Source organism: Chaetodon auriga, chromosome 5 (assembly GCF_051107435.1).
Source record: "Chaetodon auriga isolate fChaAug3 chromosome 5, fChaAug3.hap1, whole genome shotgun sequence".
NCBI lineage: Eukaryota > Metazoa > Chordata > Actinopteri > Chaetodontiformes > Chaetodontidae > Chaetodon > Chaetodon auriga.
Window position 1 is genome coordinate 25,460,229 of NC_135078.1, and position 72,089 is coordinate 25,532,317.

At 43.7% G+C, this 72,089-nt stretch overlaps 2 protein-coding genes across 4 annotated transcripts; one reads left to right on the plus strand and one right to left on the minus strand.

Moving 5' to 3' along the window:
• Positions 1-25,724: 25,724 nt before the first annotated feature.
• ccnh (cyclin H) lies at positions 25,725-30,739 on the plus strand. 2 transcript variants are annotated; one of them, XM_076731869.1, is made up of 10 exons: positions 25,725-25,925; positions 26,038-26,162; positions 26,252-26,374; positions 26,458-26,531; positions 26,829-27,042; positions 27,604-27,767; positions 27,957-28,027; positions 28,158-28,263; positions 30,357-30,420; positions 30,506-30,739. In XM_076731869.1, the coding sequence occupies exons 2-10, from the start codon at positions 26,046-26,048 to the stop codon at positions 30,530-30,532; spliced, it is 960 nt and encodes a 319-aa protein (XP_076587984.1). In that variant the 5' UTR covers positions 25,725-25,925; positions 26,038-26,045; the 3' UTR covers positions 30,533-30,739. The 2 variants fall into 2 exon arrangements, with proteins under 2 accessions (XP_076587984.1, XP_076587983.1); XM_076731868.1 differs by having other exon boundaries at positions 30,357-30,648.
• rasa1a (RAS p21 protein activator (GTPase activating protein) 1a) lies at positions 28,563-56,038 on the minus strand. Of its 2 annotated transcripts, none has more exons than XM_076731865.1 (26): positions 54,759-56,038; positions 41,570-41,722; positions 39,418-39,553; positions 38,626-38,696; positions 37,876-37,993; positions 37,596-37,627; positions 37,131-37,183; positions 36,814-36,964; positions 36,618-36,696; positions 36,307-36,430; positions 35,994-36,150; positions 35,749-35,836; positions 35,485-35,565; positions 34,604-34,761; positions 34,410-34,486; positions 34,117-34,289; positions 33,850-34,009; positions 33,531-33,673; positions 33,097-33,212; positions 32,890-32,976; positions 32,721-32,788; positions 32,541-32,629; positions 32,207-32,284; positions 31,980-32,114; positions 31,812-31,891; positions 28,563-30,048 (listed from the first exon to the last, which is right to left on the minus strand). In XM_076731865.1, the coding sequence occupies exons 1-26, from the start codon at positions 55,301-55,303 to the stop codon at positions 30,000-30,002; spliced, it is 3,201 nt and encodes a 1,066-aa protein (XP_076587980.1). In that variant the 5' UTR covers positions 55,304-56,038; the 3' UTR covers positions 28,563-29,999. The 2 variants fall into 2 exon arrangements, with proteins under 2 accessions (XP_076587980.1, XP_076587981.1); XM_076731866.1 differs by having other exon boundaries at positions 36,307-36,427; positions 54,759-55,886.
• Between the last annotated feature and the right edge of the window lie 16,051 nt (positions 56,039-72,089).

Below are 72,089 nucleotides of genomic sequence, written 5' to 3' on the forward strand. Positions count from 1 at the left end.
TTTACCAGACAGACAAACACCACACACACACACACACACACACACACACACACACACACACACTCTTCTACCTTGAAGACATAATGCATTCTTTAACTCCTCACCCGAACTTTAACCATCACAAGTGAATACCTAACTTTAAGATCTTTGGAAGTCTGTCCGAAAGTGACAACCGGCCAAAATGTCATCACTTTCCCAAAATTTCCCCATTTTCAAGGTCTAAAACTCATATTGGGTCTCACTAATATTGCTGTACAAGTACACACACACACACACATACACACACACCCAGCAGGATCTCTGTGGTGAGCAGATGAAAGCATCGTGCCTGCACTCTTCTTGGCATTGTGCAGTGGGACCCAAGGGGTGTTCTTGACAGCCTGGTACATATACAACACAAACACACACACTCGCACACAGACACACACTAATGTGTGCTGCATATTCAGGTACGGGAGAACTCCCTCAGTAACTACTGAAAGGTCACATCAGGGTAAGACTGTGCTCCAGTTACTGGTTCAGTCTGGAGAGGAAATTCAATTCTATATTTTAAAAATATAATCATTATATAATCACTGTTTGCAGCAGACCATAGGATTAAAATCTAGTGTAAAGTTTACATTTTTTGACTGTGATTTCAGGTACAGTTCAATATTGCACATCTTTGAAATTAATCCCCATTCAGGTTTAGGTTAGTTTATGCTTCACCTTACACCTTTTGATGTGTTCTCATCCCAGCTCAAAGAGAGATATAAAAAGAAATGTCAGAAACATTTCTCTTACTCTTTCAACCCTTGTGCCCATTAACAGTTAGTGCTTGGAGTAATTGTGATTTGAATGTAACCCCAAATCCGTTTAATGAGAGCAATGATCCATAGAGGGAGCACAGGTAAAGTGCTTTTAACGAGAGGGCCCTTATTTTACCAGCCAGAGAGGAGCAGAAAGGAGCGGAGCTGCTATTTCACATTCAGCTTCAAAGCAGCGCTTCAAATTGTGCAGACGAGACTTCATTTCCTCTTATCTGCCAGTGTATAGGTCCTCCAGAGTGAGAGTGCACAGAGTGAAAATGTGAGGGAATGGTGGGTGAAGATGTATGGAGCACACAGCACCACAGAGAGATGGGAAGACACAAATTAGCCAAATATGAGAAGGAGAAATGGAGGAAGTTGTTAGACATTACAGCTGCACGCTCTGGAGTGTGGGCTCTATAGTTATGTCCTCCCCCAGACAGACCTTGAAAGATACTTTATAGTGAGGGAAAGTCCACGCTATTCATTCCACAGGGACTCTGCTTGCACTAGTACTGCATACACTCATAACTGCCTTGGATCGGGGTTCGGCTTTGAGTTTTTCAGGTGTCTTAGCATCCCAATAAATACGTTTTGTGTGTTTATTGGATATTTTGAAATGAAAGGTCAAGGAGGGGGTGCTGCCATTGAGTTGAGGGACGTTGTGTAACAACTTCCCTTTGAAATAAATGCAAAAGTGAGTTCAAATTCCAAGCAAAAGGGAGAAAGGTGTTTGTACAGTCACCACAACATCAGTGTTCTGCTAACCTTTTGAAAGCCAAAAGTACTGCACTTTATACTTTCATCAAAAATGTACATCCACATTGGCGCACATTATACTTATAACGTGTATAATGAAACATACATTGTGGTAAAATTGAAGATCCACGTGGCTCTTATATGCCAAACCTTCGTCTATGCTAAACCCACTGTTCATTTCACTTTGTGTTAAATTCTGACAAATCTGTCTGGTCTCGTGTGACATTTTATTCACTACCTACAATACATGTAAATGGTTCAAATGAAGTAAATGGGGTGATTTAGTGGCATTAAGGTCACACAATGAGGCCTTAGTTTAAATTGCTTTGCCTTTTGTGGTCACTTGCAGGAGAGTGCAGTGATTTTCCTCACCGCGAAAGCAAATTTAGCACCAATAATAATGAAAAAAGTCTTGAAATATACTGTTAAGAAAACACTCCTGTTAAGCCTTCATGAGCGACTGCAGCTGCTGCAACTAAAATTTCGTCTAAAATAATCTAAAATAATGACATCAAGGAAAATATGTTCTTCAGCATCACTGTGTGTTACTTGCATGCAGGAGTGACTTCATGACACACAAAGCAATTTACTATTGCTGCATTTCTGACATTTCAAATGTTCCATAAATATAACTTGAAATTTCTTACAAGTGGAAGTCCACTGGATTTACAACAAAGCAGGTGTGGATGCTGCTTCAACCGAAACACAAAGACAACTGTGTCCCTTTGAATGAAAAGCTTGAAGCTACACCAACAGAAGAAACACAACCAGCAGCTGTGCTCTCTTCTATAAAATGCAGAAAAAAAAAGATTTTATGGCAAAAGGAAGCAAAGTCAGAACAGCAAAACCTCCAGAGGAAAACTGACAACCTTAACCAACATTCAAGGCCGCAGAGTTTGTCATTTTTGTTCTGCTAGCAGGCCTGTAATTATAACAATTATAATACAATGTCTATATTATATTATAAATGACATATATGGTTGACCAAAAGCCAGGTCCGCAAAATAATCATTAGCATTACTCAGAATTCTGTTCAGCAATCATAGTAATGACTAAACTTAATAAATTGCTATTTATGCTTCATGTGTGGTTTGTCCACACTTTCTATTTCATTACTTTCGAATGCATCAAAAAGTGGAAACTAAAATTATACTCTCTATCACTGTCAATTGTGAGAGGTTTTGTAAAATGTTATGAAAATGCTAATTTAATTGTTGTCATGTCGCAATGTTCCTGTCAGATCGTTAGCTAGCTCGCATACATTGCATGTGTTAGCTAGCAAACAGCTCAAGGCGACGGCCTTGAGTGGCAGCATTTAGAGTAAAAGTCTACGTTGAATTATTTTAACTTTCGCACGTAAATTAACTGAACTTAGAGCAAATGTGAGACGAGACACCGAGGGATGTGAAAAAACGCTTGCATCTGGTAATGACAATGAGTTGTACTAGCTTACAAAGTCTAGACCACCTAATAGGCTTCATTATTTAGGACATCACAAACAGTTGTCTCATCAGTAACATTGGAGAGTAACAGTAACAGACACACTGGACTTCTGACACACCAGACGTTTGTCACACCGGACCTTCCTCATCCTGTGGTTGACGTGAAACGGTCACAGTTTGCTTAGGTTTAAGTAACAAAACCTCTTCTAACCTGATTACACCTGGCATTAACATGTGTTTTTGTGATCTGATCACAAGTGGACAGCATGAAACAGAATAAACGACCACCAAGACATCTGTGACCCAAGGTGGTCTGGGACACACGTGACCAGATATCTTTTGTAGTATAAACTCTATCGCGTCCCCAACAAGGAACATACCCGTTTGAAAAAAAGGGAGGGGAGCACTGATGTATGTGATTTGAGTACAACTTCCTTTTTTGTTAGTTCTGGACACTTTTTTTTTTCCTTAGCTGTTAGTTCAAGTGAAACATAACAACTATGCATTTGGTCCTTTGACCTTCTAGTGGAAGGTTTTACTTGATTAAAAAGTAGAAAAAGATTGTGGTTAAAAGTGAACCGTTACGAAAATGAAGCACATTGTGTTAAATTTTAAATAGAAAATGAAAAAGTCAACGTTGACTGTCGGTTTCACAGGGACACGATCCGTGTTTGTTTGGCCTATCCATTCAGCCCACCTCCTCCATATGCAGACTTTCTTTCTCTTTATACTACCTCACCTGACTTCCTCCTTTGCTCCTGTCACAACTGCAAAGGCCACTAGAGGTCGCCGCCTAACACAAACGACCTATACGTCCGTTTTTCTGTTCCGTGGAGGCACAAAATGTGTAATTTAAACTATGTTAGTGAGGAGGTAGTGCTGGCATGGGCTAGCATGTTTTAACGCAGTTGAATACACAAGGCATCTATAAATACTGAGCTTTGTCGGCATGTGTGTGTGTTTGAGAAATAACGTTCATGCCAGTAAATGTGCTTCAGTGTGTCTTTGTATTTCTGACTTTGGAAAAAGGAACTAAATTGGAGCAATCTAGACACCAAGGTCTATGCTTTAGTAGGCAATATTTTGGTATATTTTGTCAGTAACATCCTTGCCTAAATCTCCTGGTGTTCCATTACCCAGTAATAGAAATCCTAGTGGGGAACTACAGCCAACTTGAATGCCCCCCCCTCCAGCCCCCCCCCCCCCCCCCCCCCCCAATACAACAAAGCATCTTGGACGAGAGAAATACTGCTGGAAACCTTTGAGGTTGGATTGAATGAATGAAAAAAGAGAAAATGTCACCAATTCCATCTTCGAAGATTTCAGATAGAGAGTCTGACAATGAAAGTACATCAAAGGGAAATGCAGACCCCACAGTCTTCAAAAGGCACCGTGAGCAGCACATTCAGGGTTATTAAATAGTTGAATATTGACAGGGTTTTTCCTATTTGAGGTGAACGGCACCTCAGCTATCTCCACAGATCCAACAGGACCAGAGAGATGGCTAGCATTCTCCACCGCCCAGCCATTCACAGCCGCCTTAATTGACAGGCAAAACCCTACAACGGCTCCCCCCCCCCCCTCCCACCTCCTCGTCACTAACTTTGCCCACTGGACCGAGCTGTTGCCGAGCCAATCTGGGGAGGTTTTGTTTGCTGAACTCCGATACGTCCTTCAGCACTTTGGCCCCATTCATCTCACCAAACAATCCCCCTAAGAATTTAACTGGTGGGCAAACACACAGCACATGGGTAATGACGGGGGCACCTTGGCTGTCTGTGTGAATATTTACCCTGTCATCAAAGGAGGGGCATGCATATAAATCTATGCCTGCACTCCCAAGTTCAGGTTCAGGCTTTGGGAGTGCAGGAGGCGAGGAGAGAAAGACAGCGAGTGAATAGTCCTCAGATTTAACAGTCTATGGACTGTGATAGAGCCTTAAACCTATGGAATATGATAGAAAATTAGCTTGCTTTGTAACTCTGCAGGCACACAGAGGTTGTTTAAAATGTCAGATCCATGAATAAATACATCTGAAAATAAAATGGCACCCTCCCACGTGTCAGGTGTTGGATGAGAGATGTGTGGAAATGCTGTAGTACATTCAAAGCACCCAGGATTTCTTTTTCTTTTTTCACATGGAAAGGTTTTGTGCCCTCTTCCCGCAATGAAATTGAAACAAAGTTTGGTTTTGAGTTTTGTAAAAAGTTGTGACCTTTTGCACAATATTCTATTCTGTTGTTTAACACCTGATAAACCATCCCTATCCCATTGTTCAACACCTGATAAACTCAATTCGTAAGGGCCAGGAAACAATTCTGCTAAGGAGAGAAGCAAGAAAATAGCTGCAATCAGCCACTAGATTGCAATGTTTTGTCTGCGATTTGGAAGAGTGGAGAGATTCTATCAGGCTAGTTCTTGTGGCTGATATGCTACTGGTAATACGTTCAGGCCTGGGATGAATAGACATTTTATTGAAACTTTTATATATAGCACTCAGGAGCTAGCATGGTCTATTGGAGACAAACAAAGCGTGCTTCTCCATTTTTTCCATGTGTAAAAATTTCCATCTCTGCCAGTGTTTTCCTTTTTCTTCTTCTTTCCCTCAACCTTGAGCAGATTGTAGCTTTGTCATTACCCGTAGCTTTGCGAGGGGGAGAGGGAAAAAAAAAGTGAATTAAATGCAATTAATGAATGACGTTTAACAGGAAAACGTGAAATAATTAAAGAAAAGAGAACAAATCCAAGTCCTGGTGTGTGGATTTAGTTTTTATCCATCCCCAAGGGTGACCTTAAATAATTTCCAGACATGAAAGGGACACGGTGACGCTTTAATGCATGAAACAAAATGGCTGCCATTCGTCACCACACATGCAAGCTGCACTAACAGAGAAATATCATGGACCCTCTGCATGCGCTGAACGCCAGAGAACGTTTCTCCCCCAAGATCCTCTGCTGCTTTGCTCTCCACGGGAGCAGTGGCGGTGCGTTGGGGTGGAGGGGGTCTTTTTCTACCATCATCTCTCAAAGCTAGCGAGCGCGCCCCTCTCAGATCAACAAAGCCCTGGTCACACATTACTGTACACGTCGAGTCCACTGCAAAACCAGACTCCTGAAAAGCTGTCAGAGACGCTGAAGATACGCGTGGGCTAACATTAAAAAAGGATGACCTTATTATAAGGAGGAACGTCGGTTATATTTTTTCTGGCATGTAGACAGAGAAAAAGGTGATAATGGCAGGGTGATATGTTTTATTTATTCATTTTGCTGATGTCTATTTATTATTCAATAGCTCGGTGTGTTAGCTTCAAATGACATCCGAGGACTACAAGAGAAAAATGTAAATGCACGTCTACTTAGTGAGGAAAGGTGTAAGGAAGAAGGAATTTGTGTGTTAATATTGCAGGATCATGCTGTGATATAAATAAACATATGGCATAATTACTATTTTTAAGTAAAACAAAGCAGAATTTTAAAGATATTCCTAACAGATAAAAGAGTATTTGCAATTCAAAATGAAATGTTCCCGTTTTCTTATCTGAATGACAGAAACACCTACGATCACTCTCCAACAGTCCGACTACAGTGATTAAATCAGTTAATAAATCATGTTTTATTAAAGAAATTACCATTTATAATACTGTAATTCTGTGTCACACTGCAAATAGTTTATCCTGTGACCTCTGAAATTAGTTTTCACGTACAGAATATTAATCACATTTATTATTCAAGATATTTGATTTCAACTTTTTTGCACTACTTACATTGCGTTGCCATTAATTTAGAACTAATCAGAAGCTACGAGACGATCTTGGCTCCTCGTCAACAGCAGCTGCCACCATTACTGAATCATCACCCCATATTTTGTGATCACACACCTTGGTGGGTTTCTGCTCTCGCCCTGCTAAAATCACCGTGATATCACTGAACTTCTTTCTCACCCCGAGCTCGTCAGATAGGGATGACGTCACGTTTTTAGGCACTGGGTACCCACTTGGCGTCAGTTTTCAACATGCAGGGCTCTACGGTAAAGTTAGCAATAACAAATATGCAACGTCTGATGAGACAATAAAGCTCACTGAGAACAATAAGAAACATGCGGTTAACTTTGTGAAACAGCTGCACTTTGGTAGGTTTAAAAAATGATCGTGGTTTGGCTTGAAATAGGTGCATTAGTTATGTACGTTACATAGCTTAAGTTACGTAGGTTACGTTACTTTATTGGCAAAAGAAATCAACCTTCACTTTTGGTTTGACACGGGACACAAAGCCCGGTCACCTGGGTGGACATCCGCTGCTTGATTGATCCAATCAGCCCAGCCTCCTCCATCAGTGGACTTTTCTCTTTGAACTACGTCATTTGATGCATTGGGAGTGAGAACAGGCTCTCTGTAGATGTGAAAAATGAGGCGAAAGGAGTATCCAGTGCCTTAAAAACTGACGTCTAGGGGTCCTGACCAAGCACCCGTATGTGATGAGCTGGGACTGAGAACGGCTCGTCTTCATCCATACTCAAAAATTAGTTGTTATTAAAACTGGAGATCAGAATTTATAGCTTATAGATATTAACATGTGAAATAATCATTTTGATACTCACACAAACCTGCTGAGGTGTGTAGTCAGTCACACATCTCTCTCTCTCTCTCTCTCACACACACACACACACACACACACACACACGCACACTCAGACAAAGCCCTTTGTACCGTCTTCCACACCAGCACTCCTCCAGGGGCCAATACTGTGCTCCAAAGCCCTTTAGAGGGGCAGCAAGCCGGAAAATGACCCCATGCTGTCCCTGCTCGCCTCAGCCCCGCCTGGTTACGCCCGTTTCCCAGGGACCCGCTGAGGGTCCAATACCCTTAGGCCTCCCTCTCACGCCACACTACCTCCCAGGGCCAAACGTTAACGGGGGCTCCTCGCCGTGGACAATGGGAGCCGGGAAACGTGGGAAAGAAATGTCACAAGGCTCTCTGACAACCGAGGTTCGACCCCCTGACCTCCAGGGCTGGTCCCACTGGGCCTCTTTATGTAAACACAGGGTGTCCGAACAAAAGCAAACCCTGCGTTAATCAGATTCATAACCCATGTGAGAAGATGTATAGAGGCTAAGGTGTGAAAGCTTTAGGTTTGGACTGAGAGCTGCTTATTCAGTAGACTGAAGAACTTACTGATTTTGTTTTCCTGCATTTCTACATATTTCCATGCTGAAAAACTCTACCGATAAACTTCATCATTTGGATCAATTATTCTAGATTATTCTTTAAATGAATCTGAATCGACAGATGATGGTTCAAGTACTTGCTTGTCTTTAATGGAGTCATTAACAGGCTGAGGACAAAGACTGGACGAGCGTCTGCTGTTTGAACTCCCCATCGCCTTGTAAACAGTCCTGGTCATTTAACCTCTGACCTTCCAGCAGTGTCTCCTCTCAATCCGTCCACTGCCTCTCTCCATATGGGAGATGCAGGTCAAATGAGGATATGGTCAGCCACGCCGCGCCGTCCAAGGGGTCGGGGGTGGGGGTGGTCGCATCCCCGGGTGGACACAGACACGGAGCAATGGCAGGGGGGCAATTTGTTGCTGAGCAGGGGGTTAACGAGGGAATGATTGGCACTAAGCAACACTCGACTTAACCCAATACTCCTCGGCTATGACTTTTTTTTGGGTGTGTGTGTGCGTGCGTGCGTGTGTGTGTGTGATTGGTCATGTTTTGGTTCATTATGCTACAGAGCAAATACTATTAGATTTTTTTGAGGGGCAATTTTCTTTGGTTTGTGTAACATATTACACATCGCTTACATTGTAGGATACTAGAATTTTAATTTATATTTGGCCTTTAAAAAATGGTAAATTAAGATTTATGCTCATCTGCTTTTTCTTAACAACAAGGTGTTATGTCCACTATTTGTGAAAAAGTGTATTATATCACAAAAAATACACATATCTTACGACATGATTCCTTTTCATGACTTGGACAACCACTTGTGCTCCCAATAAACTGGGACTTGTGTCAGTGTCCTTCTTCACGGGTCATATGGTGACGGGCGGTGAGGCAGCTGGTCATCCTATTTACCAACAATGGGCCTAATCTGTTTGCTAAAGGCCCTTGACAAGGTCCCATTGATGACCTCATTGGTACAAGACCACATGTGTGGGTCAGACCACTGTGGTTCCTAGAGGTCAGAGTTCACCAACCAAACACCACGACCTCACTCCCAGGAGACTCTTGCTGATGGACTCCTGCGCTAGTTAGTGGACATCATTAAGGACTTGGGCAGGACAAGTGAAGGATTAATGACCCTTGACTTTGCGAGCTGCTAAACTTGCAGCAAAGTTATGATCAATAAGCTAAAAACTCAGCAAACAAGCAGTGATAGCAAATAATCTGAAGGCTGTAGCCATAAATGCATTCACATGCGTTAAGGCGGTGCACCAGTTGCACGTGTCCATCATCAATGTCAGCAGGAATTAGCATTGACCTTGATATACTGTGATGTTACAGAATAGGCAAATACATGGAGTTTCAATGCAGAGGAAGAAGACCACATTGTAGTCTGAATTCCCAGTCCAGCACCTGCCTAGATAAAGCACCGCGATAGAAAGCACTTTAGTGTGAAAAGGGGGGGGGGGGGGGGGGGGGGGGGGATATGCGCAGGAAGTCATTAACAATGCAGAAGAGTGGGAAATGATAATTAACTCTAGATGGGGTCTTTAGAGGAACAGTCTTTGAGGATTGCATTTTCCAGTGTTGATCTCAAGGTTAACTATTCTGCATGGAAATAAGGGGCCAGAGGTGCAGCGTTTCCTGACCACGAGCTACATCCAGAATTAGCATGGTAATATGTGTTTTGTATCCATATGAGCATTTGCACGGCAGCTTTCATATGAATTAACGCAGAGTCAGTTGGGCTCTATTATTTGTCCAGAAGCATTATAAACCGCAACTTCTAGCATAACAGCTCACTCGCTGCACTTCTCATCCCGGCCTCCACGTGTCTCTCCATCTTCTCCTCCTCCTCATCATCACCATCATCACCACCACCATGACCGCTTACAAACCCCAAACTTACACGACTCTGCTATTTATATGAGTATAGATGAGATGCTGCATTGTCCCACGTCTCCTTGTAACTCCCATGATCATAAATCTGCCTGCATGGCCCGTGATCGTTTATGAGCACTTTACATGAAGATCACTCTCACAAACAACGCCCTTCAGCCAGTAATGAAAGCCGAGCGTCAAAGTTGAAGATCAATGTCAGGTTACGAGATTCCTGACAGGGCCTGCTTGTATGTATATGACCCCACGTGTGAAGAGGATCTCCGACGGATGTAGATCGAAAGCAATGTGAGATACAGAGCAATGCATTATGACGGGTGACATTTTGCTCTGTATGACACTCGACTAACGGCACATGAGCACCTTTTTTAACTGAACTTTGGGCCTTTAAACTAATCGAGCCATCAAACAGCCACACGCATGCAAAATCCATTATTGACCACAGAAAGACATTTTACAAAACTGTCTTAATTCAAGGCTTCTTAGCTTTTTCCAGACAGCTGAGCGAACTCCATCCACTGATGAAGACCATGAGATGTGGTTAATAACACCAGAAAGGGCTTGTAAGTGGACCTTGAGTTAAGATTATTTCAGCAAACGTAGCCACAAGTACTCTGCTTGAACAATAGTAACATTTGAGGCAATAGTACATTTTGCATATATTAAACAAATAAAACATCTGGTACTATTTTTTGTCCAGATTATTATATTAGGATTTGGAGTAAAAAATGTTGTAAAATCTGTCAGTGCAAGCTTCTATTACTACTACTATGACTCATTTAGAGTAAAATGTGTGTGTTTTGAAAGCACAGGCCTCATGAAATAAAATGAATCCTCTGACTGGGACATGCTTTCATCCAGAAGCTAAGGTCAAAGGTTAAATGACTGAGGTCAGAGAGTCTTGACCCTCTGTCTAGGGACCTCTCAGATCAATGAAGGGGTGTTGAACATGTGTACTCATAATGTCAGAGGGGCTGATTGATTTCTGGTCAGTTTTACTGAAAGTAATTCTGCTATCCTAGTGTAAATAAGTATGTGTAAATAGGTTTGTAATATCATAACAGCATATAAAGTGGATATTTTGGTTTGGGATGCTAAAAGACATGTTTGCATAAAAGGCAACTTTAAATTGAGGAGTCAAAGCGCACACGAGCAAAACCTGCAAATTAAATGAAATGAAAGCTCCAAATTAAATGAGAAAATATGTTTTTGTAACTGCCCTCTAGAGCAACATTTACACCACTTTTACAGCAAATTAGCACAGATATGCAGGTTTTTTTTAAATGCAGGTAAACCCACTAAAAATATGTGGTAGATGAGTTTACCTCAGTAGACATAATGGTGGTTACTTCTTTCTATCTTTCATAAGATCGTGATGTTCAGATGGAAATGGAAGTTGACAGTTCTGTATCATATAAGGCAATATTTACTTTAAGGAACATCATCGTGGCACCGGATAAGGGACAAACAATTTTCCTGTCCACTCGGCTTCGTGTTTCTATCGCTGCTGATTGGAGATGGAGCCGATAAATAGCTGGGACTACTGGGAATGAATGATGATTGTACCCTTTCCCACTGAAGACAAAAGCCAGGTTTTAGTGGGTGTCGGTGGGTTTTTTATCCAGTTTGAGGGACAACACATTTTCCGAGCTGACGCCCTAACCGGCAGGAACATCTTTTGTTTATGTCTTCCAAAACCTTTACAAATCCTTTCTATGATGTAAGAACACTATGGTGGAGGTTTGGTTGGTTTAAGGCACAAAAATGGTTTGGTAATGTTTACGGAAAGATCACTGTTTGGGTCCAAGTTAAGGTTAGAGAAGCATCAAGATTTGAGTTAAAATGACCACTCTGGAGAGGTTAGGAGACTTTTGTTATCATGGTTAGAAAAATAACCTCGATCAGTGGTCTCTGATGTTTTCTTTACTCCTCCATCCATCCTGACGTCTTCCCTATGTGGACTGTGTCCCTCTACAATAATGTCGGAGGTTGGAGGGCTTTGTCACTTGAATGTAAACAAATGGAATTTTTAAGGCACTCGCTGAACTGTTTTTCTTGTTTTTCTTGGGAGGACAGACTGGAAAAATACCACAGAAATTTAAAAAAAAAAAAAAAAAAAATGTGATATTTACTACAGCGACGCCTGTTCCAGTTCTGGCTCCTTCAGACCTGGACTGCCTGGCGTTGGCCTGATGCTGCGAGCAGACTCGGCCCAGGCTGTGCCCAGGCAGGTACCAGCTCAGATCAGCTGGCCTGGCCCACAGATTAAAACACGTCTCCCCTTTGCCCACTTTCATCTACGGCCAACTGTCCAGCCAAGCATACCCTACGCCTCCTCACCCCTGCCTCCTCTTATCCTCTTCCTCCTCCTGCCTCTGCTCTCTCTCTCTCTCTCTCATGCAGGGGAGAGCGGCATGCAGGGACAAACCTGAGACCTCAAAAAAAAAAAAAGAAGAAGAAGAAAACAGGAGGGGAAGGACATTGAGGGGTGGGGATGGTGAGGAAGAAAGGAGGCGAGGAGAAAAAGAGAAACGCACATTGTACTTTTCAAATGGATGGGAAATGATTCGCTGGGATTTGCTGACAATTATACGGTGGGGTTTAATCAATTCGGGCCATTCACAGCGTGGAGAGGGCTGATCCCCCAGTACAAAGGAACAGACCGTGGGAGGGCGGTACCTGAGAAAGCGCCGGCCTGGTGTAAGTAACATGAGGCAACACTCCCCTCCCCACACATTGCACCGCAGCATATGGCCCCTCTCTGAACTTATTAGCTGGTGGATTAAGGCCTATCGCAGAGACCCAATGGCCTGTGGCTGCCTCCGTTGCACCCTCCCTCGCCCCTCTTCACCCCCCAGGAATGAGGCTGACTGACAAGGGGCATTGTGTTGGGCACCTAGATCGCCACACCCCTCACTTACCCTGTCATGCGGTGCAGTTTGATGAGGTTATTTGGCAGAGAGAACAGGATCTGACCATCAACCTTACGGCCACAGAACACGTTGTACATACACGTAGAAATTACTGCGCCGTGTTATATCTGAGCAGCTTCCTTCAAACATGTCTACATCATAATAATTCATAAGATAATTTTACCCTTGTCCCTTGACCACTATGGTAATACTACCTGCAAATTAGCAAGTTGCTCGGCTATGGAGTGGATTAAAAGCACCTGAATATGAACAGACAGATTAGCCCTGTAGATATGAAGTCTAATTAGCATTTCATTGCAACTCGACATGCGAGCTCAACATGAGTGCAGACACGCTGAGAGAAAAGGCTCCATTGGCCAGGGGTTGATTATAGGTCCATTATGCACACAGTACTTAGTGATGGGCTGAGAGTAGGAATTAAGAGCTTGATGGCTACTGCGAGGGGACCTGGGCTGAAGTACAGGGGTGTTAGCAGTCAACAGGGTCTCAGGTCTACAGGAGGCCAAGACTGGGGGAGGCTGTACAGTAGTCTCTGGCCTTCCTGAGTATTCATGGAGAGATTTGACAAGAGAGGAGCCCCCTATTTAAACCCTCATTTGATCTGGCAAGCGGCAGGTGATCCTCTGCCTCTTTTTGTGTCAGACCGCAGGGGTCTGCCGACCCCTCGTGACCTGTCTTACCTGGCGCCCGTCAGGACACCTCATTTAGAGAGGAAGAGGGAAGCTAATTCAGTCCTTGATATCCACCCATCACAGAGCTCCACCTGGCCACAAGGTTGCGGGGTCAGCTCCACACTGAAACAGCAGGGGTGCTCGAGGCCTGCTTCGCTAATCCCCTCATATACTGGGAGGTGTTGGAGGACCCAAAGGCCAGAGAAGGAGCAGAGAAGCCATCTTCCTGGTTCTTTCAGGAAGGATTAGAGGCACAGCAGGGGATGGTCTTCAGGAGCAAGGGCTCACGCTTGGAGATCATGGAGGCATTTCTGAGAGGAGCAGAAGAAGGCTCGGCTTTGGTCTGCTTGCCCCCTGAGACCACCTGTGACCTGTGACCTCGCACAGATAGCACCCATCCGCAACTTATGCTGACAAGCGTGACGGCGGTGGAGTTTATTGGAGGTACACAGTTGACAATATGCAATCATCTATTGTGGAAAGCTTCTCCTCTGCTTTATGGCTCCCTCCAAGTGATTGCATGTTTGTTTGTTTGCTTTCAAGAGGGAGTTCTCGTTAGGCGAGAGCGGAGCAGTTGATCTTTAATGAGAGGGGAAATCCTCTCCCTCTTCTCCCTGCAGGATGGTTCGCTGTACCTTATCTTGAACCCCCCTTTGCTAGCTTTCATGTGTGTCTCGTCATCGTGGGGTGAGTGACTGCTCCTCAGAGACTGTGTCTTTGAGAACCAATGATTAATGCTCTTTGAGGATGCAGAGGCGGGGGGGGGGGGGGGGGGCAATGCACCTCAGCTTCTTTACATACAAAGCAAAAGACTCTGCTTTTTCCTACACAAACAGTGATGCCACAGAGAAAGTGTAGGTAAGAGAAACACACAGGCTGCTGCTGCTTCATACACATCCTGGTAGTCAAATCTTATTCTCTAAGATCTCCAGATGCACACGCCTCTCCCCAATCAACGCGTCTGCACTTTGCATCTCACCATTTCTGACACTGTCTCACCTCTGAAAACACCCCAGAAGCTCGGCCTCTCTCATCAAAAGCGTTTCTCACAACAAAATTAGCCACAGTACGGGCAAGAAAAAGTATTTTAAGAGTGAAAATATCCAGTGCTAAACACATATGGTCACAGAGATGAACACCGACGTTCAAAATACAAACCATTAAACCACTAACACTTGCACATAATTGCATTCGGATTACATTTGATTTCTTAACTTTGCTGAATGCCAATAAAAAAAAAATAAAAAAAAAACTTGTGATGCTGAAGAGCATTTAACAGAGGCTATTAGATAACCATAGAGATAAAATCTAGAATAGCATCAATGCAAGGGCAACTGTTAACATTTCAGATTAGCTCCGTGCTGAACCTCAGCGTTCATTTGGCTGCATTTGCTTCCATTATCGACTGAATAAGCAGATCCGGCTGGCAGAGATCCATTTCTCTCCACACGCTGCAGCACTCTATCTCTGTCTGAGCCCACTCAAATCACGTTAGCCAGTCAAATCAGGTTAGCTCCTCTTAAGCGTCAAACGTACTTTTAATTCAAAGCATCACTTCATCGACACCAGACTTGTTGGCATGCCAGAGCCTGAGTTGTCAGTGCCTCTGCACTGATCCACATCCACCGGGGTCAGACAGATCAGGATATTGAGCCAGTGAGTGTGTGTGTGAGGGAGGTGTTGGACTATGCAATATTTTAGGGTTGGATGAGAAGAGTTACTGACAATCTGGCAGTCCTTCACACTGACATGTGTGCTTGATGGTACACACAGCCCGTCGGCGGCCCCCCGTGACCCACTGCTGACACAGAGGGTCGAGTGTGTGACAACGTGCTGCTGTTTGCACCGCCGAGGACCACGGTTAGTCGAGGGTGGGTTGGTGGGGGCACAGACGAGGTTGGGGGGTTGGAGCTGAGGATAGGGGTTGTGTCGAGACTGCCAGTCTTCGTGGTTATTGTAGGGCATGAAAATACACCCAGTGTTTTCCCACAATCTCGATTCCACAGTGATTTATTCCAGAAAACACAGAAATCAGAACAATGTCGTAAATTCTTAGTCTTCTAAAATAAACGTTAAACAACAGATTTATCTTTTCTCCAAAAGGTCAAAAATGCCAAATCTAAAACTTAGAGCGTCTTTGTGGGCAATACAAATGGGTTTTTATCAAAATTGACAGTTTCCATCCATGTGTCACTCATGTGCACTTGGTGATTCTTGTGGTCATTCATTTCTGACCTGCTACACATGAAAAGCAGGCTTGTGTTCAGAGAGCAGCACGATGTCCTATCGGCACCAAATCAGCAGGGTGAATGCAGACCAGCAGCGGTACACAGAAACACTATTTCATAGCTTTTCACTCCGAGGGCTTGGCGTAGACATTGTTAGAGTCTGACTACGAGCCACGCCGGATTTATCAACAGACCCCCGCTCTTATCCCACTCTCTGCCTGCCAGGTACGGTTAACGTCCATTTCTATAAGCATACATAAATGTTCCAAAGAGCAAAGAGACGTACAAGGTGCAAATGAAAGAGAGATTGACTCTCTGTCAAAAGTTGAATTTTCTCTTTTCATGCGCCTGAGGCCACACTTGTCTCATGTAAGACTAAATAAGACTCCCTGACCATATATGAAATAAAAAAAAAAAATCACAGGGCTTAGGCTGAGCTGCGAGGCTTCAGCTTGAATAAAAGCAAAACGCCCAGAACTGTATTTACAAACATATTGCACCGTGTGCTTTCTCGCCATATTGGAGAATCTCTAATGATTTCAGGTCTTAGACGTTTTAATAATATTTCACTAATGTCTTTCTCCTGCACCATTTCTTGATTCTGCGGTGGCAATTGATGCACACCATACACATGGAACAATTATGCTCTTGAAAATAACTGAGACTGGAGGTCGTTCTGACTCATGCACACGCCGCGAGGTGGAGTCAGGTAGTCTGATTGTCTGAGGCTATTAACAGTAGAGTGGGAGGAAGAGGTGCGCAGAGGAGACGTTAAAAAGGCTATAAGGCTTACAGTGGGTGTAGGCGGGCGTCTAAACGTGTGTGTGTGTTTGCGTGAGGGCACGGTGTAAGTGTAGGCACAGTGTGGTACGCTAACCCTATTCTGATAAATGTGTGGGATGTGAGGATCATTGTGGAGCCCCACAGCCAATCTGCCCGAGACCCTCACTGCAGCCTGAGGGCCTCCTCAGCGCCTCCCTCTACCTGTCTGTAGTTTTCACTCCTGCTATTCAAACACTTTGTCGGGATAAAAACGTTTTTTCTTCTACTTTCCAGTGTGTGAATTTGTCATTTTTTTGTAATAAATTCCGCAGCTTAAAATCCCAAATTTTCTGAAAATCAGTCATGAATTGAAATATTAATGAAGTTTGTGATTTGATATTAAGTTGCTTCTATTTAACTACAGGCAAAAATATAATTCTTCAATATCAAATTCACACCGGCTCCTCTTGAAAAAGGAAAACCCGGCGAACGATTATTTTATTTTGAAGACTTTTCCGAGCCATTGTTCTGCTGATAAGTCCACCATTAAGAGCGGCCCACATTAAGCCAAACGCACAATGCCCTCCTCTGTTGAAACTGTGAATTAGCTGCTTCGTTACAGTACAAGAGAGAGAAGCCTGACGACAATCACGCCGCAGCAACACTGTAATAACTGTGCTGTGCATCAACAAACAGGCATTACGAAATGTACGAAATGCAGATGACACAAACACTTTGTAAATGTAATTTTTGCATTTGAACTGATGAGTGGTGCAATATAGAGAGCGGGAATCCAATAAAGACTGCGCGAGAGGAGGAAGAGAGTGATGCAGAATCAGAGTGTGTGATGAGCTGAGCAGCAGACGGAATAAGACGGTTTTGATCAGGAGTTTCTCCAGGATAATTGTCAGGATCTGCTGTTTGGAAGATGACTGACAAAAGGGAAAATATGACAGTGGAATTTGTTGAGGAAACATGAAAATGTGTCACACATCCGTCAAACAAAGAAATGCAATATTTATGGACTCTTGAAGAACCTCTCTCTCTCTCTCTCTCTCTCTAGACACACACACACACACACACACACACACACACACACACACACACACGTATTGTTAAAGTCTTCTCGGCGTCTTCTCTACAAATCATTTCCCATGTCGTCATGCGTCTCCCTAACGTTCTCTCATAAAAGGATTAACATGCAAAAAAGGCTGTTTACATAACAATGACAAGAGTGTTTAAGAAGCCACACTTCAAAGCATGATTATGATAAGCATGTGAAAGTTTTAACGGACCTTAAGCGTTTGTGGGAGACCGTTTTTATTCTTTTACCAGCCGAGTACAGTGCAACGCTTCTGCCTCTTCAATTCATTTTGTATGTTCAATCGCGAACATGCATGTCAATTTTCCCCTCATCCATTTGTTTCTTATTTTTTTCCTCTTGATTTATTCGTTGTTTTTATCCGATTATTCCCAAATGATTTGATTCAAGCGGCGAATGTATTATCCAATATTTGTGTTTATTCCATTTTAAAACACGCAAACATGCACTTACACAAATAAACAGACGCACATAGACGCTGAAAGAAAGAAAAAAGAAAGAAAGAAAGAAAAAGAAAGAAAGAAAAGAAGGTATTTTTCGGTGTTTTGTTGTTTTTTCAGCGAGCTCATTGATTAATTAGAGCTATCTGTCTGAAGACCTCCTGGTATGATTAGACAAGCTCTCCTCCCTCACTTCTCTCTCTTTCTCTAACACACACACACTCTCTCTCTCACACACACACACACACACACTCACACACACCTACTAAGAAAACAAAACCCCACTAATCATTTGAAGCCTGTGCTTTGTAGGTGGGGCCCGGTCATTATCAGGCCTCAGCAGCGTGGGGTTTTGTTGGTTTTAGCTTTGCATCCTCAATCAATCGCTAACAGGAAGAACTTTAATCAGGGTTTTAATGCAGCTGTACAAGAGGTGGGCCGGCCCATTGTCTGGGTCTGAAAAGGCCGATCGGAGGGGAGTCCTCTCGCGTTTCTTTACATTCACCTGCTGGGCCCTATTGGGTCTCTTTCTGAAAGAAAAGGACAAGGGAAATGAATAAAGAACACAGTGTGTCCGCTCAACCAGCCTATGGGTTAATCAAGGAGCTACTTGTCATCTCCACAGAGCCTCACAGTTCTGGCGGTTAAGCTCTCCCCTTCTCTTTCCCATGCCAATTGAGACACACTGAGGAGCGGGGACGGGACCAACAACAGCGGGCCATAACACAACCATGAGCTAATGATATGCTACCCTGAAACGAGAGTGTGAAGCAGGGTGGGGTGCTGGGAAATGAGAAGGCCGGAGAGGAAGAAGTGGAGGCATCACAGACAGTTTTGACAGTCTGAATATATTTGATGAAGAACGAAACGAGGATTCAGAAACGTTGTACCGCGGATGCTGAAATGTGTTTTTCAGGAAGATATTTTGTTGAATATAAACACTGCTTACATACAAATACCCCCAACAGGCCTTCTCACACTGCGGTACTCTACACACAAACGCGACATAACACACACTCATACACACACACATCATACGGCACCATGTGCATTTTTTGCTCATTTAGATTTTTCTTTGCATTCAGACAGCTGAGTAAGCTCCTCCGCCACACACATAAATGAATTTCAGGGTTTAAAAAATGTCCAAAATTCAAACACCCCTTTCCGAGGTTCAACACGTGCACGACCTCGCTCAGGTGGTGTAAGTTCAGAGCGCACCAAGAACCCGGATTTCTAGAGAATCTCAAGAATTAAAGCACAGATTTATCAAGAAAGTGCTGTTTGCAAAGGTGCAGCGGGGCCACCTGTGCTCACTGTCAAAGCCTTTTAAATGATGCTCTTACCCCATCTAGTGAAAAGAAGGAGTAATTCCCATCATCTGCTCAACTGTGTGTGTGTGTGTGTGTGTGAGTGTGTGTGTTTCGCTTTCATGCACCTCTCAAGATTCTCAAGAAATAAAATAAAAAGAAGGAATAAAAGTGTTCATATAATTCAGATTGTGGTGGAAGTATTTTAGCATATTTGGAGGCTAACTAAAATAAAAAATTAAAAAAAAAAAAAAACAGGGGACAAATGTATTTGAACTATTATCATTATATTAATTATATATTGCTTCCGCTTAATATTCCTCACACAAAGACCACAAGAGGGCATTATTTAATCAGGTCATTGTAGCAAAATCTATTACAGATTAGACTGAAGCTGCAAAAAACAGCAGCTCCAACACAGATTTAACCTCTTCAGATAAAGACAAGAGCGAAAGATAAGGAAAAATTATTTAGCATTCTTCTTCTTATTATTATCATCTTTAAATTAACATAGAATTTTGCATAATTTTCAGAATATCTACAGATGCTATTTTATAGCACAAAAAATGGCTGAACATGAATTAAGAGTCACAACCACAGAGACTCTGTTTGGGAAAAAAAAAAAAAAAAGATTTAAAGGAATAAATTACAAACAGCAAACACTCTTTATAATTAAATGTTTTCATCGAGACCTTTTCTATGAATTGAACAAAGGCTCAAATCAACATTTTGTATCAACATGTTTTCCGTGAAAAGTTCAACATGTGTGACAGTTCCAGGATAAAACGGCTGCAATTTGTGCAGCAGGCGGGGTGCTTTGGAAATATGCACGTGCTTTAAACATCAGATTTGTAGACTGGTGACTAATGGCTGATCCACCTGACAGGGCTTTTTGTTGAAGTCCACAGGAAGTCCGCAGGAAGCCTTCAGCGCTCTCCAGCAGGGATGGATGCACTTATAAGAATGCTCTCTAACAAAAGGGATGGCAGCAATTAGGAAAACAAAGGAGAGGAGGGTGCCAGCGATTATGAGCAGGAGCACTTCGACAGCCAACACCCAGCTTTCACGACGTCAGTCAGAGAAGCAGCGAACAGCCTCAGAAAATATACTTCCTATTGGTTCATATTTGTCAAACGTGTTTTTATAAAAGCTCTGTTATAGTTAGAGTAAATCCAAATAAACAGATAAATCCTACAACTTAAAATTTTGGGAATGAATAATGTCCCAACATGTGTTATTTTATTTCTATATAAGAAACATAGGAAAGCTGTGTTTTGGCATTTTTTCCCTCGTTGTATTTTGTTTTCTGGAACGAACGAGGCTGCGAGCCTGAGCAGGAAATTGAAAACGAACGTGCTTAATTCATAATGACTGCGTTTAGACTCACTTCAGCTTGCTCAATTAACAAAATGCAGAAGGGGAGAGACGCGCCGCCTGCACACGCCCGTTCACTTCCATTCACCTCGGTTTTTACAAGCCACATTTAAAAGCTCGTTTTGGCTGATTTGCAGTGTTTGAGTGTTGATTTTGACAGGCACTCACTGCAGAAGGTCAGCAATTCACCTGTAAGTCGAGAAATTACCCTGCCTAATTTCTGCCGTCCTTCAGGTGCAGCCTGACAGCCTCCTTTGCATTTTAATGCAGACAACCTGATTATTAAATCTTAGAGGGCTTTTTTTTTTTTTTTTTTTTGTCTGAAATAAATGGCTTGGGTTGCTGGGCAACCTGACTTGATCAAACACGGCTCCCCTCCCCCATTTTCAAGCTCATAATTCTTCGTCTATATTCAGGCATCTCGTTCTTAATTAGATTAAGATGCAACCCCCCCCCCCCCCCCCCCCACTGTGGGCAAATTCACACTGATGTACAAATCTCACACACACACACACACACACACACACACACACACACACACTTATCGCTTTAGTGATGTACACACCCATTTAAAAATGCAGCTATCAGGAGGAGTACGTTTTGGGGGCGTCTCAGTTCTGGTGTAATTAATAAATACGTGTAAAGAAGAACGCTCATATTTTAAATGCAGCATTTAAACTAAAATCTTTAATTCGCTGTGATATCAGGCATCACTTCAACTGCAAACCGAACTTTTATCTTTGCTGTTCTTGGAGAAATTCTGTAAATACGATAGAAATGAATTAAATATCTTTAAAAGGGAAAAACAAAATGCCAACATGCGGATCGGATCCACAAACACACACTCCATGAGAGGAGTGGCAGCAGAGAGGCCATACATTACGCTATCAGCACACCGTACGTGCTCCCATCTCACCCAAATGGCCTGGCTATTTGGAAAGGTGAGGACAACACACGCTGATATAAAGGGTCATTTGGAGGACTTGTTGGAGCTTTGTACTGTGAAGGATTGGATTTTCACCAGAATGGCTGCACTTTAACATCGCTCTATCTGTCCTTCTCTACATTTCACTCAAGGTGCTCAGAATGATGGAGCACGCCGTGTGTCTTTCACTCCCCGCTGATTTAAATCCTGGCCTTTACAAATGAGTATGACTTACTTTGTTTTCCAAATAAAACATTTCCGCCGAAGCTCACTGAGGGAAAAAAAAAAAAAAAAGGGAAACATTTTTGCACTGTTTGCATTTGTCTTCAAGGTAAAGTTAAATGGCTCATTAAATTTCACTCAATTCTCACTGGTCTGACTGTGGAGGAAGAGGTTGTATGCATATAGCAAACCAAGGACAGTTGGATTTGCCATAAAGAGCATGCCATTTTTGCTCTCCCTGGAGCTATGGCTTTGATTGAATCCTGAAATGAGTTGAAATGTCACAAATCCCCATCAATATGCTAGAAATGAAAATTGGCCTTGGGGTTTTAAGGTTCCCATTAAGGGTGTGCTTAACACATTCTGTTAAGTGTGGTTGGAGTGCATCAAAAATACGACGCAATCACGTGTCTCCGCGCACTCAAGCAAAATGTCTCTAAAATATATTGATGCCGAGTCTCTGGTGAAGTGCCGGAGAGCTCGGGATCAGGCCTCCACAGGACTGGAGCGAGAGGAAAGCCAAGGGGCAGCTGGGTCCGAATTAAACCGGGCAAAACGGGAGCTATTATCATGTCAGGCCCGTGTAAATCCTCTCTCTTCCTGCAGAAGGTTTCTGGTGTGAACACAAAGCAGAATTTACAACAAATCTGAAGTCACGTTCAAGCTGGAGCAGGAAAGCACTGATGCTAACATGCATGTGAAACCGGCTTCTATACCAACTTCCTTTATATATCCCAGTATATCTGGCTCCGTTTGATGTCAAATTATAGTTATGATGCCGTCTGCAGTGTCTTGTTTTATTAGAAATAATAAACTCTGCCTCTACATCAGCATCTCCTTTCAGACTGGTAATGCCTGTCTCGCTCTGAATGCGCTGATTTGATACAGCCATCCTCCTTCCTCTCCAGCCCTCATCTCTCAGGTAGCTGTATTTTCAGGAAACAGGAAAATGACTCTCCTCGCTGCTTAGTATTCACGTCACGTAAAGTGGGTCTGTGTTCCTCATTTAGTTCTGTACTGTACAGCTGGGGAGCTGTCCGGCGCGCGGCGGCAGTATGCAAATGACTCTGGATTTGAATGGAGATGGAGGTAGACACAAAGCTCAATTAGAGACACACACACACAGAAAGAGGGAGAGATGGTGGGGGAGCGTTGAGTGTCTGGAGGGGAGGGGGAGGGGAAAGGGGAAAAAAAAAACCCCTCGGCTGCTTAATGCCAACCTGAGGAAACCAATGTACGGACACATTCAGACACAAAGGCGCACACACAGATGTGAATGCACTTAAATAGCCGGGCAGATTTCTAAATTCTTCAGACAGGCGGCTGATCTCTGAGGGGCTCAGACAGCTCAGCTCCGTGATGCGTTTCGGTCACACCAATCACACCGAGAGCATCCCACATCATCCATATCACACATATCATCGAAAACAAAAAGGTATCAGGCGGGCGCAGGTGCACTTCCCCTTTTTGTTTGAGGCTCAAAGGGAGACTCTCCCATGCGGCAAAAAAGTATGAGGGGGATGACGGCCATTTTGTTCTCGGGTGTGAGTCAATGCCCAGCAGCAGTGCGCGTCACCTGACCCAGCGCCTGCATGAGTGTCCTTGGAGGAGTCTCTGACATCAGTGCTGCCACCCTCGGTTGCTACGGCAACACAAATGGGGGGGGGGGGGGGGGGGGTGCATGGCGTTTGTGCAAGATGGAGGGCAGAATAATTAATATGCACATACAGGGAGTTTGAATGAGGATTTAATTGCATTTGTTGGTGTGTGAAGCCGAAATGGATTGAACGCCACGGCAAAAACGAGGAATATCAGAGAAGGGGAAAAGAGATTAAGCGAGCTCATTGGTCAGAGAAATCATTTGCATCGTTGTCAAGGTTATTTCCAAATGATTTCCTTCCATACAAGAAAGTAACTTCATAGATGAGACGGTGGGGAGGTGGGCCAGGCGGTGGGGATTATCCTCCTCCTCCTCCTCCTCCTCCTCCTCCTTCACAGCATTATCATCATCATGAATAGTTTACAAAGCTGTGTACAGCCAAGGTGATGCTCGCACGGCGTCTGAGCCATCGGTCAGCAGCTGACTCTGTGTCCGTGAGCTGCAATAACTCCACCGTGCCCGCGAACATTTTAACATGCAGCTTCACAGGAGTGCAGACTTGATGCTGGGTGGATGAAACTAACTTGATCAGGGAGGCTCAGAGATCATTCCGCTGATCTGGTGATGCCACAAAAATCACCCAAGTCTGATTTCCCATAAAACCCTGCCTGTCAGATTATATATGTGCAGCCTTTAGTCACAGACACACACACACACACACACAGACAAGCCTGACCTTACATTTCTCTTCTACATCACGTCTCACACACACTCACACACAGTTTTACTTGCTGCATCCATGCATTTCTTCTGTAAATAACAAGACTGAGTGTCATCAGTGCCAAACACATAAAGTGAAACCTCAACAGCTGACTTTAAAGATTTTCTCAAAGACAGACAGAAGTCCTCTACACCACACTGCGGAGTTAAAGGCAACTGCAGCAGCAAAGGTGTTTGCTTACACTGACAACACAGAGGCTGCATGCGCACGGTCACGCACGCACGCACGCACGCATCACGCCCTATGAGCGCGCGCACACGCGGACGCACATACAGTAAACGTTGCAATGGTCTCATCAATAATGCATCGGCTCTTCATGTTTATGCAATTCACAGGGCAGGACCGAGCGATGGATACTGTAGATGTGAGCCCGGCGCACAATGAGCGGACCGCGTTTTACAAGCCTATCACAGACAGAGCTCAGACACACAAGTTCAAATCATGTCCGCCTGTAGAGAAAGAGATTAAGATAATAAAACAGTCCTCAGCACATACCTGTTAAAGCATTACTTCTTTGATTCTGGTTTATGCAGGCTTGAAGGGCTTCATGATAACACCGCACTAAGGAAATAAAACTGTAGCTGTGGTGATATGCAAATTAACGGCTCCCGCTGAATGCAAGGGCATTTATTATTCATAAATTACTCATGTTTATGCAAATGACGGTGTACGGAAACACTGGTGGGGGTTGAGTGGCTCGGTCTAAACATACTGTGTGATTCAATTTCTGTTCGGCTCTTCCATCTGAAAACGGTCCGAGATCTTCATAGGCGCTAAAAGCAAGGAAATGTGGGGAAAGTGTGTCTCAAACATGGGGGGAATCATGAAAACTGGGAGAATATAGGAAGGCCTCTATTTATTTATCTATTTTATTTTATTTTTCTAGAGCAGGTTGGCTACATTTTTCAACCTCTGGGACCCGCATGAAGAGGGGTTGCTCTGCAGAAATGGTGCAGATTGACAATAAATAGCCTGCATTTAGCCTAACGAGTAGGCCTATATTACACTTAAATACGTTTTAACTCTATTTTAATTTCCATATGGTATTAAAGTGTTGGAACGAGCTACTTTTGCATTTTTAAAATTGATGTAATCATATCTCACGTGATCTAAATGCACGTTGTCCACCACTGTAAATTCACGAGGCTTCAACCTTAATTTAACGGGAAAAGAAAAGAAAAGAAAAGAAAAGAAAAGAAAAGAAAAGAAAACGTTATTCTTGAGTTTTTTCATTGTGTGTGTGTGTGTGAGAGAGAGAGCATTATGCTAATACGTAGATTTATTTCGCGCACCGTTTCCTGCATTACGGTAGTAGCGCGTCATCATAAAGGGACATCGATGACGTCAAAGAGAGGCGACGCGCGTCAGTTTTAAGCTAGCAGCTGTTTCTACTTCTAATTTTGAAGTTTACGAGGAACCACAGAGGCCGTTTCCCGCACAGCTTCGTTCCGCTTCGCCACATCGTCGTCGTCGTCGACTTTAATAGTTTTTGAATGGACTGTCGCGTATTTAGAGCCAAATAAAACAGGTGAGTTGATGCTAGCGCTAACCTGTCGCACTGTGAGCAGCAGCTTCTCTGTCTGTCGCTGCTCTTGTTTATCCTCTCTTTAATGTTAGCTTTGGCTCCCCTTTTCTTTCAGAAGCAGCCATGTTCCACAACAGCTCACAGAGAAAATACTGGATTTTTAAAAGCGAAGACGAAATCGAGCATATGAGATACAAGGCCAACCAGAAGTTCCGGAACAAGATACTGGAAAGTGGGAAGGTAAGTGGTCATAAACAGACCGAACAAGCAGAATGGGTTCACTGTGTGACCGTTCACTTCACCTCCTCCCGCCTCTCTGCCTGAACCAGCCTGGAGTGTCGGAGTCCATGTTCTTGGAGCGCCGCGAGGAAGACGTTTTGTTCAGACACTATGAGAAGAGGATGCTGGACTTCTGCAATGCTTTCAAGCCTGCGATGCCCAAGTCTGTTGTGGTACGTGCACGCATTTCCCAGAACACCACCTTACTGCCTGCCTACCTGCAGAGATCTGACCCGCGCGTGTCTCACCTGTGCAGGGGACAGCCATGATGTACCTCAGAAGATTCTACGTGAACAACTCCATCATGGAGTACCACCCTCGGATTATCATGTGAGTAGCGTGGTTCATGGCAAGAAATCAGAAAGCTTGTTTAATGCAAACATATCAGTTAAGACGTGAGTAATGGTGATAGGCCTAATGCTAGATCCAGTTATTGTATTAAAACATAAATAATTGTTTGCTTCTAAGTGTGTAAATGCTGGAATCAGTGTAATTTAGAGCAGATACATCACGTTAACTCACTGTTGTAAGTGCTTTTACATTTTATCAGTGGTGTGGAATAAGGATCTATAAGGAATGTACTCTAAGGCCTATGCAGCCTGTTTCAGACTCACTTTCCTGTTTCAGGCTGACGTGTGCATACCTGTCCTGCAAAGTGGATGAGTTCAACGTGTCCAGCACCCAGTTTGTGGGCAACCTTCTGCAGGAGAGCCCGGCAGGACAGGAGAGAGTTCTGGAGCAGATCCTGGAGTATGAGCTGCTGCTCATCCAACAACTCAACTTTCACCTGGTGGTCCACACCCCCTACAGACCCCTGGAGGGCCTGCTCATCGACCTCAAGGTAGGCGGGCGTGTTAAACTGTAGATTCACGACCTAAACTGTGTGTACGCACAATGACAGGAACAGGCTTCTTTTCATCACATTTATGACCATTATGCACTGTTGTGGCTATTTAAAGTGTCCTTCACCAGTAATTCATCACGCTTGCCTGTAAAACACCATATTTCAGTCATCGTTATTATTAAGCTCCTGAAAGATGACCCATAATTAATCTGTAGCGCTCACACTGAACCAGACTTTACAAGCTGCTTCACAGTTCAGGATCAAATGAAAAGGTCATGAACAGCAAGACAGTGGCTCCAGTGTTAATAAAAAGGGATAAAATTCATCACTCATGAATAATTAAGTGTATAAATACACCTCTGAGTAGCGTTTTACAGAGCACTGTGCAGACTACAAACACAGCGCAATCAGTTTAATAATGTTTAATGTCTAAAGTTTCATCTGTCACCTTATATTTCACGTCCATCTCAGCTAAAAAAAAACTGTGTGTCACCTATCGGTCTACGTGTTTGTCCTCCCTCGAGGATTTATTACGTTTTTGTGCATTTCATCCCTCAGACACGATACCCCGCGCTGGAGAACCCAGAGTCGCTGAGGAAGAGCGCTGACGACTTTCTGACACAGGCAGCCATGACGGACGCAGGACTGCTGTTCCCTCCCTCTCAGATCGCTCTGACGGCCATTCTGAACAGCGCCTCGAGAGCCGGTCTCAGCATGGAGAGGTGGGTCATTAGGCGTGCTCGGGTTAAAACGAGGAGCTAATTAAAGACAGACAAGCTGCTAATGAAGAGGCGTGACCCTCAGTACAGACTGCATGATGCACCACCTCAAAGCGCCCTGAGCTTAAACCGAAATTTCACTGAAGTAAAATGGTTGATGGAAACCTTTTGCTCATTGTTTCCTCTGCTTAGCTACCTGACTGAATGTCTGGGACTGAAAGGGGACAAAGAGACTCTCTCAAAGATGTACGACTCGATGAGACGTGAGTAAACTGCACCTTCGATTTGACGCCACAGGATGGCGATGTTGAGCTGCTCAGAGCTTCACTGTGGCGTAGCACACAGAACAAGTCTCACCTGAGATTGAACTTAACAGTTTCTCTGCTCATCCAGGGATGAAAACCCTCCTCAAGAAGTACGAGCTTCCCAAAGCGGAGGAGGTGAATGCTTACAAACTGAAGCTGGAGAGGATTCACGCTGAATTTGCCACTTCAAGCACGTAAGGAGATGAAGTGACCTGCTCGTGGTTCTTATGGGATTCATGGAGAGATTTCCGATAAGCAGAGGGTGGAATTATGTTTTGTCACTATTAATTAAAGGTCAGAATATGTGACTTAAACGTGGAGTTGAGAAGCCAAATGAAATGTCTTCTCTAAGATTCAGGATTTAATAATGCTTTAGTGCTGACTCCACTGTCGTGTCGTACACGCGCACTGGTGTGTTTGTGTGTGTGTGTGTGCTTTTGTAATCACAGATGTAATTTCCTCTCCCCACACCCAAAGCAAGCACCTGGAGTTTCCCGTTGTCATACGTAGTAACAGTTTTATTTTAGCCAGGTCGTCGTATCTAAGATGCAAAAAGGTTCAAGGTTCAGTATCAGGTAGAAAAATAAAAAGGAACACATCATCAGCTGTATGAAATACAGAAAGGAAGTTCAACAGCACGCCACATTCCTGCCTGCATCATCCATACCATGTAGCACAGCTGATATTGGTATTGCTGATGAGGAGACTTTTAGGCTCATTCGTAATCGTTTCTCTGTCGCCAGCTGTCCGTTTTTAACACTTGGTGAGGTTGGTGAGGTCCGTGGTATCTTAAGTGCAACTACAGTAAACAGTTTGGTAAACTCTTGAGCTATGACAGGCACAGATTCAGACTCTGCAGCTGCTCGAATCGTCAGGAGGCACGCAAGGCCCGCCTTTACGACTATGACTTTGATAAATCTGTGCGTGGCATGACTTCTCAGGATGAAGCTATAAGGAAACAGTCGGTGCAGAGGTGTACCGGAACACCACCCGTGGTGGCGGGAGAGCAGGAGAGACTGCAAATGCATGAAAGCTTTCGTTCACGCCCCGAGGCTTCGAGGGAGCTCGGGTGATGTCTGTTAGAGCAGCATATACAGTATGTAGGCCCACACACTATAGCAGGATCCATTCAGGGTTAACACATGCACAGGACAGGTTACAGGTATCTCCTACAAACTCTTGGACTATCTCTCAGCTCCGTTCAGCTATAATCAGACACAAACACCTTTTACTGCTACACAAGCCTAACTATATAATATCAACAAACAAAGCAGCTTATAAAAACGTAACACGTGGTTCCAGTGCTGCGCGGCAGTTCATACACAGACGGTGGAAGTCGTCGGTTTGGAGGAAGAGCTTGCCATAAAATCGGGTGACGTGAGCAGGCAGATGGTGTGTAGAAAGGGAGTTAAGGCTTATGTCATCTCGGAGAGAGGTGCTATGTTTAAATTCCCTGATGACGGCAGAAAACGCTACTTCAATGCTTTGGATGGCCTCCCCCGCAAGTTGCGTCCGAGGAAAGGAGTGATCAGGGCGCCCCCGTCTGTCTGGTTCCACGTCAGTCACGTGGACGGGAGCGGCGGGCGTCCCACCGTAAGAGTAGTTCAGACGCTTGCGCGGTTGACTGTATCTCAGGTCCATCTTCACAGAAATCACCTCTTCGGGGTCTGAGGCGACGAGGCGTCTCGTCAAATTTGAATCAGTTCAACACACTGAAGCATTTTGGGAAGGGCTTTGGAAGGACAGTATTCAGATATGCAGCAAGTGATTTCCCATGGAGAACAGCCGTATTGCGTTTGAACTGCCAGGAATCTAGGCCACATGCTTATAAATACAAACTGACTGCAATCTTCAGTCGTCACCTCGTGGGACGAGGCCTCACTTCAGCCGGCCGGCCGCGCTTCGATCTTCAGGTGGAAATCTGTAAAAGTCACATTACCTGGATGGCAGCAGCCAGTGACATGATGGTGCACTCTGTCCTGTAAGATAAAGTGGACATGTTTGAAAAGCACAAGCTTGGACAAATCACCCGTTCTGACAGCAGGACTGTCAGCGTGCATGTACGTATCACACACGGTGCCAACTAGTCTACATGAAGTCACACGTTATAACATGAGGAGACGTGGAACTACAACTACTGATGGTGGTCATGAAGGTGTAGTGGAAACTAGATGCCACATTTTTAATGGACTTGAAGGGGTTGGTCACAAACATAATGTAAGAGTTCACCAACAATTCTGGCTTGCAAAGACACGTTCTGATCTGAACTTGCTGTTCTGCATTGCAGGAAACGAAAGAGAGGATATGAAGAAGACGGTCATGTAGCAAAAGAGCCGCGTTTGGCCGAAGAGGTGAGACGAGATCTGATGTTACGGGCAAACTCAGTTATGGTACATATTTCTTGTACAATCCTTCTGAATGTTCTTTTCATTGCAGGAATGGACTGATGAAGACCTGATATGAGCATTTACCCCAAAATGCTTTTGGATCCATACAAAGTTTTAAGTTATTGCACGACTTTAACTCCACTGTCGAGCTGACCAAGCCGTCGTAGGAAACACAGAGTGGCAGACACAGTTTGCATAAATGTACACGTTATATTTACTTTTCTACAAGATGTGTAGAAACTTGGGTTTTTTCTGCAGGAAAAATAAAGATATTTTTCTACATTTGGTGTCTTAGAGTTTCTGCAGACAGAATAACGTCATAATCTTTCCACGTAGCCGAGCCACACGATACTGCGTGCAGACGTTTCTCCACCTTTGTCAGGGGACAATGAACGACTCATAATCTACTTTACAAAAACTGTTTAATAAGTGCATGCATGTCTGATACAGTCTGTACTATTCAAAAAATTTACTGCTGTAAACACTTTCATTTTACTTGGTTTCTCTGATTATGTGTCTTGTCTGGCATTGAGAAGTTTCAAAAAAGACTTAACCAAATAATCAAAAAATAGCTGATACAATCGGAGGAAAAAAAAAATTCAGCTCATCTCACTTTATATACTCATGATTCCAGCAAGAGAATTTATTCTTAATATAAAATAACCATACTTTTCTGAAAGACTTTGTTCCAATCTAGAAAACAAAGAAAGAAAAAGGAACAAATAGACAGAAATGCTAGTTTCAGCACTTTGCGGATATTGTCACAACCTTAAAATAAATCAGTCAATTACAGTATAAAAAGCATTATCGCTCATAATCCAGTTACAAGAAAGGGGGACTGAGAACTAGCTTCTTCATGTCAGTTTCCTCATACTGAGCGGGAGGTGGGTGGAGGTGGTGGGGGGGGTACACTTTGGCAACCTGTGCTATCAAAACACATCGCGGGTACAAAGAAACCTTTTGAAATCTTAATATTTGGCCCTCGTGGTGAAGGAAATGTACCCAAGTCAGACTCGTGAACACAGTTTCTGAGGGAAAAATCTGTTTCCTGTGCATACAGCTGTCAGTCACTGGTGCAAGTTTTTTTTTATGTATTGTGTTTTTAAGTACTGCGTCGGCTGTTGTACTCTGCTGCTGCTGCTGCTGCTGTTGTTGCATAGCTCTCTTGTGGTGAACGGGACATGGTGGCGGGTGGGTGGGGATGAGCGGGGCTATCGGAGGAGGACATGATGGAGGGTGGTGGTGGAGGGGTTGCCATGGCGATGAGGGCAGAGCATGCTACGTCTCCTCTGTGCTGCGCTCTGGTGGAGGAGACTTGGCGGGAGGATGGGAGGGTGGGAGGAGAGGAGTACTACCTGTTGCTGTTGGACATGGCATACTGAGCCTGCTTCTGCTGGAGGAGCTCTGTGATGGCCAGCAGCTTTTTCAGCACGTGCTGCAGAGAGGAAACAGAGGTTAGATCAGTCTTCAGAGACACGAGTCGTCCCGCGCGAGCACGGGGTGCGAGATCATCGGCCTCCCACCTGCTGGGCTCCCCTCTCGTTGCTCAGCGTCCGGAGCTCGTCCGAGTGTGTGGCACAGACCTCGTGCAGCGCAGCCAGGTCCCGGGACAGGTCCGTCCTAAAGTGCTCTGTGGCTTCAGGGAGGTCGGGGACATTCTGCAGACACACAGGACAATTTTAATTAGAAGAAGAAGGAGGAGGAGAGACCGCTGAGAATTTGATCAAAAGGTAAAGAATGTTCAACTCACCCCCAACTCATCCAGAAACATGATCATCCTATGTTTGTTGTTCTTGATGAAAGGGTTCACACCCTCCATATAGGGCTCCTGTTTGAGGACAGAAACAACATTTCCCAAATGAGGATTAATCATAACTTAAAGCAGATATAAAAAATACCCAGAGGCAGAAGCAGCGCGCCTGTAAACGACGCCGAAGCACAGTCGAGACTCTCAGCACAGTTTTTTATTTCATGACTTTGTGACGACGATGAAAATACAACTGATCGGTCATGACCAATGTCAAACCACTGTCAAAACAATATTTCTGCTGCGTGCTGTTGCTTCAAGTACATATAATTCCTACCTTAGCACCAAATTCAACCAGGTTGGCCAGGTTCTGGACAGACTTAGCCACCAGTGTGAGGGTCCTGCCTGCCGCTGAAGATGGAGGGTCTGCAAGAAGAGGCGGGAGAACAGAACACACATCGTAACATGTCACGTGGCAAACAGGCGGATGCTGTGTGCTCGCTGAAAAGACGCTCACCAGCAATGATGTTGAACATTCTGGGGTTGAGGATGGCAGGACAGATCAGCCTTAGAAAGACGAAGCCACTGCCAGAGGAACGGATGAGGTTCGTTAGAAATAAGAACAAACACTCAATGAACACAGATTCTGAACTCTGTCCAACACTGATCGCTTGTGTCTGTTTTACCTCACGACTCTGGTCCGCATGGTGGTGTTGGTTGGCCATTTCTGCTGCACAGACTTTTGCAGGCAGCCGTAGATGAACCTCAGTGTCCTGGATGGGTCATCACAGAGAGACAGCGGCTGATTGTTTGGGTTTATTACACCTTTACAGCCAGTTGAAGTGACCCACCCACAAAACAGGGCAATAGTGTGTGAGCGTGTTTGTTCTTACGGCGGTAGGATCTCAGCAGCCATGAAGATCTTCTCCACCAGCTCAGAGAGGATGTTGAGGAGATGAGCCAGGTTCATGTTCACGTCCTCATTCTTTTCCAGTTTGGAAGGGTTCAGCTTTAAACAAGCAAAGGCAGAGAGAGTCAGAGACGGGAGGACAACAGAGAGCAAATGACGATAACTGAAAGCAGCACAAGTTAAGAAAACTTCCACTGCTTCTATAACGACTAGACATTTGTCTCAATGGGTGTATGGTCTCTATAAGAACTGGCTGCTTTGGTTCAGGCTGCAGCCTCGATGTTGATGCTGCGCTTCTGTTTTCTGTTTATATTTGATGGTATCATATAAATGTCATGTATTAACCTCATACCACAGATAAGTGACAGGGCAAATGGCTCAGAGGCTTATACTGCTGTGCCCTCTGTAGGTCTTTACCTCACAGGACTGTTTGCTCTCCATGATCTTGAGGATGGTGTCTTTGAGAGCGTGGTGGACAAAGGGCGTGGCTGTGGCCTTCATGTACTGCTCCATCAGAGTGCTGGCCAGCGTAGTCGCTCTGAACAACGTCGTGGCCTCATCTGGTGAAAGTGCACGAGCAGACAGGGTTATGCAAGCATACGGGCACATGGCTGTGCACCCTGTGAGCCCTTTAAAACCCCGTTAAACACTGCAAACGAGTCAGTTCATTCAGCGTTTGTGTACTGTTTCCCTTCCCTTCTCTTTGTTCTTTTGTTATTCGTGCTTGCTTTCTCACCCTCCATGTTAATCTCTCTGTCATTGAGCGTCCTGAGTAGAGGGGCTTCGGCCTTCTCGTGTCTGAAGATCCGCAGAAGGAGGCTCGCCAGTAAGGTGCGGTCCTGACCACACACGTGGGCCAGAGCGTAGATGACGTGGAACTCTTTCTGCAAGATCATCTGCAGAGGACACACGGCAGTGATATCATTGTCATTTTAAGTGAAAACCAGAGCAGCAGACAGCTAATGGACACTGCAATCAAAGCTGCTTTTTCTGGCGCGCAGACCTCTTTGAACTCGCTGTACTCCTCTTCGGGCATGATCTTCTCCATGGAGTAGCGGGCACGTACGCGTAAGGAGCCCGGCTCGATGCCCTTCAGAGGCACGTGGGAGCTGAGAGGGAACCACTCATCTATCATCTGGCCCTTCTGCAGGCGGTTCAGCTGGCAGCGCATGAACACTGACAGGGAGAGATAGAGGCGATAGAAACGGTGGGAGAGACGTGAGACGTGAAGCCAAACAAAGAGGCGCGAGGAGGATGCAGAGATTACAGCTGATTCAAATCTACAGATGTACTTACAGATGTCGCTTTCTTTGCTCTTTTTTGTTTTGTTGCTCAGGCTGATTTCAAATCTGTTGATTTCACTTGACAAGTCACTGAAACAGATAAAGGCACTTTGTTATTCAGCGCACATGCAGAGGAAAACGTATGCGAGGAGGAGACAGAACAGCGGGAAGAAGAAAAACACGCATCCAGATTCGTGACAGACTCACTCAAAGATGAACTCCTCGGTGAAGACGGGGTTCTGCCCCTCCCTCGGGTGCGTCTTCGCCACCTGGACGCTGTTCAGGTAGATGTTACAGTAGGGGTTGGTAAAATACTTGGCTGGCAGCTTGTGGGCCTCCTCCACATACAGCACCAGGCTGCTCACCTGAGAGGGAGAAAGAAAAAAACAGCTTTAGCACAGAAAGTGTACACATGCAGGGATGGGTTGTACTGAGTGCTCATGCTCCTCCTCTCACACTCAGTTAATGAACAGAACCGTTCTGAGAGGCTGTTCTTTAATCCACACTTGCTTTCTTCTGCAGGATTTCCAGCTGTTACCACCCACTCCTGGTGAGTCACCATCCCACCCCTGCAGGCACTCTGACCACTGCTGTCCACTTAAACATGAAACCCCCTCTCGTCCCGCAGAGAAATAAGACAGCTAAGAAATGCAGGTAGTTACTCATATAGACAGCATTAATTGCCTTTGTGAGTAAAACACAACTTGCTTGAGGGGTCGCCAGGCATGAAGCCTTCAAAATAATAATCTGACCGAGTGTGGGAATGGTGTAATTATACAGAACCAGGATTGACTTGTTTTATGGGAGCTGTACAAAGACTTTGCTCGATGTGTCACCGCAGCCAGGATAAAAGATCACTTATTTTTAATTAACGCACTTACTGTTTCAGGTACTGAACTCAGGACCTCTCAAACAATTAAGCCTGTCTAATCATGTGGCCACCCTTTGAATTAATTCTGATTTGACAATTACTCACTGCTGGCAGTCTTAAGCTGGGTGATAAATACCCTTCTACTGGCCTCTTGGATTTGATCACATACAGCGTTGCTTCATTTATACGAACACACACCTGCTGATGGCGTACGCACCTGTCTAAGCCTCTTGTTGGAGGTCGGCTGAGTGGTTTTCCTTAAGTTACTGCAGAAAGTCTGAAGGCATTTCATCCAATCCTGCAAACAGAGCAGCGTCAGAACATTTGTAAAACACAGCAGTCCTGAGCAGCCAACCAGTTCAGGCCAGAAACATATTTTCTTTTTATAAATATCAGGAGCAATCAACTCAGCATCTGGACAACAAAGATGTGCACGTGCTTGGACCCCGTTTGACGAGGCTGTTTCTGACCCTCTTGTTACCTGGGCCTGCTCTGGAGCCTCCCCCGCAAAGTAGAATATATACTGTTCCTCACTAAAGTGCTGGACAACAATCTGGAAACAGTTTGGCCTGCAAAAGTCAAACAGAGGAGAAGATTTTAAATGATTTTGTGATGAATGATACCTCATTTAAAAGAAATCTCCTGAGGCGTCTGAGCAACTGATCATTCAGAACAGCACAGAACAATTTCACTAGATTAGACCAGAGCGATAATTTCACATCTCACCTGCCAAACAGACTGTCGTGCACACCGTACACGGAGCACACGCTCAGGTCGATCAGCCCTTTTGGTTTGGTGGCTCTCTTCTCGCTCTCAAAGTAGATGAGCTGGGCGTCGTTACCCTCCAGGATGAAGTAAAGGTTCTTCCATCGTTTGCCTTTGCCTGATGGTGAGAGGAACCGAAGAAATGTTTACAGTAATGGATCCTGACTGACCAGCAACCAAGACAAGACTGAGACGGTAATATTATTTGTGATATTACAAGGTGCTACTGAAAGTCCTTCTCAAAACTGCAGTACAAGACAGACGTTGGGTATACCTTTGTTGAACAGGAGGTAGCCTTTCTTGACAATGTTTTTGTAGAAAGCGTCTTTTGTTTTCCGTCTGATAGTGTTATAAATTTCTCTCCCGTCCACTGTGTCAGTAAGAACTTGTTCCTGCTGCTACAGTAAATACAAAAATAAATACATAAATCATTGAATCAAACCATCACAAAAGCACAAAGGCAAAATCAATTCCATTCAAAGGGCCAAGTCTTATCAAACCCCTTAAATTGTCAAATATCATCCCACCGGGTCAAAAATATGTTCTCATACAGGCTCAGTAACGTTAGTAAACGTCTGTACGTACCTGCACTGAAACTGGCTCTTTCAGGTTGTAGCCCTCGACAATCTGCTCCTTCTTGTAATGGTCGATAATGTCATCAACGCTGCCGAGCAAACAAGATGCAGCAGCACATGAGGAACTACACAGGTTATACAGGCTAGCTACAACTTGAAAAATGCTACCATTAGCATCTAATTTTTCTTAGCGTTGTCAGACCTACCTGTTGTAGTACCTCCCTCCCATCATGTACTGATTGTTGGGGGTGGGGGAGATCTTAAACCTTTGGATGTTTTCATTGGTGCGAAAAAAGAGGGAGTAGTCCCCAGGTGTGTTGTCTGATGGTCGGACTAGAAAACTGCACACCTGGCCAACTATCACAGGAGGGGCAGCAAAGCGAGGGAGAAACAGAGAGGATTTAGAGCACGCTCAGCAGAATATTTTGATAAATGGACTTTGATGTTCACAGGTTATTTCTGAGAAAAATAACACATGATACTGTCACAGGTGATTAATAACTGAGGCAGAGAGGGACGGTACCTGTCATCAGCAGGTTGTAGGCCTCTTGCTTGGTGATCTTTCCGTGATACCAGCTGTTCAGCAGTTCGTACGAGAGCGACAGAAGAAAGAGGCGCAGACAACAAACTTAACTCAGTCAACAAAACACACAACGAACTGCAACAACTCCGAAATCTTAAATGACTGACGTGACTGAGTAACAACGTGAACTGCATCAGAGGTGCCCTTTTATGTGTTATTGTTTAAAGGCGCTAAAAGAAAGAAGAGCTTAATGTGACCATAACTGACTGATGATTAATGGCTCACACCGTACACCCTGTGCTGTCATGCTGTTCAGTCTGTTCACGCGAAAATGAAATATAATTTATATCTTAACCACTTTGACAAAATAAAGACATAAGTATCCATGACGATGTTTACATCCTGCTCTGAAATGCTCCCATTGATCAGATATTGGAAAAGCGAGTTCTGTGAAAAACAACTTACACTTTTCCCTCGTGTGGATCTTCCTCCCGTCCCTGAAAAACATCAGAAACAGACATCTGTCAAGACGCCAGCTGTGATGAGCCAATCACTGTAGTCTTTGTGGCGTCTATGGACCGTCACACTGTATGTTCAGACATGTTATCCCGACCCTGGACGTGCTGCGTTGATGCCACTGTGGCAGGACTGTCGTCACCTCACATCGCCATTAATTTGACTTTATTCCATATAATATAGTTTTGATGTTCTGATCGATATTTTCATGCATATGTTAAGTACTTACCACCTCCTCCACCAGATCCTCCACAATGAGGCCCTGCTCCTCTGTGCGAACGTTGGTCACCCACATCCAGCCATCATCCAGTTCATTGTGAACAATAAACATGTCCCCTTTCAGGAAGCTGAAGGAAAGGTGAGTCAAGAGATGACATTAATACACTGAGCAGATAGTCTGAGAGGCAAAAATAAAGGAGTGTGTAAAACACACTGTGAACTCTGTTTTACATGAGGTTTTTCTAATATCACACCATCGCTCTCATGCTGTAGCTCTGTGGAGACACTGTCATCTTGATAATGTGAAGGAAATTTGGGCATCAGCGAATGGATATATTAAACTTTGCAGCTGAGGAAACTATCCATTTATGTTGTGTTGGTTGTAATACCACAGCATCACCAGCAGGTGTCTCCTCTGACTCATAACATTCGAGCTGAACATTGCATGTCTATCTGCTCAGCTAAGCCTGTGGTTTGCTGGCAGACTCGGGGTTGAGGTTGACTTCAGACAGATGTTTATCAGATTTAGGAAATCAGGGATAGCTGGAACCATCAGTAAGTGTGCCTACTGCAGCTTAATAACACGGACAAGACTGTTTTTCATTAACAAGTCAGATGATGTGCTTTCCAGGCTGCTGTGAGGGGAAGAGCATTACTGTGACATGTCAAAAAAACATGAATGAGATTTGACTGCTCCGACTTTGAAGGCTATGAAATGCTATACTACAGGTGTAGGACAAGAATTTACACAGATACCCACCTGATCTCATCAGTATCTGGCACTTTGGTGTATGGAAGTATGGCCCTCACTCTCCTCCTGTCTTCTACAGGCTGCGGAAACACGCACACAGAGAATAAAGCTCTTACTCTTAGCCTTGACCTTGCAAAACCACATCCATGTTAAATCCCCCAATTATTCCAAAAAATCAAGTATTCTACTAGAGCTCCCTCTGGGAGGTATCACACTCGGCAAAAAAAAAGATAATTAGCATTAGCTTGAGCTTTGCCTTAAACAGCTCTGAATACTGCCTGAAGGCAGAAGAAAAACGGGGAGAGGAAGATGTGGAAAAGACTTTCTTGTTCATTGAGCAAGTGGCTGAATAAAGGAATCAATGTTGACCTCAATTAACCCAAAAAGGTACATTTTCTCCAACTCTTAAATACTTTTACTAGGCAACACTTCAGGAAACATGTTTATATTGTTATTGTCGCAGTTTTTGCATGCACTTGGAATATTTAAAAAGCTTTGGGTGCAGTTTTTTCTAGATCTCAGGAGAACGTTCTTTCCTTTCCAGAGACCTCCAACTGCTTCACCAGCAGCAAACCACATTAACAACAGTGACGACACGGACATGGCGTATTTCACCACCTTTAATTTGGCAAACAACTACGAGAAAAAAATGGAGCAACTATCAACTAACGTCACGTCACACAAGCAATGGAAAGAGTCCTGAATGATGTGAAATTGTAGCTGCAAATTTGAGATATGCTGGAGTCGACCTTAAAGTTGACCTTATTTTGGAATCTACTGCATACTCGGAGTCAACCTCACCTCTGGGGGCGCCACTGGTGATAGCAGTTTTTCTCCTTTGAGCAGGCAAGACACATAGCTGTAGTAACCAATCAGGTCTGATAGAGAAGAGAACCGCCGCCCACCAATGTAATAGTCCCCACACATGGCGATTATCCTGTGGAGAGAAAACACAACAATGATAAAAGGAAGCCCAATTATTTTTGCATGCAGGCTGCAAACTGTGCAGTGAAGGTAACAGAGGATGTTTATTCATTAATGATCTATGTAGACCGTGTCAATAATACTTTTCATCAGCGCTCCTACACCTCAGATGAAACATTGCTCATATAAACGATGAGAAAATAACAGTAAATATCTGTACCACAATCCTTAAATGCCAAAAAAAGAAAAAAAAAAAGAGTAAACATTCAGACAGTGTGAGAAAGCGAGACAGAGGCTGCCCTGTCGAATCCTACAATCATGACCATCATATTTGTGACTCAGACAAAAACCTGTAAATCACCACAGTGATTACAATGGTATCATAAAAGCATCGCTCTGAAACACAACTGGACAGCCACTAATCCTAATTCTCTGCTCATCAGTTGAGTGGATCTCTAATTGCGGATTTATAATAAACCCACGTGTGCTATTATTCATCTGCTGCAGGCACAATCTAAGCTTTTTGAAGTGTAGCCGTCACGCAATTAACCTTATGTTTATAATTCCCTGACAGAAAGGCTCCTTCCCTCCAGCATCAATGACATCATGGGTCCACACTAAACCGGTGTGAGCGAAGGAGATGATGTCATTGTTACTTAATTAGGAAAGTGCATTTCCTGGAGAAAATGATTTGTCAGAGGGCAAACCTTTTGCCGTCTAAGGTGCAAAATTAGGACTGGCGGGTCAAACGTGGGCAGTGCAGCAGCTGCAGGAAATACTGTGAAAATACACAGATTTCACATCACTTGTAGGGCGAATCAAAGAGAAGAACTTCGATCTGCATACTTACACTGTGACCAAAATCTGCACAATGGCCTGGACAGACGTGCTGGACGATAGACTTTAATCACCCCCTCACATTGTGTCTTCAGGCACTTACAGTTAGTATTAAATACACACCAGGGAGTGCTGAAACCTGGCTGCTACTTCTAAATGCACAATGTCATTATTGGTAGCCTGCTTATTGATCTCTTGTACCAATGAATACTTCCAATTTATCATATCCCATCTTCAAGTGAGCCATTCTAAAATAAGCAGTAGTAGACGTAGAGGATATCACGTCACGTGACCTTCATCTGAAAAAGCATATTTTTGCCTTTTATGTGTGAGCTGCAGGGTTAATGTATCCTCATTCTGAATATTACAAGTCCGCTGAGAGAGACGACACAATATTCAGTCTTGTTTTATTGACTGTAAGGTTGTAAAATACCCTGAAGTATTGCTACTAGACAAGTGCGCTGTCTTCTTTTTTTAGTGTCATGTCCACCCACATGCATTATAAAAAAAACACTGTTTTTAAACTTTGTACTGTACTGTTTGAACAACTGTGACACAAACAGAGTGAAGCAGTCTGCAGTGGCGCGACAGGCCACCAGAAACCAACCTGCAGAGAAGCAAACCTACACATTTTCACCTCGGTATCGGCTCATCTCTGAGGTTGATCTTTCACTGCAGTGTCCGTGGCTTTCTGCCCTTTTGGTTGGTAGGTAATGAATAACTTCTGTGGTTTCCCACCCTTATCTCCTACTGGGGGTGGCTTATTGTGAGATGCCATATTATGTTCTATTTTATTATTCACAACAGAGGTGTAACAGTTCATCTCCAGGAAACTATTCCACCTACAAAGCTCTTTCAGTTGTACAGTGATAGCAAAACCATGCCAGACAGAGTAGCACTGTAGCCTCTATAACTGGTATAGTTAACACAACTGAGGCCTTGAGGACCCTCCAATTTCATGTCAATCCCCTGTTTGGGCCCATTTTTGTTAAATCATAGCAGCAATGGACAACAAAAAACATTTTTGTGAGCATTGTGTAGGCTAAGTCTGGCCAGATCCATGTCTGAAAACAGCTAATTCAAACATGCTAACTAATAAAATGCGCCTCTCCACTGAAGTAAGCTGCAGATTCAGACTGTGCCCTCCGCTGATATTAAGTTACTTCTGCTTGTTGCACATTCTCGGTCATACCTGAAATGGTTGACCACGTTGGTCATACTGAGGAAAGACAGGACGAAGGAACCGGGCCGGCGGTCACTCTCCCTGATGAGGTAGCTGCCAGGGTTCCGGGCCTGGCGCAGCCGCTCCTCAGCAATGGTTCGGTCTAGCTTGCCATGGTACCACCTGAGAAAGACAGACAAGGAGGAAAAAATTAGGGGTTGGAGACAGGTGGATGGTGTGTACACAGTGAATACACCATGAATCTAAAAAAAAATGGCAATCATGCTCCAACAAGAGGGGGACTCAGAGAGCGCAGACCTCCACCAAAGCCAGTGGTCCACTCTTCTATGATAAGCAAATCTGAAAGCACAAACTTCTCTGTCAATATATAAGTTTGAACATTTTTCCTTAGTATCTCTTGTGGAGTTTACTGCAGTGTTAGACAACATTTAGATGTGAGTATAGAGCATAGTTAGTTGTGTGATATGTGTGTATTTATGTTTCTGTAGCCACATCTTAGTTTGAGAAAAAAGTGCTGTTAGAGTGTGGTGATGTTTAAGTCGTTAGCAGTTCCCCCATGAAACCACTGCTTTTGATACAGATGCGCTCCTGATCGGGTTCTTCTTTGGCCCATGCTACACCCTTCCACCAAGTTTCATGAAAATCAGGCCATTTGGTTGTTTTTGTAATCCCACTGACAAACAGACAAACACACCAATAAACAAACAACTCAAAAATAACCTCCTTGGCAGACGTACTAAGAACTGTATAAGAATCACAAAACACAATATTACAGAAATGCAAAACCTGAATAAACATACAGACTTAACACACATCAAACAAGCACCATCAAGTAAGTAATAAGTAGAAACTACTTATCAGATATGAAGCTTTAACAAATGTTACGACCTACTTTCATGAGAGTACAACGCAGACAGAATGAGCAGGTCGTGTATTCTCAAATACATGGAAAGGAGAAGCTTTAAGGAGAAGTTTTAATCCAAAAGCACTCCATTAAAGTCTTGCTGCTTTCTGAATTAAACAGAAGCCTTAGGAACAACACTGGTTAAAATTTCAGCAGGTGAGGCTGAACTTGACTGGGGTAAAAAATTAACACGCTTTTCCAAATTTAGGCCACTGGTGCCTCTCAGAACGGAGTGCAGCGACTGGAAAAACATCCAGCAGTGAGAAGATGAATGAGGTGCTGCAGTAGCTCTTTTCACAGGAGACCTAAGGGGCTCCCGTCTGGTTTAGGAAAGAAGAGGTCTCTACTTGTAAAGAAAACGTGATGAAGTCTGCTATCACGGACTAAGCCGGAGAAAGCTTGCTGAAGAGGAAAGGGAGAGTTAAGTGTCTGTGAGGGGGCTTTGGGTGATAAGAGATCTGAAGAGGGCAATTGTGAGGAGGTGGAGAGCAGGGCCAAGCAGCCCTTGAGGGGCTGCAGAGGTTTGGGGAAAAAACACTGAAGAACAGACGGGGTGAAGAGGGAAAGACAGATTGGTGACTAAAGAAGAAAAATGGAAGAAAGCACAGCTCCATCCTTCAAGCAAAACTAGCTGGGCCCCAATTGTTACCACCTGTTACAACCTGTATTTAATGACATTAAAAGCCAAATAAAACAAATTTGAGATTCAAACTCCAACTGCATCTAATCCTGAACCAAGACGAGAAAGACCCTCGCTTTCAGAACCAAATTACTCATCCATAACCACAACGTCAACTAAAAAAACTGTGTTCAAAACTAGCCACAATCCAACATGAAAAACACTGTGAGGGTCGGCTCCTGTTTCCACTGCTTTAAGTCATTCAACACAACTAAACAGAGGGAGCAGCCAAAGCCTGCAACCGGGAGACTGGCAAGGAACAAGACTGCATGGATCGTGATGGACAGGACGATGCTGATTCGCAATGAGGGCCTCTCCTCTCCGTCCTGGTTTTCTGTCTGCTCTGTTAACCAACTCCAAAACCACTTCTGTTGTACTTGCACCAATTAAAGACATTTCTGGAAGAGTGTGCGGTGTTATTTGACAGGCACACCCAAGTCCTTATGTCAGTGTTAGATACTCAAAGAGGAAAAACCCTCATGAGAGCAACTATTAACCCTGTGACATTAATCTAAGCGGCTATCCATAAACACTGCACACATTGTGCTCTACTTTCAGGGCAGCGCAACAACCAGCGCAAGCAACGCTCACACAGTTTGGTTACTCTCCTGACCTTAAAATTTGCCCACAGTGTATGGTACACAGGTGGGAGGAGAGGCGCAAACAAGTGGGAGGATAATTTGGTGGGAAATGTGTCTTAGATGTTGGGCTGAGAACAGACGTCGCAGATGTTTCTGATCGCTCAGCTGACTGAATACTTGAAGCAAATGTGCAGAAACACAATAATGATTAAAATGTAAAGACTACATGCACCGAACAAAGTTTCAAAGCTTCTTCGGTATGTAAAGAGGTGTTCTGCCCATCAACAACCAACAGCACACACTTACACTACAAACAAGCACACATGCAAACTACAAATGCGGTTTCGATTAGTCCTTACGTGACACGTTGGGCCTTTGGTATCACACAACAGTTAGACTAGAGATGTCGTTACGGCTGTGATTTGTGATACGATATCAAAATCAAATCTGAAAAATGAAACCATTCACGCAGGTTTGCTTGTCAGCGTTATGCAGCCAAATTAAACAATGGTGTGTTGGAGCCTCAGTCCAGTCAGACTGTGGCTCAATCTACGGTTTTAACATACCTGAAACTTGTCACGCATGTCTGAGGTTGTGCACTGTGCTGCCTAACATCCTGCTGCTGTGGGTTAAGCTGTGGTACAGATGTCCAAGAAATGCATCAGCGGGCTTATTCCGGGCTGTTTAGAGTTGCACTTGAAAGTATAAAAATAGCACCATAAGCCGAAACCAAACAAGCTATCCAACATACAGTCAAACCAAGACCTGCCGAGTGTCACGCCTGTGTGTTAACTTTAGAGCATTAAAGTGCAAGACTGGAGGGAATTTTACAGATTAGAAGTCAGGGGTGTGAAATGTCTTAGACCTTTGCTTTTGCATCCAACCTGTCACTTCAGTACTTTCATTTTTGTATTCTGGCCCTGTAAGCTGTTATTGCCCGTCTTTCCACCCACCTCAGATTAAAAACTGAAAACTCAATTTTAATCATGAAGATCGGGGTGAGAAATTAATAAATCACTAATGACTGGTATCCAGTCTCAAGTTACTGACTGAGCCTTCACTTATGGGTAACTGCCAAAAGACTATTTTCTCACTTTAAATAAGAAATAATCAAACTCTTGATTGATTATTCAACCACAGATGTTCCAAGCAACTTCTCCCAAGTGCAGATGATGAAGAATATTTGTCTGCATTATGCATTTAAGTCAGGACTCCACACAAAACAGTGCTTTGTTCCAGTGCAGGATGCAGGGGAGCTCCATCCTTGGTGTTTTGTGGTGAGTTTTCAAACTAACTGTTAAATGGCAGACATCGCCTGCCATATATTAGCGCTATAGCTCTGGCTTTGGGTGGACATTTAAAAATACACATCTCATTGGCATTGCTTAATTATAGAAACCCACTATACTCTTTCCCTCAAGCACTCGGAGTCAAACACAGACCTCGTTATGAAATTGATCGGGTCACTGAATCAAGCAGGTGTATAAAATGCATAAACCAGTCTTGTTGCTCAGATGGATTTTAATCCAGTATTGATTATCAGTCTTCAGCACAAGCAAACGTTCCACTGCATGTTGGGTGAGGCTGCTTTGCTGTATTTTCAGCATGGGCTGGCGTCCGTCGCTCTGAAACATACATTTTGTAGCTGTGGTATCCCTCTGTTACTTCACCGCTGTGCAAAATGTTTTCTGTGTTGCCATAGCAAACCCTGCCATGTGGATTTGTTGCCTTACAGTGCCTTTAGGTCATCTGCATTATTGACTGAGTTTACCGTACACCCCTGACATCTGCATCTTCAGGGAAGAGTCGTGCTATTTTTCACATCACACCTATCTACAGATTTGGAAAAAGCCATTTAGATAACATTTCCTGCAGCATTACGCTGTTCATGATGACATGGGATGTGAGTGGGTAAACCAGGCAGGAAGGGTGTTATGATAAACACACGATGAGCATAAGGCATGACAGCGGTGATAGGATACAGTGCTACTATCAGCTTGAGGAATGCCCTGTCGTGTCGGTACATGAACAGCGAGCAGCGCAGTGACGTCCTGGTTCTCTCCTCTGCTGACACTCAGCTCAGGATAAGACATTTGTCTCCCTGCATACAGTCTCCCCGGGGTCAACTAAAACAGGCTAACCTCTACAAACAGATACTGAGTGTGCACACATCTTAATGTGTGGTATTGTGGCAGCTCGCACGCATGGCAAAATGACGCAAAAACTGACCAAGTCACAACTACCTGTGAATGACACCACGCCAAAATATGTTTCAAACTGCTGAGATGAGAGAGCCTGATGAGCTCCCACAGCGTCACCCTTCACCACCCTCAATGCCCACATCCTGAACCTCACTTTCACACAGGACACAGATTAAGACGCTTCATCATGAGACAAGAGGCAAGGGCAATCCTTCCAGCTGTGCCGGCGATCATACGAGTCTCTAGGTTAAGTTACATGCGCAGTTCAGCTAATTGTGTCATGCTGTCAAGAACAATATTACTGCGCGCTGTTGAAATCGAACATGCCCAAGCCTAGTGAGCTTGGGCAGAATGCCAAAACATGGGGCTTAGGCTCCAGCAAGCATAGCAGCATGATTTATTGTATACAATGCTTCTGGCTATATTTTTAAAGCTGAATGCCTTAAAAATATTGCATCACAAGAGCTCTGAAAGGACAGGAGTGACATTCAGTTTGTAGATTATGGCTGTACTGTTGAGCCACATAAACCCTCACTGTGTTTTTTTTTCTCAGTTTACAGCTTTTGATTCGGAAAGAGCAACCTGTGGCAGCATGAAGCCACAGGAAGTGAACAATGTAGTTTTCTTCAGATGACTGAAATGAGAGATGTGTAAGTTACGGAATTAATCTGCAATTTTCTGAGAGAAACGGCACAAAGATGAACTACGTTTGTAAGTATTTTGCAGAAAACGGTAAGTTTCTTGAGAAAGAGAGAAGCAATGTTCCCACAGATTAATACCGTAAAATACCTTACTTGGATAAATATTTTAGATCTTCTTTAGCTCTACAATTTTTTACTGACAAATCAAATGGAACACTAATTTGTGCTGCATTTGCAATGACTGCAGAGAAGAAAATGTCAGTGCATGTCAAGCATGCAGAGTATGTAATTGATGTTTTAATTAAATGTGCAACAGCTGCTACATACAGACATGTTTCTATACAGCAATAAAAATACGGTGATATAATAATGTCTAGCGTAAACAGCATACCCTGCTCGCATTGTTTGGGTCATTAATGTGTACTCAGCACATGATTAGGGTATTTTAGACTGCACTTAGACAGCAATACTAGCATAAGCATGCAGTATAGTCCCCACAGGAGAAATCAGGCAATGAATTATAAATGGATTAAGAAAATGACAATAACATCAATAGACTGTTCTAAGTGGGGCTGTAACTAATGATTATTTTCATTATCGATTAAACTGCCTATTAGTTCTAGGATTTGTCGATTAACTATTTAAAAAAAACTGTGCAAAATGCTCATCACAATTTCAGAGCCCAAAGCGACGTCTTCAGATTGTGTTTTTGTCCAACAAACGGTCCAAAACCCAAAGACTCTTCATTCATTTTGATAAATGAGAGAGAAAAGCAGCAAATCCCCTCATGTAAGATGCTTCAACCAGCAAATATTTGACATTTTTGCTTGAATAATCAGTCATCAAAACAGTTGGCGATTCATCTTCTTTCAACCAACTAATCATTGAAGCTCTAGTTCAAAGTTTAAAAAAAAAAAAACTATATCCTGTCGGAAAAATAACGGATATTTGGATTCTTAGAAGTGTGTCATCCTAATGTGGAAATATTTCTAAAATAGAACAGATGTTGAAGCAATGACAAGCTACGGTCTGAAAGGGACACCGAGTCTTCGGAAAAATTTGTGCTCAAAATGAGGACACTGCATACTCTACTGACCAAACTCAGTCAAGCGCAACTATCTTTAAAAAGTAAGTACCCAGAACACGCTGGGTGGGACTCGACCTTTTAATAAGGCCCACTTAATGGACTGCTGAAGCCGTTCTATATTATGCATTCTTTAAAATACTGATATTAAATTTAGCTTTTATGACGATTTCAGGCAAGCAGATTCTACTATTTGTGCCCGTCCACTTTATGTACAACTTTATTACGAAATGCTAGAAAAATCTGGCAAACTGATATTATTTTTTTACTTGTTCTTTTTGCTGCAGCCAAGTCTCGAGGCAATAAGACTTCCAGGGCGGACACAGATTGTCGTGACTTGAGCGAATTGGACCTCGTCTCTCTGTCAGTCTGTCTGACTCTCATTACACTCTTTTGTGAGCTCGTTCACTTCAGCTTCTGTCCCTCCTCTTCATCCTCTTCGATCTTGATGGATGCGGCTGTACTCAAACATCTCCACAGACGTACTGTCAGACCTCATCATTATCAAAAAGTAGTCAAACATTGCATTACTGTACATTAGCGATGCACCTCAGGGGAGCTGCTGACATTCTATAGGGGGCACTGAGTACAACATGTTTTCTACACATGAATTTAACTCCCAGTAAACACCCCACGAACATCACATCAAAACCACGTAGTTACACATGTAATACGATCTATCCTACAACTTCATGTGTCAGGTCTGTGAATTACGTGATTAGACAAAACTGCCACTTAACACCATTATATCAAAGTGTTTGACTATCCAGTTAACACCTTTCCAAGCAAAACACTGAAAACACAAACAGATCTGAAGTAGATTTCCTGTGATTGTCTAACTGAAAAGTCCAATATGCACAGTTGGCTGAGAGATCTCACATAGAAGAAAGTCCCCTGCATAACATTAATTGAATAAACTACACACACTCACAATTTTCCTTTTTAACAAACAATCTTTTTAACACTGGAATCCTAGAATAGAAACAGAAGCTGTTTCTACCAGCCCATCAATCGGGAGGTGAGGTTAGAGGTGCAGGGTGATTCGGTGCCCCACTTACGCCGAGTTCGCCCTCTGCTGCATCTCCCTCCTGTGTCCCGTGGTCTCACAAGATGCACCCACTCCACTGATACTGCTGCTGGCCAGGGAAAAACTGTGAGCACGGACGTGGAAAGCAGAGCAAATGCAGCTCCAAATCCTTACAAGGCATGATGATGTGACCCCGCTGCCGCCCTGATACAGTCATCTCCCGTCGAGCAACATCCATGGAAGTAAGATGAACAGGAGGACACAGAGATGCAGACTGACACCCACATGTATTTAGTTGTGCTAACTGATTTGAGAAAAATCGGACGATGGCGTCTGATTCATCATCCTTTAGATGCTGATCTGAAGAAGTTGATCTTTCAGAGACTGAGTCAAACTGTAACCGTGTCGTCTCTGCTCCCACCCCATCCCACGATGGCTTTCTCTTTCTCTTTCTCTTAGCCTTCCCTCTTTCTCTCTCATAAAGCCACGCATCGTGAGCATGCTGCCTATTGGTTTTTGAAGCACTGGGACAGCAAGGGTAGGGAGTGGCATCTCTGCACACAGACAACTGTATGAATACACATTTGTGTGCTGTCAATGAACACTCAAATACAGACATGCAATAGTGGAAACACACCACACCACCTTGTGACCTGCAGTGGCCTTTGAGTACTTAATATACACCTGGCTTAAACCATGCTTAAAGATTAAAACGCATGATGATGTGAACCTCTCTCACCCTCACAATTTCAGACTGGTTTCAACCTCACACTAAGCATTCTTTTAGTAAATGAACAAACACTAGAGATTTTAATGTAAAACTGTATGGGCTTATGTTCTAACCAAGCAGCAGAAAACTGCTCTGTAAATTGTAGTCCCTTAACCATTTACTTATATTTGTGAGCTCAAGTTTCCACAACGGAAAGATAAAAAGGTGGAGAGCTGTGGAGAGTGACAGCGGGTAAGAATTGGTTTTGTTTTGCTTTGCACATGATGGACTGCCACAGCTTGTTACCTCAGTGAGGGCAGGAGAGTGACAGCGCACAGAGGCAGACTTCAACAGTACAGATGGAGAGATGGGAAAGGGCCATCCATGCATCTTCAGCCTTGCTCAGCCTGAATGCTAACCAACCATCATCATTTTAATGCCCAGCCAGACACACGGGGACCAAAGCCGACATCTCGGCTTTCCTGCTGTGAATCAGCCTCCCTGAAATAACATCATTACATCAGTGATAATAGGCTTCACTGTCATCTGCCCATACAATCTTCCTCCTGTGCTTCTGATATCTACAAGCAGGGGTGTCCAGTTAAGACCATGCTCTTCCTGCTCAACTTGAACCATTATTTCTTGGCAAACTGAATGTGGAGTAACTTACACAAACATCCACAAGACAGACAGAACACATCTAAATAAAATGGAAATGTGCTTTCTTTTGTGTGGCTGGTCTTTTGTACAACTAACAATGCAATGACAACACTGTCAAGAGAAACAGCTTCATTATACTTGCTGTGCAGGAAGTCATGCCTGTAGTACCATAGTACTTAAGCCTTAACCTGGCACTGTGACATTTTCTATGCAAAGAACCCGACCTATTACCCAGCACACCTAACTAATGTGAAAAGTCATTCAAATCAAACGTCCTGGGTATTGTCAAACACAACTGAAATGCTTCTAAGGATCCAGTTAAGGCCACAATGAGTGGCTCAGAAGTATTGAAAACAGGATGCAGGAGAGAAAAGGCAGGGCAGTGTGGGTATTGGAAGGGCATGACAGGACATTGCGTAACACACTGAAAATGCATGGAAACCATAGGCTTTGCCTTATCAATGCACAGCACAGAGTTTACACTAATAAAAGTGGGACTGGTATTTCATTAAATGCGTCTAGTAAACCAACACTAAGCGTGTGCATCATACGCTATAATGGTTGGGAGACTGAGGGGGAAGTTGTGTGATGAGGTGCGAACAGTATTTAACTTCAGAGTATTGTAGTAATTTCAAAATGTGCGACAGGAAATTACAGGCTTAATACTAATTGCTGGGCTCATCAGTCATCAAAACTGCGTAATGACCACAGAGTAATGTAATGACCTATCCCATTAATAAAGACCCTGCTTTGCTATAAAGGCAGCGCAACATTTTGGCCATTGGGAACAATCTCCTATAACCTAGTTAAGCTATCTGACATGATCCTTGTGCCATTTCAAAACTCTGTTGTCTCTGCCACCCAATACAAAGGGCAATTAGGTAGTGTGTGTACTCAAGTACACTGCAGTTACAGAGACGTTTCCACAGCCAACTGCTAAATCTGGTAAATTCGTTCACATAGCCACTGATCTTCAAATCCAACTTTTCTTTCCCCGTTTTCTCATTCCTCCTACCACCAGCTCCTCAGGGAAACCCTTTATGACTTACAATCCTCACTAATCTTCGTGGAAACTCAAAATCAACGACTCGTTTCCCAACATGCTGTTTGTTTAAGCTCAGGCACTGGGCCGGAGGTTTCTACTGGCAGCAGGAACGCGCACTGTTAGGCCACCTCACATCTTCATTTTTGCTTCTTCGTTAAGCTGCCGCCAGTGTGAAATTCCTACCGCTGTGCTGCATCCATTGTTTATGAATGACACAATGTTGTACAGAGGTGTGAATGAATGTGACTGCTGTTTGTCTCTCTCTCACTCTCACAAACAATTTCACTCTACCGCACAGTGCAAATGTGCCAAGTTCAGCTTTCACAGTCACCGTGCAACACACAGCGGGGCCGCTTACAACAGTGTGGAAGTTTTCCACCATCGCTCCTCGAACATGCACTTTGCAGGCTGCTAACATAACTCAAAGGAATACAAGATCAGCCTTGGAGCCCGATTACAGAAGGCACACACAGCTAGCTACACAGCTGAAGGGGCAGGGTGAGATTCAGAATCATTCGGGGTAGTCAGCTGTGAATGCGACACCCATAGCTGCCAGTGGTAGATTTGCCAGTGGCATATGCTATTATAAGCACAGTCAGGGGGAAAAAGTCCATCGTGAAAAAAAAATATGAATGTCATCTATTACGCGTAGACTTGGATGTTCACATCCGTAATGTGACACGAGATAAGCTGATTTTATGGCATAAAATGTAGCCATGAGTTTCAGTTTATTGCCTCCGGGCCAGAACTTGAGCTATGCCCATGACCGCGGTGCATTTTGCCTGAATCACTGCATATTACATTAGGCATCCTCTACAGGACAGCAATCACAGTGTATATCACAGTGGATCAGTGGCACATCCTGAAGGAGGCACAGACCCCTGCTTTAACTGGGTCATCGTTACAAGGCAAAGGCAGCACCTTATTACTTGTCTTTCTCGAGAGGCACCCACTGCCAGACAAGAGGATGAATGAAGGCTGTGTGCCTAGCTCTGGCCTTGCTTGTATTGCCAATGGCAGGTGTTGTCATGATGGGCACAGACATGCATATAGACTCAACTTTTGACCTGAATATTATTATAACGTAAGCCTTGAAAGAAAGAACATAGCACATAAAAAGACCAGGCTGTTTCTCACCGCCGTCGACATATCAACATCTTTCAGTTTGATGTGGACAAAGTTCAACATCCATAAAGGCCATACGGGTAGGCCCGATTTTGATAAACACTGTAGCACACTTAGCAACACCTATTGGGAAATTGTGGCTAATAATAACCCGGAAAGAAAGCTATGCGGTCCAGCTTTCTGGTGCATTCCCCACCACTACAAGCAATTCACCAAAACCACAAACCTAAAAAAGAGGAAAAGCTTGTGTTGTGAATGTGCCTTGCACAACACGGTTGAGTAAAACATTTCAGAGCAGGCAAGAGTGAGAGCGTGAGCAGATTCATTTTGACTCACCAGCATGTGAAGTTATGTGTTAGTGAACGCGGCAGAGAAACATTTGACAACAAGTCTCTCATTGTGAAACAAGCAAGACCAAAGAAAATCAATGCCATTCATGCACAAGTGACAACTGTTCAACTGCCTCACTGGCAACCCTGCAAGTTGATAAACTGGAATCCAAGTGCAAACCCATGAAGAAGTCTGTATGCCCTTTGCAAAACTACTATTTCCACACAAGTACTATATGTAAGAACTTTGATTCAACTGCAGTTAATTCCATTTGGGGTTGTTCATTACCAGTACAGGCAAGAATGGTGAAATGCTGGCCTTCCCCTTCCTCTGTAATCTGACAGGGAGATATAGGGTGGCTCCTAAAATAAGAGCTGAATCCACACTCTGGGCCCAGTCACTTCCATATCTTATAGTATGAGGGCCAGAAATGACAAAGCTCAGCACTTCTCTAATGAGACTGTAACAAATGGGAGAGCTGTATTTAGGTTATTACAACACCAGCACACACGCGTTTGGACATGTGCTGGAGTGCATGCCTGATAAATTCATAGAAATGCCTATAATTAGAGATGCAATTCTAAAATACAAAGCTCGGGATGCACTTTCCCTGCTGCAATCAAAAAAGGCTTGCAAATACCCTGTTTTGTGCTTATCTCACTTTAATCAGCAACAAAATGTTATATTTATGATACCTAATGTCCATTATGCCAGAGGACTGTGACTGGCTTTAAGTAAACGATTGTGCAGCAAAGCGGAAACATTAGATTTTTCTTTCAATTTGTATTTCCCATGCAGCATGACAGAACAATACTTCACTGAAAATAATTCAACTTACTCTGGATTACAAATGTAAACCGTGACTGCTGATTTGATTCATCAAAATTAACCATTTGATTAAATAAATATATATACTATTAACGGTGTATTTTGTGCATCATCTGGACATCAGGTCTGTACCTGCAGGTGCTGTCTGCACCTCGACTCAAACTGAACTCAATTCAGTTGAGTGCAACTGTGATTAGCATCAGTGGCCGTGACACAACTGGTTTTTGGTACGACAGAAATGGCACAATTCAGAGATAACGTGCACTGACCTCACCCACAGTGAAGTAAGCACTTGTCACCAGCAACTCTTCATCAAACAGTTCACTTTAGCTGCTTCCTCTTACCACTCCTTCATGGCAAAACTGATCTGCCAAATTATCGTTGCTTATGAAACTGATCATGTGATTTATTTGTGATGAAAATACCGCACAATTAACCCACTACTAGGTGGGTGTAGATTTGTAAACAAAAACCAGTAACACTTAACGAAAAGGACAATGCAACAAGCAATTAAATTCTTCTACCTAATAAAGGCATGTGTATACTACAGCTGTTGATCGCTGCTGCTGTTGCTGTTAAGTGTCTTGTATCTTTTGTCTCCTCTAATCTATGTAATCCAAAGAAACTGTAAATTCTCCAATTATTACATTGAATCTTTTTAATTTTGTCAGGCCATTTGTTGAATAATGACAAGAGGCTCAGGAGCAAGAGAAGCAATGTGCCTGATGGCATTATTTCCCTCTATTCAGTGTTGATTAATCAAACAAAGTATTTGTGTTTCTTATCACATACTTACCCATTTCTTGGGTTATGTTGCAAGATGTGCCTCAGTACAGTCAATACTCTACTCATGTTTGATCAACTTTAATGCAATCACTGATCAATAATTTGGTATTTATTCAATAGAAACGCTTGAAATTGGCAACTTTATCCTGAGCACAGCAGTTCTCGTTGTGAGGTTTGTATTCTGTCCTGTTAGGTTCATTTTGAACAGGGGTGAAACAATTACACCCAACAATAATGTGGTTAAACTGCGACCAACTCAACTCAGCCTGAGTAATTTTGATTGCAAATACAACAAATACACACGGTAGGTAACAGGTCTTGCTAAACTGGGATTATTTCATGGTCACAACTATTTGGTTACTGGCTATAAAACTCCACTGTACATGGAGTCAGGATAGTGTGCAGCCAATCAGGATCATGACTGACGATACCTGGGTAGCACATGTCACTACCGAACCTGCAGGACTCAACGCTGTCACAATCAGACATCAAGTGTTAACAGGAAGGAAATGAACTCAACAAAAACTACAGGATGCTTGAAAATGTTGATTTCTATGTGTCAATGAACAAGTCGTCAGTTTATTGATAGTGTACTTACTGGTTCGTGGGAGGTGCAGAGAGGGGGAACACCACCTCTTCTTCTTCGTATTCCGGTCCATCCTGCATGTCGCTTTCATCCATAGTGCCGCCGAGCCCTCCACAGCCTGGAGGGGGAGGAGGTGGTGGTGGCAGTGGGGGGAAGACAGTGGGCCCATCAGGGCCTGTTGATGTGGGTGAAAACCGACTAGCTGGACCCTCCGAAGTGGGAGAGCAGCAAATGCCGCCCACGGTCCCTGAGCTTGTTCCTTGGAAAACTGAATGTCCACCTCCTGCTCCGCCACTCCCTGTTGCGGACAGCACTGGTCCGGTCATATCCCCACTAGCCATGGGATAGATTATGCTCATGTCGGGAAGTGAGTCCGGAGAGGTGTTTGAATGTTGGCGGAGGGTTGGTGCTGGTCCTTGTCCCAAATCGGTGACTCGCACTCTGCTCGACTTGGGATAGTAGGGGAAAGGGGCCGTCTCCGGGCCTCCTCCGCCTGCCACCCCTGTCCCCGTCGTGACCGAGCCCGTATCCTCACTGCTGACCTCCGCAGCCATCATATTAGGAAAATATGTAGAGGGGAAAAAGTCCAGAAGGGAACCTGCCCTTCCCCTCTGTTCTTACAATACTCCTTCAGTGTTTGGGCTCCGGGGAAACAACACGAAAAGTTTCTCAAAAACGCGTTTAGCTAGCCAGCTAACATTAGCCGACAAGCTAACTTAGCTTACTTGGCTGCACTAGCGGGCGTTAGCTTTGCCTCGCATTCGCTCGCTGCGAGATAGCCCAGCTAACGCTAGCGGGATGGCTAGCAGCTTCGAGACACTTGATGAGTTCTTGCTCGCTATGTCTTCATTGTTTCCTGAGTTTAAAGTTCACACAGAAACGCTCTCTGGAAACTAACATTTAAAACGTTTCAAAAAGAATTACAATTCACCAAAATCTCCTGTTTTTTCTGTTCGGACTTCACCCTCGGCAGCAGGCAGACCACTTGTCGGGGAGTGTTGTTTTATTGTCACTGTTGTGTGTAACCCCCGTCTTTTTTCCAGTGTTGTTGTTTTCTTTCCTTCTGAGTTTCCAGCCGTCTCGCGTAGAGTCCACAAACGACGCAGCCCTATCGCCTAAATCCTCGGAACGGGACGCTGGTCAATGCGAACTACCATATCGTAAACCACAGTAAATTATTCTTGCGCGTACAAGCTAAGTTCGCCTTTATTTCTGGGTTTCAGGGCTGGTGGCTTGCCCGCTGCTGCGCTGCTCTCTCTCCCCTCCCTCTCCCACTCCTCTCCAGTCGCCGTGCAGACACGGCCAAGTGAGCACAGAGCGGCACCGGCTCGATCCATTACATCTTCAATCGGTACTCGAAGAAATGGGACTTGGATCCTAATTGATAATAAAGTAGATTAAATATGATTGTGTTCTTATCGCATCTCATTATGTTTGTCATAGGGGAAACTTCAGACAAGCAGCACGAACGTTTTATTTAAACCAGGCTTTTAGATTGTTGGACTAGTTGCATGTTTTTCATCTATCTCTGTTATCTTACACTGAACTAGTCCAGCCTGTATTCACAGTAAAGTTTTACACCTTTGATCAAATGCTGTGAAGCAACCAGCTATATTTGACAAGTCACTATTTTTGGCTGTCTGATAAGTAGTGTTACCATGAAGATAAAAAGGGAACTGACAAAATGATTCAGCTATATTGACAATAGGTTCCTTTAAAAAAAAAAAAAAAAGTGCATTGACTTAATAATTGTATTTATTGTGATGGCTAATTTAAATATGTAGTTATATGGTCTAGTGAGAGTTTTTAACTTTTAACTGCTGAAGATAATCTGAATAAAGTTCTGGCTTTGTGACAGAAAGTGTATCTTCCTAAATTTTAGCAAAACTGAGTAATCCATACTGGCACAGTGGCTACTTACAGTGCATTTAGAAAGTAATCAGGGCAGTAACAGGTCTTCAGTTGTTTGGGGCATTTAGGTTCAGAGTGGAATACATTGTTTCTATATACATAGGTAATTGTCCAGTTTTCGGACAGTGCGGCAAGACAATGATCCCAAACATGCAGGAAAGGCAGCCGTGGTTTTTATAGCCAAAATGCTTGAGTGGCTGAGTTAGATATACGGCCACAATAAAACTAAAGACCAGGCTGGAGACAAAAATACCCCTGAAACGAGCAAGACGTGAAAACACAGCGCAGGCCTGGCAGAGCATCACCAGGGAAGATAACGAATGTCTGCTGATGTCTGTGGGTAGCACACTTGGTTTGAGCCACCGCAAAATAACTGTGCTGCAGTTTTAACGTAATGTGTCACAAAAAGGTGAAAGAAAACACAGACATGTGATCATGTGTGATGTTTATTTTCACAGGACCTACACACGCTTCTCACAAAGGTTTTCACACTTTATCTTAAGTAGTTCATCTGTTGATACTGCCACATTTTCTTTAGAGCGCAGTTTTAAAATTGCATTTAAAAAGAAATGTAAAATTGCACACCTACCATTTAAAAAAATAATAATAATGTTAACTTAGGGATACATGAGCAAACTCAGTGGACATAAACCAACCCAATGGCATTGGATAGAATGCATTAAAATTGCTGTTTATGATCTGGATAAGCTTTAAATGGCCATTTAAACATTCAAATGTCATTTGCAGGCTGCTGTCTAGATAGATAGATAGATAGATAGATAGATAGATAGATAGATAGATACTTTATTAATGCCACATCAGGGAAATGAAATTGTGGTAGCAAAGAATAGAAGAGAGATATAGAAAGATCAAAAAGACAATAAAAAGGATGCAGAATAAAAAATACAAATGTGCATTATATACAAGACTATAAGAATACCATTGCCATATTAAATTGCACATGAGTCAAATATGGATAATAAATGCAGTGTTTGTGCTATTGTAGTAAAAATGGATGGATGTAATGGATATGAGATGAGGATTTTAAAGCAGAACCCGGTGACATCTGCTGTCAGTTCCCATCTGTGTATCCAAATCTTTGCTGATTTGCAGTGTTCTCTGATCTAACGTGAGTGACAGCCTATCAGTATTCCCCCTCTCCTTCCTTCTCCCTCTTTTCTGAGTGGTCCTGTCATGACAAATGGCTCCTGGCATGCGCCATGACAGAGGTGTACAGGCCAGCGTGTAAAAAACTATACTGCCACTCAGGAGGAAGCACACCTTGCATTCCCGTGGGTCACTCAGTGAGCTGATGCCTGCGTTCCCCTCTTAAGCACCGGCGTCCCTGTGACACAGAAGGTCAGTGAACTGTGAAATCTAGAGGCTGACATTGACTTGACATATAACCATAAAAGCCACTCTACTTGAAACGCACAAATACTTGGTTGTAAACACGCAGACAAACATGCACCATGAGCTATAGTCATGCACTCAAGCATGCTCATTAAGCACGTAGGGCACTCCAGTGTAAGTGGCCTGTTGAAGTGGCACGGCCTTTTTTTCATCAAGACATTCTTGCCTCTGCATTTACTGTATGGTCATGCCTTAGGCGTCATTGCTGCTAGGGCCAGTAGTCCCCAGTCCTCCTTTGGCCTTATATGGTGGTGTAATTTGGACGACTGGGGTCATGCTCTGTCTCTGTGTGGCAGTGCAACTGTGGATCCTCCAAGACTGAGCATAATAAGATTGCAGGCAGGATGTGGCTAATCACCTTTCCCTGGCAGTCAGGCAATATGAATGGGCCAGCTTTGCACCTGCTGAGAGGTAGAGCAGCCTTTCTCCATCATGTTTGACTTCGACCTGTACATGTGTGACAGAGTATGAAAAAGGGAGATTTCACACCTGCAGAGGTTGAATAACCGAATCCAAGATCTAACCTCAAGAGTTTAGCCCATGAGCGCATGTGTGCTCTGCCATCTTGTCTCCATCTGCATGGACCGTCATGCCTCTGTCTTCATCTCCGGATCTCTGCATGTGTGTCACGGGAGGCTGGCGCTGACAGTCTGTGAGGGCGAGAAAGAGTGTGAGGAGAGTGTCAGGGCAGCCTGGCTGTTCTGCTCTGTTTCACCATAACTGCGTTGTCAGATTTGAGGATGTACGCTGATTTGAGTACCACGGGAGCCTGGCTAGGTGTCGACTGAGGGCCCTCATCCATATTAATTGTGATATTATCATAACACTTCATTGCCCTCAAAGACAGCACATGGGAAGATCTCCACCCACCTGAACCTTTGAAGCCAATGACTTTTATTTTTTTTTTTTTTTGCATTTACTGACATGTAGTTGTGATGTTAGGCAGTAGCGTTATGTTTTTAAATCTAATTTCCAAACTAAGGCCCCTTTGCTGTTCTGCCATTTACAGATATGGCATAGTGAAGGGGGGGTGGGGGTGCTTGAGTGTGTGTCAGTCGTCTTCGTGGCAAGGTAATGTAGAATAAAAGTCATACATGAGACATAAAGTGAAACAGGACAGTGAGTGTCACAGGCTATACATGCACGTAGACTTCCTTTCTCAGTCTCTGTTTCTGTCATCGTTCGCACATACAGACCACACACAAGCATACATCATACATACACCTTTAGCCAAATCTTCATAATGTGTGTCAACCGGCTAACCCCTCGATGTCTCATTTAAGTGGTGGTGACTGTCTGAGCTGAAGTACACACATTAACACATTATGTTCCAGGTTCCTGGATCACTGCACAAACCCCTTTGCCTTCTCTCCCTGAACTCAATCAAAGGATCCTTGTAGGCACATCAGGACTTGTATGAATAAATAACCAGATTAACATGAAAGTTTCAAAAAAAAAAAAAAAAAAAGAGTGAGCGACACATGGATGGATGGCGTGAGCAAAGGTACTTGGGAGCAGTCGGCTTCCAACATTCATGGTATTCATGAAATCTTCCTGTGCCACGTCCAATGTTAACCAGATGCTTAAAATTTAATGCCATGTGTGAATTACCAATGTGAGTCCCAAGATGTGACATGAAACTTTAAGTCGTCATCTGAAAAAATAACCCTGCTGGAGCACACGTCTCAGGTCGTGCCAGGATGTACGGCTACTGTTAATACATGTATCTTTGCTTACATTAAAATCAATTTTGTGCATTGAAGCTGCACAGTTACTCATGCAAACTCACACAAGACACTGCGCTGATTATAAGTTATGCCTGGAAATGTGTTTTGTATAATTCATCCATAGCATTTAAGTTTCAGCCTATGAGCACACCATGATATCATTGCTTTAACTTTCTGTTGCTGTAGGTCCAGTTTTGTCAATGATATTTATTTCCGTTACATTTCATCTGGTCCATTTTGTATGATAAGAATCCACATGGCTGCTCATTCACAGATGTGTATTATGCTGCAGGAGGAAGCAGGTCCTTCTGTCGCTGAACAGATCCGGTGTGTGTATGTATGAGGTGACATTTCATTCAGTGTTGCGGTGTATGTAAAACAGAAATAGTGAAAGAGACAGAAGTATGAGGCCTGGTCCATATTTATGCTTGCATGTGCAGCTCACTCTCGGATTTGTTTTCCTCATTGCAAACTTGTCTTGTAATATTCTAATTGGTGCCGGATGAGAGTTCTGCAGGAGTTGCCTCAATATGTGCACTATGTGCCAGCCCGGCCTTCGTGTGTCACTGAGTTACTAATGCGTTGAGCAGGCTATGGCACAGCCTGCTGCTCTACACCTCCTGGAGTCCCTAAAAGGAGCTGGAGAAGGCAGATGAGGAGGCCACTGTGGCGCTTTATTAGCGGATAACTGCAGGTTGTGTGAGTGGGGTGCAAACACATATACGCAATAAATGCATCAACCTAATTTCAGGACAGTGTGAAATTACGAAAAAGAGACTTTTCTTCTCTGCAGATGAATGCTGCAGACGGCAGTCCTTACAAATGACTGGTTAACTGTTTCTGCAACAATGGACACCAGAAGGCTTTGCTTTTTGTTTCTTCCTGACGCTCACTGTGGCAGCCAGACATCGCCTGACCAGAGAAGCTGTCCTACTCTTGCTGTGGTGTTGGGGGCTGTTTTTCACTTTCTTTTTTCAGAGGGCGAGCGGGGGAGTTTGCAGCTGCCACTCGAATGCACATATGGGCAGAGTGGTGGTGAGATGGGGGTGGGGGGGTGGCGGTAGAGAGCACATGGCCCCCTCAGTCACAGTTTTAGAGACGGATGGTGGTAGAAAATGGGCAGCTCTCTGCATGCACAGCTTTTTGTGATATGAGGACAACTCTGAGCAAAGAGGCAGAGTGTGATAAACACCACATTTGATTGCGTGAAGTATGTGAACATGGACACACCGTTGCAGCATTATTTCTGGACAACCAACACTGGTACTATTGCACTGTTTCCATTATTTATCTCATATTTACAGACACAGCAGCATCAACAGAGACTTCTAATTGCGATACTTATGTTTTCTTCTAAGAAAGACATCTTAAGACGTCACTAGAGAGCTCTGTTGCACCAAGGTTTGGTGTTAGATACGGGGGGGAAACACGTGCTCACAGCTTTTTTTTAAATGTTGATGCTCTAACACATTGCCTTTTTCTCTCTCTTTCATACACACTCACATGTACACACATATTAACAGGCATTCGGAGACAGAATTTTTTTCCCGAATTTGTTTTCCAGACATGTTATATCAGTTCTTTTCGGAGAGTGCTCTGCCTCCAGCATATATTTAGTTTCTTGATATTTGTGAGTTGGAAGAGGATGAAGGAACATCACAAGTCCTGCACTATTAATTTAAGCTGATTATTTCAGTATTTCACATGCTGCATCAATCGTAGTTATTCAAGTTGTTTATGTAAATGCAGTTGCGTGCCACAGCTTCACTAAACAGACATTCCTTGTTGTAATTCACACGCATGTACCTCAGCATGTTTGAGGCTATAGACGTAAATTGGGGAAGAGATTGAAATGTGTAAATTTCCAGCTCGTGATGCCTGAATCCAAATTTTACCATTGTAGTCCCTTGTCATATTGTTTTTAAAAAATGCCTGTCCAGATGGGCTCTGGGGGGAATTAAGAGCACTCAAGCACAAGTAGAACGACAACTGATACTCCACAGACAGACTACTATTACAACTAATGGACTGCATCAATAAGAGAAGCTACATTCAGCTCAAGGTTTTTAAAAAAAGAGATTTTACAGATTCAAGTTAATAAGCCTAATTCACTTGGCGCCCATTCAGATATATAACACTCACAACTTCCCATTTTATATGACAAGCCAATTTCACTTGTTCCGCAGGATTAATATTTGCAGATAAAAGGACCTGAATATAAAAAGGGGAAAGTGAAGGATGAAGACCTTCCACTATATGAAAATGCACTGTGTGGCTCAGCGCCCATGCTCGAGGTTGATGATCAGATGATATCACCCTGGCACCAACGGTCTGGGCGGTTCCTTTTTCCCGTCTGGGGTTGCCATGAGAGATGGACAGCAGCTCCCTGGGGGCCAATGAAAGGGGCTGTCATTAGAGGACCTTCCTGTAAAAAGTTACTTACAAATATCAGACTCATAAAAGTGTGTGGGTGTGTGTGTGTGTGTGTGTGTGTGTGTGTGAGTGTGTATGTGGGTGTGTGTCGATCATGGGCTAATCCGGAGACAAATTAGTATGATTATAAACATACAGCATGCACAGCAAAGCTTAAAACCTGCTGTATGTTGATGCATATGCAGGAAATTCATCATCTGTCAAAATTCAGCATCCAAGTCTGGGACCTCAATACCCATTAGTCAAATTTTATCACTTCACTAAAACAGGAAGGGTACTGCCTGAGTCTTTTATTGCCCACCGCTACTGTGTATTGGTTTGCTGCATCAGGTGATGAGTCACAGCCCAAATGAGGTTATCCCATCCATCCGGACAGGCAGGCTGACACCAGAAGCTACTCACTGCCCAGCCTATTTGAGCAACAGCTGAGACATCACACACCCCGCTAACTGCCCACTGAATGCATGACATCATCTTCACTCCTGTGTTTTATATGCATCAGTGAGGGATTAATGTCCCTCTGGCTAAATTAAAACTGCTGTTTGTGCTCTTTCAGCTATCTTTCTCATCTGTCTGTATCATTACTGAGAGAATTTCTATTATGCCTTTTTTGCCTCCATCTCGTTCTCTGTTGCATTTTCCTTCTACTTCTTCTTCAACAAAATCTTGTCCCTCCACTCTGCCATCTCTCCCTCCCTCTGTCCCTGCGTGTCCCTCCCTCCCTCCCCCCGCCTCACCTCCCTCCAGCCCCTAAGGCCGCAGCGACATGTGCGTTGCAATCTGCAGCCCCAGTGCTCTGCTGTCTCCCCAGGCCTCCCCATCACCCTCTACCCTCCCCTTGTGCTTTTAGGCCCCTCTGTTTAATTCATGAACTTCCTGTGGCTCCTGTCATGTCTCATCTGGGCCACAGGAAGGCACAGTGTAAATAATGGAGCATCCCCAAAGACATGTTCAATGCTGACTGTCACAGCGGTGTACCATGTGCTCCCATGGAGAGGACAGGACAACAGTCTGTGTTTCTGTGCCTCTCTAACACATATGTCATGCTCATAACACTATTTCTATACATATGGTGAGCAGAAAGTGTAGTTACAGTCGGGCATGCATGAGCACGTACTGTGTTGATGTGCCATGTTTCTCTTGCACTTTGCAGAATGTACATAAATACATATTCAGACAAATTAAATGTAAATAAATCAAAGTCAGCTTTGATTTTTTACTTCTTATTCGATAAATGACCTTTTATGTATTGACACACTTGTTTTATTTCAGTGGGCTGCATGAGAGCAGATACTATAATCCCCCGTACAAACAAGCTGAGGCTCATTTATCCAACAAGCATAACATTCTCCTAATCTTTAGCATTGACCACCTTGGGGCGTTTTATTGGCATTACGACAGCAGAGGCGGATTCGAAGCAACATCCCATCAGCGATCTTCTGTGGAATCCTTCCTTAAACCCCATAACAGAATACTCAGATCAATATTGTTGTGAGACAAAATGAGAAATCAGGCCCGCGGTAAGGAGGCAAGGCTTAATTCTCAGGGGGCAGTCTTTAGAGGCACAGTCTTTAAAATGATCTGCTTGATAAGCATAGCTGAGCAATTCCTCAAACACAACAAAGACCCCTTTGTCCTACTCAGATATCTAACTTTACGATATTTGTTCTGCATACGTCAATGAAAAAGGGATCAGGACAGGGGACTGAGCCTGGATTGAGAAGCCCCTGGAGCCAAACATAGTGTCTTTGATCGTCATTCACCCTGCAGCATGTCTTCATTATCAATTTTCATGGCATCAGGCGTGTTTATGACTTACTATAAACTCGGCAAACAAGCCAGTAATGTAAAGGAGGCTCAGTGCTGTGATGCACAGATAGGAACTGAGTCAGCTGTGGAATAAAAATAAACTGAATCTGCCTTGAATCCAAGCTGACAGCCTCCCCCCACAATGGAGCAAAATACAAACCTTTTACAACCACTTTTCATGTCTGCAGGGCCTGAATGTTTCATACTTAAAGACACATTTGGAGACGTGTGTGTGTGTGTGTGTGTGTGTGTGTGTGTGCGAGAGAGAGAGAGAGAGAGAGAGTGTGCACATTTACAGTGGGCGTTTGGTCATATTCACCCATTGAGGCTGTTATTTTTACCGTCTCACTCATGCACACCGATGACATGCAGTAACAGCTCCCTTGCAGTAATGTCTCCCCACAGGGTTGGAATGAGCACACATCAGAATTAAGTGGCATGTTTGCGTGTGTGCATGTATGTGAACGTGTTACCTTACATGTCAAGCGCAGAGAGAGATAGCAGAGATCTAAATGCCACGGCAGTTGATTACACTAACAGAGGGAATCTCTTGGGGTAGCAATCTGGCAACACACCGCGTCTTTATTGATCTGTACTATGTTCAGCAAATCCGCTGCTTAGGCCGACCGTGTTTTACAATCACCTGTGTAACCCCCCACTGTTCAGCACTGAGGTGTATGTTGTTTAATTCTGCTTGATCTGGCTCCCTGCGGCTGTCGACGCAGCCCATTTGGTAAGTACATAGTGGGATGTGTGTGTGTGTGTGTGTGTGTGTGTGTGTGTGTGTGTGTGTGTATGCATGTGTGTGTAAACATACACTCCTTCTTCAGCACAGCAACTCTGACACATCGTCTGCTCCGATTCATTTCATATGCTGTTTCTTTATGGAAAAAAGCTTTAATCTACTAATGCTTTACCTCAGAGAGCACGGCATGACTTATTTTAACTACATTGTTATGTCATGTAGGCCAAACTTCATGGTGTGAATAATATAAAACTGGACTGAAAACTGGCGAATTTAGGAAACTTAGGCAGTGGTAGACTGGGAGCCTGCCTCTCACTCAAAAATGGGGGTATATAATTGAAGGCTGCTTGGATGCTAATGGCTACTAAAGCAAAAGTCATCAAACCTATTGTTCTGTTTGGGGTCCTGCAGACCCCAGGCCCTCTTTACTGCAACAGCTCAAACAACACACTGGCCCAAAATCTCAAATAATTTTATTTGGATTTCAATTATTGGTGTTTTATAGCAGTTTGTTCATACAGTAAGAGGTCTAATGGAGTTGGGTCAATAAAAGATAACACACTGAACATTTCTTTGTCTGTAAATGCCTTTTCTGGCAAACGAAAGGAGTCTATATTTATTTATGAATGACCCATTTAACATATACTGTAAAATATAAAATACTTCCTCATGCTGTTGCCTTTTCATTTCTAGACCAGCTGGTGGCAAAGGGAAGAGTTACCACCTCAATGCTTTCCAGGTCAGAAGAAAAGACAAAATATTTAGGGGTAAAAAAAAATGTTTGCTTTTGCAATGATTATTGTTATTTTTACACATGCAGCAGGGGAGTCTGTGGGGTCCCAAACAATGAGGAAACAGAGCCAATATCAACAAAGCACCGCAATGAGGTATGACAACAACGAATAATATAGAAGGCAATGTATGTAAGTAAGTGAGATGTAGCTCATTCCTGCCGTTGCTGCCTTATATTTACCAAAGCTGCAGTGGCAGGAAATGGGAGGAGGGCACCGAATGATCAAGAGACCTCTGCATGCCAAGAAATGCAGTTTACACAGCTGGTTGTGACATTATGACAGTAGCTGTTAATAAACCCACACGCTGACTTCCCAATCTGGCTGCAGTGTTTTGTTTGATCACTTCAGCGCTGGTGTCAAAAACAAAATGGCTACATCCTCGCAAAACTCTTTACATCATTCAGTGGCTCGATAACAAGCAAATTATCCCGCTGAAAAAAGTACATTCATGCATGAATAATGCAAAACAAATTTAGATTACGGAGCAGATTGCGTTCTAAATCAGCAGAGTGCTTGGAGACAAGAGGTGAGTGTCTGCTATCTGTTTGGCATAATCCTCTCCCTGGAATGTCATAAAAAGTGTGTTACTCACAATGTGATGAAGTCGGGTCTCGGCTCGGCAGCTCCCATGGGCTGCCTAGAGTAACACTGGAGGAGGCTTTGTTTTGTGTTAAGTGGAAGAGCGATGGTGGATTAGACACCACAGTGAAAAATAAGGGCGCTGCAGGTGGGGGAATCTAGGACAAGCCATTAGATGAGGAAGGATATTCATCTTCAGCACTTAACCCATGTGTTCCAGCAGAACCGGGCTAGAAATATCATCTTTATTTAATACAAAGCAGCTTCTCCCACTGTTCTGTTCATCTTCCCCGTTGCCTTTCTGACCCAAATAATAGAAAATTACTGGTTTAATCTAAAATTGGATACTCAAACGTACCTCTGATCTCCCACAACAATACCTGTGAAATTAGAAACGCTAATAATGTGCACATGCAAGTGTTTTTGCCGACTGAGGCAGGCAGCTGAACCTGCAGCCTGGATCCTCGTGCTCGTGTGTAGACAGATCTCATTTTGACTGGAAAAGGCCTGCAGCAAGCAGCTTGCATTTCCACCAGAGGCGATCTTCTCAGGGAAAACAGGAGCAGGCATAGTTTTTTTTTGCTCCAGGGCAAAACTTGCTCTGCAATTAATTAAAGCCTAGTTTATTCCTCACTGTTAGTAGCTAATGTTCTTAGCGCCCCTCACAAAGACACACACTCACTGTGAACACACACTTTCTGCCTCTGAACTCCGGATGCAGAGTAGCTGTGCCTCCTCAGCAAATTTAATCAGAGTATAGGATTTGTCCCAGCAACCTTGATTTAAGTCTTTGTGGAGCTGCATATTTAATATATTGAAAACACACCTTGGGATTCAGTGATCAAAACTAAGGGTTGAAGACGATGCAAAGAAGTGCTCCCTGCAGACTTTAGTCGTGTGTTTTGTGCATGATTGAATAGGCCAGGAGCTCTTGATGTTGCTCTTAGCTTTTCGCCTTCAAAGGGGATGAAGGTTAGCTTCCGGATCAGCAGGTATGGTTTTATCATTACGGGCTAGACAGGAACTATTTTTATCCGTCCTTTCCTTCACTTCCAAAACACTGTAAAAACGCCCTGAGACACTGACTGCAGCAGCACAGTGAATGAAGCTGTTTTTTCACCGTTCATCCTCTCTCACTTTCCAAGACAGTGGCAGCTTATGAATTCATAACCCAGGGCTGTGTGAATGCACACATACTGTATGTTTGGTAAGATGTGTAGAATATAGAAATGAAGTTTCAAGTATATTAAATGTAAATGAGTGTGTATGAGCTGCTAATGAGACTGAATGAAAGTGGCAGATGCCCATCTGTCATGGAGGGCCACATGGAGGAGCCCCGAGAGGAGGCGACTGCTGTGGCCTTCTGCTCTGCACATGCGCAGAGTCTGTATGGACAGATAGATTTCTGAATCCATTATGTGAAAGTCGGCCCTTTATCTCTGTGATGTGTTTGTCTTGTGACCGACAAATCCAAACTTGCTAGTCTTGTTCTGTTCTTTCTTCCATCTGCCTCTTCAGTTTTCTTTCCTCCTTTCCTCCTTTCTTCCTTCCTTTTTTTTTTTTTTTTTAACTTTCCTCCACGGACCTCCGCAGGCCAGCAGCATCCAAAAGCCTCTTTATGAGGACAATAATGAGAAGTAAAGCTCTGCATTCAGTCTCGGTGCCTCAAGGGCCTGTTGCATTTCTGAGCTCAGTTTCATGTCCCATCCTATTCATAGGGGTTGATGAAAGGGCATGATGCACAAACAAAAAAGAAAAAAAAAAAAAAAAAAGCAAACAGCAGGCTATTCTTAGGAGGACATGGCCTGATGTGAGGAGAGAGATACTAATCTACTGTTCACCAGCACTATTCATTTTGAGTAGATCTAAGTATAAGTAGTATAGTTACAAATCATTACACAGCTTTACTGGAATGGAAATAAAAGCAGTGCTGCTCACTGATTTCAGTTCTATGTTAAGCATTAAGCTGATTTTAAGCTTATTTGAGGGATCAATTTCAAGAAAACTGGAAGAAAGATGAGGTGACTTTCTGCTCTTTTTGCTGTGTTTAACTGCAGTCGGAGGAAAAGTGTGGGTAAAGCTCCCTCTGCTGGCCAGAGCGCACCACCCTAAAACAAGAGATGTTTTGTGTGAGTAAAAATGAGACAAAAAAAAAACCCACAAAAAAAAACACAATGTAGCAATTATGTGCAAAATGTGACTGAAAATATTCAAAAAATAGTTGCAGCTAATGACAGATAATGCACATATACCCCTGTTTTTTAAAATATCACACATTAGATTTAATGTGATGTCTTTTTTTTTTTTTTTTTAATGAAACATCCACAGTGCTGATGTTGTGTGACTCTTGCTTCACAATGCCCATGTTGATGAGACTCACGTCCTCCCAGAGTGACAACAATGGCAGCAGTCACAGTGCGTCTGTGTGAGTCTGCCACATGGCGGAGAGCCAGCACACACAGACACTGCCATGTGTTCTGATGGTTTGTCACAGAGATGGGAACAGTTGTCAGAGAGGGCCTCTGTTGTTGTCAGCGCAAACAGGCATGGTTCACAGAATCACATGTTTTGATATATTTTCTGCGTCAGCAACCAGTGAAAACCTGGAGCATTCAAACCGGCCAGTAGGTGGCACTGCAACATCAAAGCTGAAGCAGGTGTCCTTAAATTGCTGTGCGAAAGAAGAATACATCACCATTATGAGACATGTCAGCCACACATTTCCTCTCAAATTATTGAACAGACTGGCGGGAACGAACTCTGTACATTAATAGGAGATGAGAACAGAAGCAAATGCAGAATCTCAGAATAAATTCAGCATGAGTAATATGGATTTTGAGCTTCATATTTTTATGCTTGCCACAGTGTGAACAAAAATACGCAATTTAAAAAATGATAACATGCACAGCGGCCATCCATTTCCCAAGACAATCCCTTAATTATGAAATCAATATAATTACTACTACACAGGAAGAACTAATTGACGATAAATGTAAATATGTAGCTCCATCAAGCAAATCATGCAACCTACATACTGAGGAGACTTGTTCTCATATCTTGGGAGCAGTGGGAAGTAAAGGACAGAAATTACGACCTCTCTGTTTGGCTCGTACTGCCATGAGTTCCCCATTGCCTGCTTCATGCAGCTGTAAATAAAGGTAATTGTACAAAAGCTTAATTAAATGACATAAATCCTGTTTACGACGTCTGGGTTTTACTGAGCCACTGAATCGTAGTGGGAAGGAGGGCTGCACTGTGTGTGAGTGTGTGTCTTTGTGTGTGTGTTTGTGTGTGTTTGTGTGTACAGTTTCTCTCTTTTCCTACCCCCCTCCACTTCCCTCCCTCGACCCACTGCCCCGACGCCACCTTCTACGTGCTTTCCCATTTTCAGACACACAAATGCACACACTACACAACACAGCGCAGTGCATACAGAAGACAAAGTCGTCCCCTTTCCCTGCGTGTGCATGAGGTGCAGCTTTGCTGTGGCTCTAGCTAACGTCACTTTCTGTGAAACACTGGACACCCAGAGCAATAATTCATCTCTTTCATTAGAGCTGAGTGTGTGTGGGGGTGAAGGTGTGGCTGTTTGACTGGCACTCAGGCTGGGCTCCTCTGCTATTCCACACCACAGCCAACTCAGACGGCTCTCCCCGGTGTCCATGACCCTGAGACCCGATGGGAGGATGTCTAATGAGCATACGCAGCGAATGGAGCACACAGGCAAGGACATCCCCAGTTTAAAGAATAAGCAAATATATTTATAGAAGGTCAAATGGAGTTCAAAGCTCATCCTTGTTGTAAAAATCATAATGCAAAGGCAGGTTATGGGGGACATTTCATCAGCAGCTCAATCAGTTCACATTTATCTCAATGTGGAATATATAGTGGGTATGTATACACAACCAGCAGAACCTGCCTCCATCTCTCTGTCTCAGCAGTTTCATCCAGCGAGCACAATCTCTGATGATTGATTGATATTAGATTGAACTGGCTGCCTGTTGTTTCAGCACCATTGACTTCAGCGAGAGTTGCAGCCGAAGATTACAACACTGATTGCATTTCAATTTTTAATGGAAAGTGCCGGAATATCCAAAGTTCTTTCTGGTGAGTTCACGCAGAGTGTTTTGCGCCATTAGCGACCCTCAGAAAGACAAATTGGTTGCATTACCAGCTGCCTAATGTTCATTTATTATTTGTAATAATAAAGTGGCATGTATTTGTGCTCTCCTGTAATTGATTATGTTGTACAGCACACCGTTCCTGGAGGATGATGCTTTTTTACAACCTCATAAGTCATTTGAGGCTTTGTGGCAGGTATTAATGTGTCTACGTGGTGAGGTGCCACTGAATCAGCCGGGCCTGCTCCTGTTGGATTAGGTGGAACATGCAGTAAGACATGATCCCAATGTGTGTGCCTTAATGGCGCACCACCTCCTGCCCAGTCAGCTGTGGACCATTAGACCCAGATTCAGTGCGTAACTGATAGGGATTCCCCACATATTGGAAGGGTGTGCATGGCAGGGAAGATGATCAGAGATGATGCATTCGGAGGAAACAGGTGAGGTGGCTGCAGCGTCTGGTGGAAATGCATGATCTGATGCAGCCAGACTGCATCCAAGCATCTACGAGTTGGAAAAGTGGTGGGAAAAAGAAGATAGAATAGAACAGAAAAGGGGGTTAAATGCTGCCTGTGCTACAGCTAAAATGTTTTAATTTTGTGCTCAACCCACAGCGTGAGGAAAAAGCTCTGTTTAAAGCACATGTGACAGAGCTTGCTGTTAGAAATTACAGGTGGAAAGTGAATCAACTAATGCAGCAAAAGATTTAAATCATTTCCACAGAAATGTAACAGATGAATAATTCACTATTGGAAACGGTACCGTTCCCCCCAATACATCTTCAGCTTCCTCTCTGGCAGACTATATCGTAGCAGCCCATAATTGCTCAGGGCATGAAGTAGTACTTAAAGCCCAGAACGATGTAGATCAGAGTGCAGTGCACACTACAGTGACAGGCACCACCAGTAACTAGTCCATCACGCTAACCTCTTTGCTGTAGCAGATGAAAAAGTTAAGGGCCCATAATGCTGCAACACTGCCTGCACATCACTGCAGGCTGTATCCCACATGTACTGTATGGCAAAAAAGTGCAGAGAAGGGCTTTTGAATCAAAGGGAGGAGAATTATAGCACTAGTTAGACTTTAATGAAGGCACATAAAGTGGAAATCTCAGTGTTCAAGATCTCAATGAGCTGCTAGCTGGGTGGAGGCGGCAGCTGAAAGCACTAGAGGGAGGATTTTGATCCGGTTGGAACAAATCTTTAAAGAGATTTGAGCATTCGCAGTGCAATGTGGCGTCCCGGTTAGTTTTAAACTGGCCGATAAATGAATTCTAACATAAGCACCAGAGCTCGAAGACAGAGAGATCAGGCGCCAGCAAACACGCACAAATGCAGAACTCCACAGGAGTGGCCAGGCCTCCATCCTCCCAGTCTTATCTTCTGCAGCAGTGTGTTGGAAGAGTGCTTCTCTGTAGTGAAAGTGAAAACCCCAATATTATGGCCAGCTCAAGCCCCCCACACCCCCGCCCTGGTGGATTATTACTGTATGTAGCTATTCTCTCAAAGGTCAAGAGAAGAGATTTGTCTCTCCCCTGCTCTATACTGTCTCTCACTCTAAATCCCAGCGGTGTCTGGGCGGAGATGATAGAGCAGTCTGTTCCTTTCCCTCCCAAACTCCCCGACTGCCTCCCTCCCTCCTCCACTTCTCCCTCGATCGGTCATCCCCTCGCTCAGTCACTCAATCAATCATTCAGCCCCCTTATTTACAAGAGGGCACGATTGCTGCTAAAAGCATTGTGTGGCACCATTTCATAAAGTTTCGGCAGCTGCATTCCTCTCACGATAATTCAGTCCTGGCTGCACTCATGC

Bases quoted from the DNA above. Each gene is read 5' to 3' on its own strand.
- ccnh (XM_076731868.1), top strand. From the start codon at position 26,046: ATGTTCCACAACAGCTCACAGAGAAAATACTGGATTTTTAAAAGCGAA. The intron at 27,768-27,956 runs GTGGGTCATTAG...TCCTCTGCTTAG, and splicing joins GCCGGTCTCAGCATGGAGAG to CTACCTGACTGAATGTCTGG. The intron at 28,264-30,356 runs GTAAGGAGATGA...TCTGCATTGCAG, and splicing joins GAATTTGCCACTTCAAGCAC to GAAACGAAAGAGAGGATATG.
- rasa1a (XM_076731865.1), bottom strand. From the start codon at position 55,303: ATGATGGCTGCGGAGGTCAGCAGTGAGGATACGGGCTCGGTCACGACG. The intron at 37,994-38,625 runs GTGGGTATCTGT...CCTTTCCTTCAG, and splicing joins CCAGATACTGATGAGATCAG to CTTCCTGAAAGGGGACATGT. The intron at 33,213-33,530 runs GTAAAGACCTAC...GCTTGTTTAAAG, and splicing joins AGAGCAAACAGTCCTGTGAG to CTGAACCCTTCCAAACTGGA.